The 60,948-nt window shown below is 39.0% G+C and overlaps 3 protein-coding genes and 1 pseudogene across 4 annotated transcripts; 1 reads left to right on the top strand and 3 right to left on the bottom strand.

Moving 5' to 3' along the window:
* Positions 1-23,749: 23,749 nt before the first annotated feature.
* Positions 23,750-24,394, bottom strand: LOC145017307 (glutaredoxin-C11 pseudogene; annotated as a pseudogene).
* A 2,278-nt stretch (positions 24,395-26,672) lies between these two features.
* LOC145015467 (monothiol glutaredoxin-S2-like) lies at positions 26,673-28,174 on the top strand. Of its 2 annotated transcripts, none has more exons than XM_078973943.1 (2): positions 26,673-26,999; positions 27,732-28,174. In XM_078973943.1, exons 1-2 carry the CDS (start codon positions 26,716-26,718, stop codon positions 27,781-27,783), a joined length of 336 nt encoding a protein of 111 aa, XP_078830069.1. In that variant the 5' UTR covers positions 26,673-26,715; the 3' UTR covers positions 27,784-28,174. The 2 variants fall into 2 exon arrangements, with proteins under 2 accessions (XP_078830069.1, XP_078830070.1); XM_078973944.1 differs by lacking the exon at positions 27,732-28,174 and adding an exon at positions 27,129-27,344.
* LOC145015469 (zinc metalloproteinase aureolysin) lies at positions 27,175-27,950 on the bottom strand. Its single transcript, XM_078973945.1, has 2 exons — positions 27,811-27,950; positions 27,175-27,493 (listed from the first exon to the last, which is right to left on the bottom strand). Exons 1-2 carry the CDS (start codon positions 27,864-27,866, stop codon positions 27,304-27,306), a joined length of 246 nt encoding a protein of 81 aa, XP_078830071.1. The 5' UTR covers positions 27,867-27,950; the 3' UTR covers positions 27,175-27,303.
* Positions 28,175-40,411: 12,237 nt separating the features above from the next.
* LOC145015702 (cell division cycle 20.2, cofactor of APC complex-like) lies at positions 40,412-43,070 on the bottom strand. The gene is made up of 5 exons (XM_078974174.1): positions 42,653-43,070; positions 42,250-42,522; positions 41,897-42,166; positions 41,237-41,818; positions 40,412-41,147 (listed from the first exon to the last, which is right to left on the bottom strand). The coding sequence occupies exons 1-5, from the start codon at positions 42,746-42,748 to the stop codon at positions 41,004-41,006; spliced, it is 1,365 nt and encodes a 454-aa protein (XP_078830300.1). The 5' UTR covers positions 42,749-43,070; the 3' UTR covers positions 40,412-41,003.
* Positions 43,071-60,948: the final 17,878 nt, after the last annotated feature.

Raw genomic sequence — 60,948 nt, 5'->3', positions numbered from 1 at the left:
CGCTAACCAACGTCTACTCGCAATCAGGTCCTTCTTCTCGAAAAACTTCGGAGCCCTGCATGCCTGGAAGTCCTTGAAAGTCAGCGAACGTGCTCCAACCAAAGCCACCATCTCAGAACGGAAAGAGCCCAAGTGCTCCTGCAATACCTCCATGATACTCTCCTTGATCATACCAAAGATCACAGGAGTCTGCTCAAGTATGTTGTGGGTAATCTCAGACGAAATGAATTCCGACATCTGATCATCCAACTTCCCGACTCCAGAACTCGAGCCTGAACCCTCACTAGCATCGAAACTACCAACCGGTCTACCTTGAAGAGTCACTATACTGAAAATACACCATAATAACCATCAAAATATGCATCAATATATATTGAGGAGTTTCGTACTCTACAATCTTCCTGGTTTCATCGCAACTCTCCTTGACCCGAGTACGTCCTATGCTTCTAGCAGTACGGGCCTATACTACCTTGCACATCTATATGTACTTTCCTCAAGGGTTACTTTGAATCCTCTAAATCAGTCCTTAACCACACATACAATCCTCCACAAAAAGGCTCCCAACACTAAATCTCTTACTAGGTTTTCCTAGGGTGAGCACCACACCACTCTTCGCCATCAACTATAGAAGGAAGTCCTACTAGGATCCTCTAACTAGCTCACGAATACAATTACATATCACTGACACCAGATAATTATTTGAATGAAAGGTCTCACAATACAATAGTTAGACTAAAAAAAGAGTTGTGCAATAGAGTAAAAACCTAACCTTCTAAATTTATTAAGTTTCTATAATATGTACGTTAACATATTCGCTTACTAGCTAGCTAAAGTTGGTGAGAACTCCTAAAAAGCACAAAGCAAGCAACATTCAGGCATTGAGTAATCAGAATCAAGCATATCCTAATCAGGTCATCCTATCACTGACTAATCAGTTCTAGCATGCAAGTCTACAAGCTCATATAGTAGGCATATAAAGGCATCTCTTCTAGAATTCTATCATGGAAACCCTGAGCAGATTCGTAGCCCTAACTAACATGTGATTCATAGATTCATAAATAAAGCATATCATAAAACTTGTATGGGTATTTTGGGAAAACTTACTTGAGCTCGGTCGATTACATACATTGCACCCTTTTCGTTTACCAGAAACCTTTTTTATAAAACATTTCATTTTTGAAAAATTCTACCAAACCCTCAGTTTGAGTTCAAACACACCCAAGAGCATGTTCGAAACCCTCAAACTAAGACTCTGATACCAACTTGTAATGTCCCAAAAATAAAGACTAAAAATTTACGTTTTAAATTAATTAAAACTATTATCCAAAACACCATCATAAAAATCATAGAGGAACAAGTGTATCAACAACATCACAAAAGATCAGAGTAACACAAAATGCGAACGAGGTGGTGTGTGCACTGCAATCATCCCAGGCTCTTCCCCTTCAAATAAGAAGTACTTGAAACATAAACTAAAAACCGTAAGCACAAAGCTTAGTGAGTTCCTTAAAATACCACATACCATTCAAATAACGGGTCCTGCCCAATGAGTATGACGGGCCTCACCCTAACTCGCATACGGGCCCCGCCTAACAACAGGTCCCGCTCATAAAACATTCCAACATATAAAACACATGCAAGTATCACAAAGATATATAACATTAAATTTAATCATCAGTCCTCGCCCGGCCTCAGGCGCTGCCTGATACGCATATCAGAGATCATACATACAGAGTCACATAGACAACTAGCATCATATAATAAACCATGGGCCAACATTGGTGCCTTCGACCCGCCAACATGGTTAGGAAACTCACCTCAAGCTATAGAATCACTTAGATAAAATCTCGGTCTACTGGTCCGAAAAATCCCCGTGCTTACATCATCAAATAAATATCCAATTAATAACCGGTTCTCAATCCATAATTAAGAATTTAAGTTACTTGCCCAATGCTTAGGATAAAAGAATCGTTTACCCTCTAAGGCCCAACCCATTATCACCAAAAAGTCCAATAGTGGCCCATCCTCCTAAATAGGGATGAGCAGGAAAACAGGGTACCCGCTTTCGGAACCAGAACCACCGGTTCCGGAACCAAAACCGACTTAAGCGGTTCCGGTTCCGGTTCTCATTTTCTCGAAACCGCTACCCGCCGGGTATCTGGTAGAACTGATATGTATAAATATTATAAATCCTCAAATTCCATAGTTAAATAAAGACTTACTAACAATATTAAAGAGTTAACAAGAATATATATATATATATATATATATATATATATATATATATATATATATATATATATATATATATGGGTAAAGTGAATATACCTAACAACCTTATATAAACTTAGGTACCTAACCACATCATACTACGTAATTTTGTATCATATTTGCATTGTAATCACACAATGTTCTTAAAATTCAACCTCATAACTTGATTCTTTCCAAAATCTTTGGACTTTCACCATTATCTTCATTCAAATGACGTTTTTCTATCGGAGACCCCTGGTAGGCTTCATGTACTACCGTTACAACCCAAATGGTGTAGGAGGAATATAATGGTGAATGTCTGAAAATCTTGGAAGTAAATCAAGTTAAAGGTTGAAGTTTAAGAACCTTAGACGATTGCAATGGAAATATAATGCAAAACAATATAGTATAATGTGGTTAGGTACCTAAGCTTATATAAGGTTGTTAGGTATATTCATTTTTCCATATATATATATATATATATATATATATATATATATATATATATATATATATATATATATATATATATATATATATTCTTGTTAACTCTTTAATATTGTTAGTAAGTCTTTATTTAACTATAGAATTTGAGGATTTATTATATTTAAGCAAACTATGTTAACGTCCTATATACTTGGACTCGGCCAATTTTTTGACCAAATATTGGCGTGATTAACAATAATTGATAACACGCCAAATACAAATTAAAGTAGGCAATGCATCCCGCATCGTTTGTAATAAAAAAACATTTTTCATTAATCAAGCTTATATAAAGGAAAATGTGAAATGATGCTTTAGTCTAAAACAATCATTGAGAACTAGTTACATGTGCAGAGTGAAGATTTGACTTTCATTTTTGTGGTGTCACTAACTAGTTACATGTGCAGAGTGAAGATTTGACTTACATTTTTGTGGTGTCACTCTTTATTTTGAGATTAACACCTAGTATTTAATATTTAAAATGCTTAAAATTATTTTAATCGTAACAAATAAATTTCATATTCTTCATATTTTAGAAAAATAAATGCAACCGGGTAGCCCGGTATCGGAACCGGAACTGCCGGTTCCGGGACCAGTTCCAAAAATTTAAGAACCACTTAAACTGGTTCCGGTTCCGGTTCCAACTTTAGAAGAACCGCCGGTTTCGGTTCCGGTTCCGGTTCCGACCAAACTAGGTGGGTACCCGCCTATGCTCATCCCTACTTCTAAATTGGCCCAAAACATATCATGGGTCTTATCCAAGTGGGAGACTGTTGGATAAGGTGTCTAAGCTCATAACTATTCTTGGAATGTACTTGACCCGGTTAGCATCGTCCATTTGGATTACATGGCATTGCAACACTTGGATAGACTAAATGAGAGAAAGGACACTTAAGGATTATTCATATATTATAAGTTCTACTATATTAATAATATTATTTAATTAGTATTGATCAAATAATTAATTTGGAATTAATTAAGTGATCAAAAAGAGAATAATTAAATATATGGGGTTGATTGTGTAAATCATCCATTATTGTATAGTGGGCTAATGATCCATGATTTATATGAATTGGGTTAAACCCATAAGGTGCTCCATGGATAGTCCATGGGAGTTATAAAACCATGAATCATGGAATATGGAAAGCCATGACAATTAGGGTTTACATGGTGTAACCCTACTTGTGACACAACTATATAAAGACCCCAAGTCTAGCAAAATCGGCCACTACAAGCAAGTACAAGAGGGCTAGTCGAATTTTGAGTGTTAGTGAACTTCTCTCAAGCTTATTCCAAGTCTTGTGGTGTTGTGTGAGACATTTGAGGCATCACACTTGAGGTGCTAGGCTCACAAGGTTCTCAAGGAATCCAAACAACAAAAGGTATGTTCTTCTACTAGCTATTATGTTTAAAAGTTCTCCATGCCATGATAGTTAGGTTAAGAAACTTGGAAAATCAAATTTGAATGTATCTTAGTAAAACATAGATCCAAGGTTTCTAAGATTGCATGTACACCTTAGGAGTGTTAGAATGTTCAAAACCCTTCACCAGGATGGCCCAATTTCCCAAATGACACCCATGGTACCAAATGGGCCCAAGAACAGTAAGGCCCAAAGTCAGAAAGTAATGGCCCATTAATGTGCACAGAAGTAACCACTAATTTTAATATTTATAATCTAACTAATTCAACTAGGGGGTCGTTTGATAGTTGCTGACCGAGTTAGTGCTGACTGAGTTAATGCTAACTGAGTTAGAATTTCTGACTGAGTCCACATCTGACTGAAATCATGTTGTTTGATTATATCTCTAACTGTTTGTGATGAATGATAAAAAAACGACCATATTACCCCTTGATGGAAAACTTTATATAACACCAAAAATAACAAAGAATTTTATTCTTGATTCTAGAAAAAGTAGTGAACTTTGATCGAACCAACTAATAATTAAAAGAAAAGGCAATGAACTTTGATGATTCTTACATATTTGCAAAGAGAACATAATAAAAAAACATGAATTACTTGTTTCAATTGAATTACAAAGCAATTTGTAACACTAACTTTGACTTTTAATTCAATACTTTATAATTTGAATCATCCTCGAATCCTCTCCCTGAAAAAAAAAGAGTTTAAAATCAATAATAATAAATCTTTGTAACAAGAATCACAACATATATTAATATAAAAAACATCAAGATCATTTATGTGTTAATAAGGTTCTCCTGCTTCAAATTTCAATTGGCACCAATAGAGATTAACATATATATATATATATATATATATATATATATATATATATATATATATATATATCATGAAAACTGTGAATGTTTAATCTGTTGAACAAGTTCAAATAACATAACATATTGAAACAAGATACAAGATTTATTTAATCATAATACCAAGATTTATTTAATCATAATACAAAATCTCTATATTTTCTTATATATGATGTGATTTTGTGAATTTAAAAAGCAAAAGAATGAACTTACAAGAAGGATTCGTAACTTTGGCTTTTCTTCAATCTCATTCATATACTTGTAAATATCTCCCTCCGTTGAAAATTCAAAGAGTCAAACCAGCTTTCTTATCTCTTCCATTAATGTGGCACTTGAAATAGAGCAAAAATAAACAAGTGTGTTAAACGCATCACACTATGTACAAAAACCGATAGAGATATGACGCAATACAAAAAACTCACGGCATAGTAGAAAAATAGAAGAAAACACGTTCTCCTTCTCTATCGTTCCCCCAATCGATCGATTGTCTCTCTCCTGAAAAAATCGTCTCTCTACTGCAAAAGTTAAAGGAATAAGAAATTGATTGAAGAAGAAATCGGTTACCTGCAAAAATTAAAGGAAGAAGAGAGCGCCGACGGAAGGAGACGACTAAAGAAGGAGGTTGCAGGATAGGAAGGGTCGATGGAGGAAGAGAGCGTTTTGTCGTTGACGATGAGGGGTGTTCATAGCTTCGGGGCAAAATAGAGAAATTTTCCAGTCAGGCTTTTTTTTATGAAGGACCGAATCAGACGATTTTAGATGACCGAGTAAGAGCATTGGACTGGGTCAGACGTTTTTAGCCCTTTATCAAACGAACCGACTGGACCGAGTCAGCCAAAATAGCTGATCGGACCCAGTCAGTTACTTATCAAACAGGTCCTAACTAAAATGCACCTAGGCAGTGTACCTAATCGAATTATAGAATAGTTTGGTAAGTCAGGTGTCGATCTCAGGGAACAGTTTTGACTAGTTAATTTTTATACTATTAAATTAACCTAATTTTAGAGCAAAGAGGGGGTTTTATCAGATTTTGCAAGACCAGACGAACGTAAATCGCATAATTCATTCAATTAATTAAAAACACTCCTGTCTAGTTTGAATCCACTTCTTTATTAATGTTTAGCTACTAATTATGGATTATCAAAGTTGGACACCAATTATTATGTAATTAGCAATTCAAGTCCGAATTTACTTATCTTTTTACCAATTCATGAAATACCTTGTATGGTCACACATAAGCAAAACACAGAATTAGTTATTAATTATATGTGATCTATGTAAGATTTATCTAGCAAACACAATTATAGTCATAAATTATGTCCTCTAGCACAGCTAAATTAGTTACTTTTATCACTTATCTAAGATTTTGGTCGATCCTAGCTCTAGCAATTCAATGTTCACTAAATCACTAGGTTTCAAGTTCATGTAATTTAATGGTTACTAAGCTACACAGAACATGAATTAAAGCAACTAAGAAACTAAAATAACATGCGAGGTAATGATAATAAACACAAGCAATTTACCAACTAATCAAATTCAATAGTCATTGAGCTAAACCATAATTCAGAAGCTTCATCTAGCTAGACAAGAGCTACTAGATTCAGCTACTTATAGGAACAAGTAAGCAAAAACAAATCAAATTATCAAACATGTTCATAACTATCAAACTAATTAACTAATTATGAACCTTTACACCTTTTGATGTTGAAAGCCTTTTCCATAACTCTTCTTCTGTTCAAAATCGTCTTCAGGTAACCTTCCAATCAGCCAAAAGTCTCCAAGTCGTAATGGGCAAGTGAATTTATAGTTTTCTGATTTCCCGAGTTCACGCCGTGCACCATAAGGATTCACGTCGTGAATATGTGATAAGCGTGTTCGGCAAGGACTCTTTCACCCGCATGCATATCTTTTAGAATTCTCCACTCACGTCGTGAATTATGAATTATTCACATCATGAGTACGTCTTTTGCTGACTTTTTCCTTTCTTCTTTCCTTCAATCCTCCAAAGTTCGATATTCTGTAGATTTCAGTCCCAATCTTCGAAAATGCTTCTATTTGGCTGCAAAATAACAATTTAAACTTATAAGTACCAATATTCTATGCAAATAAGCAAAATATTAATAGAAATATAAATAAATATTGCCTAAAATATGTATAAATATGACAATATCAAAATACCCGACACTTGTTCTTTGCTTGCCCTCAAGCAAATCTAATTATTAAATCAAACCTTCATCACCAATATCACATAGAACGATCCAACTCACGCTCAACCATTATGCTAAACCTCAACGCATGCATTTGTGTCTAAATTTTTTCCTAAGTAACCTCCCTCAATTCTAAATACTCACAATCCTCATAAACACTCGCCCATTTCTTTTGAACAACGCTCATTTTATTTAACCCTCCAAATCCATCCGCAGAAGACTATCTTAACCTCAGTGTATTTTTGTAAAGCTACTCAAGCATACATAAACTAGAGAATTACAACTTTTAAATACCACAATGGAGCTCTTGAATTCTTCTTTGATATTTGATATCCCAATCTCTTTGAATACACTACCTTGTTGTGTGATTTTTGGTATCTTCAAATTTTGAAACTTCAGAATTTTCGATCTTTGATCTTCATACTTTGATACTTTGATGCTCCAAAAATTATTTAATTTCTTTACTTTTGGTAAATTCTCTCTTTTTACATGCATCTCACTTTTTTATATCACTCAAAAACCTACATGCTTAAGCAGGGGTGCTTAACTTCAACCTTTATTGGTTAAGACATAGCTTTCCTTGATACATTTCAGGTTTAGGCTGCTAAACATATTGCATCCCTCAAACTAAGCGAGGTTGTGTTTTTGTCCCATGATTTCACTAGAATAAAGGATGCCACAAATGCACTATAACATATATCGGCTCAACTAAACATTTGAGCTCTCATCGGATTACCCCATGTAACACTAGCAACTTAAGTTCAAATTATTATTGTTACTAGAAATATTTCAAATCTATTTCTAAAATTTTCAAAATCTACTAAATTCTAGCAAGTTACTCTTTCTACCCCGTACCCCACACTTATTACATGAAATGCCCTCATTGTATGCATAAACTAAATTAAAAGCAATAAAAGGGAGAAAAAGGAACATACCCCCCTGGGATAGAAGTAGCAAGATTGAACTCCAAACGTGTGGATAAAATGTGCACCTTGAATATGAAACTTCATCTAAATAGGAATTTGGACTTGAACTCGCGAAAGATGTAAGTGATCCAACAAGCAAAAAAGCAATGAATCGAAAATTCAATCTCCCATAAGAATGGTGTAAGTCTTCATGAGGGAAAGCATACGCTACTTTGTATAGTAGAAGAAACAGCCAGCATGTGAGTTATAAAAACCCCCAAATATAGTGAAAATGGGAAACTCACGATGTGAGTAATATAGGCTCACGATATGAGGTCGCAGGAATGCAGAATCTGGAATTTATAATAACTCAACTCACAACGTGAATAGTGTATGCTCACGTCATGAAAATTGGGCGACAGAAAAATGAAACTGCCCATTCTTCTTATTACTTTTGGCATCCCATTCCAATTTCTAAATTGATAAAGACACTTCTGAATGCAGAATTTCTATGATTCCTTGCTAATCTCATCCTCTCTCTTGACTCACCCCACACTTATTTTAATTGTGGGTCTCGACTCTTAACTCTAGACTTGTAACAATCCTTAACTAGATGATCACCACTCTTGACTCGAGTTTACTCCCTTCCCAAGACTCCTTAGCAAGCTGTAATCAAACAACCAAAAGAAAATAAAAGTAACATAATAATACACAAACAATTGTTCAACAATCCGTACAAAGTGTTCGAACCAAACAACTAAAACCAATTAAACAAAAAACTAAAAACTAAAAAAAACACACTAGTGATCAATCATCTTCCTCTTCATCCCGAGCTCCACTAGGGCCTTCCCCATCTCCTCCTTGACCTCGATACTCACTCCACCTTGGGCAAATTGGGTAGTAATACCCTAAATGAGGAGGCTGTTCCACATGGAAATGTTGCACCATATTTTCCACCGTCCCTCCAATCCAATTGACACTCAAAGAGATCTGATCGAAATACCCAGCCATATCATCCCCAAAATGTGATCCTACCATGGGTGCGGGTGGATGCACCGGCTGCCCTCTCTCTCCTCGTCCTCAAACATTCTGTCTCTGAGTCCTTTGTTGTGGTTCGGGTTGGTCACCCGACTGCTCACCACCCTCATCATCTGATACCAAAATACCCCAGTGAGATCCAAAGTTCCTAACAACTCTCATCATCTCCAAATATCCCATGGTAAACTCGTTCCCCTCCATGCAAGTCAAAGAACGAGTGATGCAGGGAACGATAAGACCATAAGACCAGGCCAAGCGTGTAATAAAGTGCCTCCACAAATAGGGCTCTCAGGACGAGAACTAGCAGCAGTCACCCAGAAAGCGTGCCAAAAAGTAGGGAATGTTGCAACACACTCCCGGATGCAAAATGCACCATAAAAAGAATAAATTCTGCTTTGTCACATTGTCCCCATGCCTTTTATGGTTGATGGTAAATGTGATAAATCGGTGGATAGGGGACCGAATGCTTCTCTTGGGGGACACTCCAGAGTTGAATATTCTGGAGGCAATATTATGTCAGAAATCAAACCCAGTAGCACCATCTACATATCCTCTAGTTGCATCCCTCAAAAATATGCCAAACTCGGGAGTCATAGCCTCTTGGGGATTATATATCCCCATTCTCCAAGAAAATTCCATGAGGATGCATTCTCGATACTCACCCCCGAGACGGAATACCAAAGTCTGTTGATAATGGGGGTCTTGGACATTCTCTTGGAATGTAAATGTTGAGAAAAACTCAACACAAGAATCCTTATATACCCGCTCTTGGATGCGAAAAAGGTTGAGCCATCCCGAGCAAGTGAACGAATAACCATTTCCAATAAATAGTTTGGTCAGAAACGGGGACAGCCTATCCATGAGTCCAATTTCCCTCAACCGTGTCCAGTTGATGGTGGGTGCGACTGCAATCTCCCTATTGTAAAGCCACCCTAAACGGTTGTTCCAGCGAGTCAAAATTTCTCGGGCATTGTTGTTGGGAAATTGTAGAACGGATGTAAACCTGCTACTCCAGTTGGTACTTCCCTCCTAGGAGCCATTTCTGCAATAATAAGCAGCAAACAAAACCAACAAAAACAAACCAAGAAGTTATAATTAAAAGAAACAACAAAATGTCCAGTCCAGAATTCAGGTCGTGAATTCTGAGGAATTCACGTCGTGAGTTCGTCATTGATCGTGAAACTGTCCAACTTCTGTACAAATCGGGCCAATATAACACTTGGGGTTTTTATGCTAGATCATTTCGAAGTACATTGCAGGCACATGCAGTAACGATTTCAGCTTTTAGGGTATCAATTTTTAATATCTAAAGAAAAGTAAACCCTAACCCCTAAATCTAGCAATTAAAGCAATAATACACAATGGAAAGAAGATTAATGTACCTATTTTGGAGGATTGTGTAAGCAAAAGAGGATTAAAGAACGCGTGTCAGCCGAAATCAAACAAGGGTGGACCAGTCGCCTCTTTCACTTCGTTGGAATAAAGAAATGTTTTGGTCAAAGAGGGTTCTGTGTTCTTTAATCGGTGGTCCCGAGTATTTCAGGATTCACGTCGTGAATCCTAAAAGGTTCACGTCATGAATCCAGTTTGGGCTTAAAAATTAGGCCATTCAGTCTATACCAAAATTGGACTGGACTAAAAATAATGGGTCATTTAATTTAATAGAAAATGGGCTAATTATGGATTAATGATATATTGTCTGTTACATCCTAAACTAATGTCGTGAATCGTAATAATTCACGTCGTGAATACTATAAATTTTTTATTAATTCCAAATTTGTCTATTAACTAGATTCTTAACTATAACCACTTATTTTTAGGGGCCTCACACTCAGTGTTTAATTATGAATATAGTGATTTGGATGATATGATCGATTTCCTAAAAACTAAAAATGCAAAAAGAAAAAGGAAGAAAACACAAACCAAACTCGGGTTGCCTCCTGAGAAGCGCTTCTTTTTAGGACAATCCCTTAACAACCCTTTGTAACGCTACCATGCTTCGTAAAGTGACTCCCCCGGGTTTTGCTCAAAATTAGCTATTGCCTTCTTGAGTTTAGCTATCTTGGATGGTGGACATGTTTGGTCTAGAAACTGTTCACGCATTTGAGCCCAAGTAGTGATTGTGCCAGGTGGAAGTGCTTTTAACCAATCCTTAGCAGCTCCTTTAAAAGTAACGAGAAGCATCCTTAGCAAGACAATATCTTTGTTAACATTCGGGACATTAAAGTAATCAGCAATGTCATTGACTTCATCTAAGTGATTGAACGCATCCTCATGATCTTTTCCATAGAATGGGATATCCTTTAGTGCAGAAAGGATATGTCGTTTCAGCTCGAATGTGGCAGTGGTAGGAATGGCAGGTTGTACTAATCCTGGACCAACATCATCTTGGATTCTCTTTCTGTAAGCCCATGGACATTTCTTCAATATTCGCCATCTCGTTCCATGGCTCATTCTCGGGTTCACTTGTATGTAATTCAAACTCAGGCTCGGTATCGTATTCATATTCGATTTGGACGGGTATTTGATCCAAGTTTTCAAGCTTGCTCTTGTTCTTTGAAGATGAACTTGACTCCCCCGTTTTCTTCCCCGACTTCTTGTAGAAAACTAACTTGAATTCTTGTAAAGGTGTCCTCTTTGGTGTTTGATCTTCTTTCACGTTCTTATCCTTATTTTTGTGAATTGCAGACTCGGGATCTTCAAGTGGTGGCACCAAAGGTGTGTTAGAGTCTGTGGTCATGAACTCCTGAAATAAAACAAAAAAATAAAAACGTAAAACTAAACTAAGAAAGACAAACTAAAAAAATAAAACTAAGAACTTCAGTTCTCACGTCGTGAGCTACAAGGATCACGTCGTGAGTCCTGTAATGCAGAAAAAAAAAAAAAAAAAAAACAGAAAAATAACTTCTTGCAGGTTTTACCCTACAAAAAGGTTCGATTAATTTAAAGCAAACAAACTAATAATTAACTAAGTCGTTCCCCGACAACGGCGTCAAAAACTTGATGTGCACAGAAGTACCCACTAATTTTAATATTTATAACCTAACTAATTCAACTAACTAAAATGCACCTAGACAGTGTACCTAATCGAATTATAGAATAGTTGGGTAAGTCGGGTGTCAATCTCAGGGAACGGTTTTGAATAGTTAATTTATCTACTATTAAATTAACCTAATTTTAGAGCAAAGAGGGGGTTTTATCTAATTTTGCAAGACCAGGTCAACGTAAATCACATAATTCATTCAATTAATTAAAAACACTCCTGTCTAGTTTGAATCCACTTCTTTATTTATGTTTAGCTAATAATTATGGATTATCAAAGTTGGACACCAATTAGTATGTAATTAGCAATTCAAGTCCGAATTTACTTATCTTTTTACCGATTCATGAAATACCTTGTATGGTCACACATAAGCAAAACACAGAATTAGTTATTAATTATAGGTGATCTACGTAAGATTTATCTAGCAAACACAATTATAGTCATAAATTATGTCCTCTAGCACAGCTAAATTAGTTACTTTTATCACTTATCTAAGATTTTGGTCGATCCTAACTCTAGCAATTCAATGTTCACTAAATCACTAGGTTTCAAGTTCATGTAATTTAATGGTTACTAAGCTACATAGAACATGAATTTAAGCAACTAAGAAACTAAAATAACATGCTAGGTAATGATAATAAACACAAGTAATTTACCAACTAATCAAATTTAATAGTCATTGAGCTAAAACATAGTTCAGAAGCTTCATCTAGCTAGACAAGAGCTGCTAGATTCAGCTCCTCATAGTAACAAGTAAGCAAAAACAAATCAAATTATCAAACATGTTCATAACTATCAAACTAATTAACTAATTATGAACCTTTACACCTTTTGATGTTGAAATCCTTTTCCATAACTCTTCTTCTACTCAAAATCGTCTTCAGGTAACCTTCCAATCAGCCAAAAGTCTCCATGTTGTAATGGGCAAGGGAATTTATAGTTTTCTGATTTCCTGAGTTCACGTCGTGCACCATAAGGATTCACGTCGTGAATATGTGATAAGCGTGTTCGGCAAGGACTCTTTCACCCGCATGCATATCTTCTAGAATTCTCCACTCACATCGTGAATCATGAATTATTCCTGTCATGAGTACGTCTTTTGCTGACTTTTTCCTTTCTTCTTTCCTTCAATCCTCCAAAGTTCCATATTCTATCAATTTCAGTCCCTATCTTCGAAAATGTTTCTATTTGGCTGCAAAATAACAATTTCAACTTATAAGTACCATTATTCTATGCAAATAACCAAAATATTAATAGAAATGTAAATAAATATTGCCTAAAATATGTATAAACATGACAATATCACCCATTAAGACCTAAAAGCCCAAAACAACGCCTCATGTCGTGACCAATCCTTGGTCACATTGTGAGATGTGCCCGATCCGATTTCGGGACTCACTCTTGATTCTGACGACTTAGGGGGGATGGTGACTCATGCTCACGTCGTGGGACCTAATGTATCACATCGTGAGAACAGTCTGAAGCCAAAACCACCTTTCCAAAGTTCTTTTAATCTATTCAATCCTTAATCTCACCTCTTCTAGAAGTTAAATGGGACCTTAACGGTTCATAAAAATGCTTGCTTTATGGATATGCATGCACCATGCATGTCCCTTAACCATCTTAGGTCAAAAAGTACAAACTGTTGGATTAGGTGTCTAAGCCCATAACTATAATTGGTATGTACTTGAATTGATAGCAGCACAGTCCTTTTGGGTTGCCCTCAAACCTAGCAACCGGACAAGGAAATTATGAAAGGAGAGATATTAATTTATTATAAGATTAATAAATTAATATAAATGAATTAATATGTTAAAAGATTAATATATTAATAAGAAATCATTTGGTTTAATTAGTTGTTAGCCAGAAATTAATTAGAATTAATTTTGGGGTTAAAAGAATTAATTATAAGGTGCAGGGACTAGTTTGCAATTATCTAATAGTTGAGTGGAAGGCTCCAGAACCCCCTTGGATAAGGGTGGACGAAATCTTTAGGGGAAACCCTAATAATTTCGTCCATAGGGGCTTGGATAAGGCCCTTGGGTTTGCTTAGGCCCTAAGCAAAGGATAACTAGGGTTTTCCTAAACCCTAAATCCCTCAGCTATATAAGGAGCCTCCTGGTTCATGTTTTGGTCACTGTTTTCTTTGGAAGAAACCCTAAGGGCCGAAATTTTGCATACTCCCTCTTCCCTCTCTCCTCTAATTTCCTTCTTGCTAGTTTGGGTGTGATTCCATTAGAGGCATTACACTTGTGGTGCTAAGCTTCCAAGAAGATCAAGATCAAGGGAATCATCAATTGTTTACTATAACAATCGAAAGGTATGTAATTACTAAACCCTAGTTTGTAGATTTCGATTATAGCCTCTCTCCTCTAGGGTTCTTGTTTTGCAATTCAAAGTTGTATGTTCAATAGATAAAACATAGATCCAAAGTAGGTTGCATGTGAACTTAGGAATTGTTTTCTAGTTTATTTGTTTTACCTAAAACCCATCAGTGGTATCAGAGCCTTTGTTTGTTTTAAATTGAATTGTTATAATTGTTGAATTGCAAATTAGGGTTTATAGCTATTAAACCCTAAAGGCCATTTTTTCGATTTTAGGGTTGTGGATCAAAGGGTTTTTGAAAACCCTAGCCTCCAAAGAACCCTAATCGAAATTAGGGTTAGGGTTTTGAAAACCCTAGCCTCCTCCCTTGGAAATTTCGAAATATGCTATAAAAGATTAGGGTTTCTTTGTTTTGGATAATAGTTGCCTTATTGGATAATTGAGAAAAATAAGGAAATTATCCTATCCCCATATTTTCGAAATCTAGAAGGGATATGGATTAGGATTAAATTAATTGTTTAATTTAATTAGATAATCCTAACAAGATTTAATAAATTAATTAAAAGTTAATTAATAGATAAATATTAAATCTAATTAATTGGTTTATTTAAATTTAAAATTTAATAGTTTAAATTTCGAAAAAATTTATATAAACCCTTGGAGTTTTAAAATGTTTTAAAACACATCTTATATATATTATAATTAAAAGTTAAATATTATATATGTATAAGAATATGGTCAGTCAAATCGCTAGTATGCCTCATTCACGAAGCTAGTCTATAAGGGGGGTATAAGGAAACTGCCTATAAAATGGTAGTTGAATGGGTGTCCACTCTCACCCACCGCTTCCTTGATTAGTGGAGGGTCGTTAGCAGAACGGATTTGATAGGACAACTACTCCTCATTAAAAGTATAATGCTATTAAAGAAAGTACTAGAACACTGTTTTTCAAAATCCCAACTCTAGTTACATTAGGAAAAATGTGAAAAGTATGCTAACCATGAAATTGCACATTATGCTTTATTGGTCGTTAGTGGAGCGTGTGTGGTTAACCGGCACACTAAAAGGAACTAATAAAGAGTAGTAATGGGTATCTTATAATTATCATTTTGATGGAGCGTGTGTGGTTTACCGGCACATCAATAGTTAATGATAAAGACAATAAGGTTACCAAGCACATTTGCATGGTTATTCACATCTAGTTTGTGATCCTCGGTATCCCAGTCACAAATAGTAGAGCATAATCCGAGATTAAAACATGCCATTAAATAGTTTTAATGTATCTCAAAAGAATTAGGAATTTCACTTCGTTTATTTTGTCTAATGGTGGAATTGGTGAATCGTCATTCACCTACCTTTATGAGATTTGAACTTGGATCTCGGCATCCCATTTCTAAGTTGTAAATCGTCATAGTTGGGTCCTAACCTTGATATGATATCTTTGGGTTATTATATTGAGGTGTCTTGGAATCTAACTAAAACTATCTTTCTTTTCAGATGTCTACTCCTGGAAACACTTCTGCTTCATCATCCTCCAGCCACAACTTCTCTCTACTAAACATCTGCTCCAAAGTCGTTATGGATGGCTCCAACTATAACGATTGGATGCGTAACATCAAGATGGCGCTTAGATTTGAGGACAAAGAGTATGTCCTTGAAAAGGAGCTCAAAGAACTTGATGAGTCAAAAACCATTCCCGAAGAGTATGTTGCCTACAAGAAACACTATGATGATGCTACCAAAGTGGCATGCATCATGGTTGCAACCATGTCCCCAGAATTACAGAGGTACTATGAGGACTACTGGCCCTTTGAGATGAACAAGGACCTTATGGAAAAGTACCATAAGCGAGCTCGTCAAGAAAAGTTTGAGGTAGTCAAGTCACTCATGGCTTGCAAGATGAAAGAGGGGGAATCGGTTGTATCTCATGTGCAAAGAATGCAATGCTACATAGAGCGTTTGGTCAAGCTCAACATTCACTTCGATGAGGAATTGGCCATTGACATGGTCTTGAACTCGTTGCCTGATTGTTATGGTCAGTTTATCTTAACTTACCATTTGAACAACACTGAGCAGACTTTGGCCCAATTGCACAACTTGTTGCAGACAGCTGAGGCAGGGATGAAGGGTAAAAGTATACCCTCCACACCTGCAAGTGCCCCCGTCTTGGCCATTGGACAGGGTAAGGGGAAGAAGAGGAAAGGTCCTCCCAAGCAAAACTAGAAGAGCAAGGCTCAAGCTGTGTCATCTAGTAATGGCCCGAAGGCTAAGCCCAATGGTTCCACTCCCCATATTTCTGATCCAAAAGAGGCCACTTGCTTTTACTGCAATCAAAAGGGGCATTAGAAGAGATCTTGCCCACAATATCTGCAAGATATCAAGGATGGCAAAGTGAAGCCATCTTCGGCAGGTATTTACACTATTTCTGCTAATAACTCATTATCTTCTCGTTCATGGGTCCTTGATACAGGATGTGGTTTTCATATCTGTTCTGATTTGCAGGGGCTAAAGGAAAGTGAGGAGATAGAGCATGGGAGGATAAACTTGATCATGGGGAACAGAAAGTCTTCACCAGTGACCAAGATCGGAGTTTATCAACTATTGCTTAGTAATGATGTTAGATTAGACTTAATAAATTGTTGCTATTCTTCTGAGATGACGAGAAACATTATTTCATTTCATGCATTGTTCAGACAAGGTTTTAAATATTCTTTTAATGATTTGAATGGTTCAATTTCTGTTTATAAGAATGGTGTTTTTGTGTTTGAAGCTTTACCTTGTGATGGTGTGTATGAAACAGTGACTTGTGTTGATTGCTTAGGAAATAGTGTACTTAATATTGACTTGTCTAATAGTGTAGACAAGGCATGCTTGTGGCATTGTCGTCTGGGACACATTAACAAGAAACGCATAGCCCAACTCCAAAAGGATGGAGTGTTGGAATCATTTGACCTAAAATCAGATGATATGTGTGAATCTTGTCTTTTGGGAAAGATGACAAAATCACCATTCACAGGGTCTTGTGAAAGAGGTGAAGGTCTATTGGATCTCATACACACAGATGTGTGTGGGCCCTTCAGATCAACCACAAGGGATGCTAATCGATTCTATGTGACTTTCACTGACGATTATAGCAGATATGGTTACATCTACTTGATCAAAAATAAGTCAGAAACCTTTGAAAAGTTCAAAGAGTTTAAGCATGAAGTCGAAAATCAATTGGGCAGAAAGATCAAGATACTTAGATCCGATAGAGGCGGGGAGTATCTTAGTACCGAGTTTAACGACTATCTGAAAGAATGTGGGATAGTCTCACAATTGACTCCTCCTAGGACACCACAGTTAAATGGTGTAGCTGAGAGGCGTAATCGAACCTTGTTAGACATGGTTCGTTCTATGATAAGTCGTGCCTCGCTTCCTATTCACTTCTGGGGGTATGCCTTAGAGACAGCTGCCCACATCCTCAATCTTGTCCCTACAAAGAAGGTTGCCAAAACACCTCACGAAATGTGGACAGGGAAAGTTCCCTCGTTAGCACATATTAAAGTCTGGGGTTGTGAAGCTTTCGTAAGGCGAGAGACTCACGACAAGCTAGCAGCTAGAAGTGAGAAATGTGTTTTCATTGGTTACCCAAAGTAGTCTTTTGGATATTTGTTCTACAGACCTAGTGAAAACGTGGTGTTTGTAGCTCGAAGAGGAGTCTTTCTGGAAAGAGAGCTCATGTTCAAAGAGGACAGTGGGAGTACCATTCACCTTGAAGAGATTCAAGAGTCAGCCAATGAAGGAACCTTAGATGACACTAGCACTCAACCAGAGGAAACAGTCCCTGTTGAACCGGTTGATAAATCATTACCGCTTCGAAGATCCACTAGGGTGAGTGTGCCACCTGAGTTGTATGGTTTTCATATTACTTCAGATGGTGACACATTCATAAGTGACAGAACACTGGTAAACTTAGATGAACCAGTCACTTATAAGGAAGCAATGGCAGGCCCAGAGGCTTCCAAGTGGAAAGAAGCAATGGACAGCGAGATTAAGTCCATGTATGACAACCAAGCTTGGAATTTGGTTGATAGTGCACCAGGTTGGAAGACAGTTGGGTGCAAATGGATCTTCAAGAAGAAGACAGACATGGATGGGAATGTGCATACGTTCAAGGCTCGACTGGTTGCAAAAGGTTTCACTCAAACCCCAGGGGTTGACTATGATGAGACTTTTTCGCCGGTGGATAAGATTAAGTCTATTAGGATATTGCTCGCCATAGCTGCCTTTCATGACTATGAGATCTGGCAGATGGATGTCAAGACTGCCTTCCTTAACGGGAAGTTGGTTGAGGATGTTTACATGAGTCAGCCAGAGGGTTTTGTTGATGCAAAGTTTCCCAATAGGGTATGCAAGCTTGAGAAATCCATTTATGGATTGAAACAAGCATCTCGCAGCTGGAATCTTTGCTTCCATGAGAAAGTCAAAGAGTTTGGTTTCTCTAGAAGTGAAGATGAGTTTTGTGTGTATATCAAGGCTAGTGGGAGTATAGTAACTTTTCTGGTGTTATATGTCGATGACATATTACTCATTGGTAACGACGTTCCAACCTTGAATGAAGTTAAGTCTTGGCTTGGAAAGTGTTTTGCCATGAAAGACCTAGGAGAAGCCGCCTATATTCTTGGGATTAGAATATTGAGAGATAGAAAGAAGAGACTAATTGGACTTAGTCAGAGCACATACTTGGATAAGGTACTAAAGAGGTTTAGTATGGAAAATTCCAAGAAGGGAGAGCTACCTATCCAGAGCAATACCAAATTGAGTAAGACTCAATGCCTGAGTACAGATGAGGAAATAGATGACATCAGTCGTGTACCTTATGCTTCCGCTGTCGGATCGATCATGTACGCTATGACATGTACTCGTCCTGATGTGGCATTTGCTTTGAGCATGGTCAGTCGCTATCAGGGAAACCCAGGTAGAGCTCATTGGATAGCCGTGAAGAATATACTCAAGTATTTGCGAAGAACGAAGGACTGGGTCCTTGTACTTGGCGGCAATGATACTTTGAGAGTGGATGGTTACAGTGATGCCAGCTTTCAGACGGATAGAGATAACTTCCGTTCTCAGTCAGGCTGGGTATTCTTATTAAATGGAGGAGCAGTTACTTGGAAGAGTTCCAAGCAAGATACTGTGGCTAATTCTACTTGTGAATCAGAGTACATAGCAGCAAGTGAAGCGTCGAAAGAAGCAGCTTGGTTGAGGAACTTCATCGGGGATCTCGGAGTTATTCCAACCATCCAGGAGCCTATGGAACTGTTCTGCGATAATGAAGGAGCGGTTGCCTTGACAAAGGAACTGAGAGATCATGGTAAAACCAGACATATCGACAGAAAGTACCATTTTATCAGACATAGAGTAGAAGAAGGCCATCTTATAGTGAAGAGGGTATCATCTGAAGATAACCCAGCAGATCCCCTCACAAAGGGTCTGAGTAGGGCTAAGCATATTCAGCATGCTCGGAGCATAAGACTGAAAGATGATATTAGTTTTAGTAGTTAGATTAGTTTTGTTCTGAAACTTGTAACAAAGTAAATGTAATTGACTTTTGGTGATTAAATAATAAAGTATTATTTATAAGTTTGGGTTCTACCTTTTGTCAATTGTTTATTATTGTGTTTCGTTTTTTGCATGTTTTACTTCCCGAATAATAAGATTATTCAAACTCCACAGTCGCTCGTACTTTTGGAAGTAAGTAGTGAATCAAGACTGTCATGAACTGGATTGTAGATTGTCTAAGGATAGACATGGCAATAGATTTTGCTGCAACGTTCATGAGTACTCAGAAATTGAGATTTCAGTATTGGATAAACCCTCGCTCAGAGTATTACTTCATGGAATTCATCACGAGTAATACTGAGACGATAATATCTTATAATCTTGAAACAGAGATATATGAGTTGTAATTTGCAAGTCGGTTATGCATTGGTAATACGAAAACGCATCAGTAACTTGGTGTTATAAAACGTATTATCATGTATGATTTGATGAGTAAAAGATACAAGCATATGAGTCAATGTTTATTCGTTCCTTTTTCCTTAATGGGAAAAAGCGATATCTATGGGCCCCTCGATGATTTGGTGTTGACTTATGTGCTGGGCCCAGCCAGGACTAAATTGATGTGTTCGATTAGAAGTCCTACATCATCACTAATCAGGAATCGGGAAACATAGATTCTGGACAAAGAGGTTGATTGCATTCCATGTCTTTTGTCTAGGGATATCTAGCAGAACGAAGGATTATATGATCACTTATCTTAGGACACGTAACTGACTGGGTCAGAGTTCGACAGCAGCTTTTTGGAAGCTACAATTTGCTGGTCAAATTTAGAAGGCATACTAGCAATTATAGTTATAGACTTATCCAAGTGGGAGACTGTTGGATTAGGTGTCTAAGCCCATAACTATAATTGGTATGTACTTGAATTGATAGCAGCACAGTCCTTTTGGGTTGCCCTCAAACCTAGCAACCGGACAAGGAAATTATGAAAGGAGAGATATTAATTTATTATAAGATTAATAAATTAATATAAATGAATTAATATGTTAAAAGATTAATATATTAATAAGAAATCATTTGGTTTAATTAGTTGTTAGCCAGAAATTAATTAGAATTAATTTTGGGGTTAAAAGAATTAATTATAAGGTGCAGGGACTAGTTTGCAATTATCTAATAGTTGAGTGGAAGGCTCCAGAACCCCCTTGGATAAGGGTGGACGAAAACTTTAGGGGAAACCCTAATAATTTCGTCCATAGGGGCTTGGATAAGGCCATTGGGTTTGCTTAGGCCCTAAGCAAAGGATAACTAGGGTTTTCCTAAACCCTAGATCCCTCAGCTATATAAGGAGCCTCCTGGTTCATGTTTTGGTCACTGTTTTCTTTGGAAGAAACCCTAAGGGCCGAAATTTTGCATACTCCCTCTTCCCTCTCTCCTCTAATTTCCTTCTTGCTAGTTTGGGTGTGATTCCATTAGAGGCATTACACTTGTGGTGCTAAGCTTCCAAGAAGATCAAGATCAAGGGAATCATCAATTGTTTACTATAACAATTGAAAGGTATGTAATTACTAAACCCTAGTTTGTAGATTTCGATTATAGCCTCTCTCCTCTAAGGTTCTTGTTTTGCAATTCAAAGTTGTATGTTCAATAGATAAAACATAGATCCAAAGTAGGTTGCATGTGAACTTAGGAATTGTTTTCTAGTTTATTTGTTTTACCTAAAACCCATCACAAATATGGTTGCAAGTCCTCTTGCAAGCTCTAAGACTCCACCAAATCGCAGATCTAAATGATATAAGACTCAAAGGACCATTTGAATCCATAAAGTTTCTAATATTATGGATTTACTCCACTCTAACCAAGTCAAAACATAAGAAAATGAACCAAAAGCCTAGATCTAGCCATGCAATGCAATAAAGCTTGAGTCTTGATACCTACAATGGTTCAAACAAGATGAAAGCTGATGATGATGATGATCCTATGCAACTTCTTTCCCAATATACTTCTTCTCTCCTTTCCTTCCTTTCGACAAGCAAAATATTCAATAACTCAAGATGACGTAAAAACTAGGGTTTCCAAAGGCTTAGAGGGTGAGAGAGACTGAGGATTGTTAACCTTAGCCTCTCATTCCCTTAAATAGCCTAAAACTTGGGTTTGTGGTCATTAAGCCACGCTCACGTCGTGACAACTTATGCATCACATCATAAGACTCTAAAATACGGGTCAATGGTCACTCATGATGTGAACCCCTCCCCCCTAAAACAAATTATGTCGTGAGGACCCTCACAATGCAAAATTGAAAGAATTTAGTACCTTAGGGTTCTAGTTGTTACATAAGAAATCATCTCACACAGACGACCACCTTCCGATACAACTACTAAAACCCAATCTTAGCGAAAACCGCATACCCTGGTGAAGAACGAATCTTAACACACCGCCCCTTTAACCAACAAAGAGAAAGTTCTACTACTTTGTTTGTATCTTATAACCTTATACCATGCCCGACTTCCAGACAAACAAAATCACTCAAACCACAACCAAACTGACTCTAATCGATAACCCAACCGACCAAAGCCCCTCAGACCCTGCATTATCTCACTAGAATAGGATCCCCGACCATTCGGCGATGCCAGCAACCTTGCACTCGAATACGAAGGTGACTCCCAACATGGGTCTCAACCACTGATGCTGAATCAACATATACATCACATTCCACTAACCAAAAATTCGTAGACCCGATCTAACTGAGATCTTCCTAGTTGCAGGATGACCTACTAAAAGATTGAAATGCAGAAACCATGACTGATTGTTGAAGATGTCCCTCTCACACACGGTTACCCACGAGACTCTAACCAAGAGTCTAACTAACAAAGGCTATCCGAGCCTGACCTTCATCATGGCTCCAACGATATACTTTGTTGCCCATACACCCATTAATCTAACTATAAAAACCATGTACTAAAACCGAGAATCATACCCTTGTCATACTCACCCTTAGTACCCGACTAGGATCACTGCCGAAACATGTAGAATGAATTATCCGAGCATCTTCATCGTGGATTCCAACAAATTTCAATATAGAATTCCTGTACAAAAAGACTTCATGTACGCAATTCACTTTCTGCAAAGTCATCATTACCCTATTACTCCCACTAGCGTAATAGTGGTTAATCCAAGAATCTTGCTCCATCCCAGTTCTACAAGCACCTATAAATCCTTCAAGACATTTGCATCGAACTTCAAGTCTGAAGTTTCAAGACCAATACCCAACCATGACAAATACTAATGATTTGAAACAAAAAAGTCTCAATCATATGACTACCAGGTCCCACCCACATGAGTCATACACTCACTGGTTCATGATACACAGTTATAACATCTAATCCACTAGAACGCTAAAATCACAAAACACATTGATCTTACCATCGATCCATCATTGGCCGGGAGACTCACGACCAACACCACATGCCTTGAGCATATCAAGCCTAGTATGTAATAATCCTCCACGTGAATCCCTATCATCCTAGAACCATATACACTCATAAAATCTAACAAGTGACAAAAATGTAGTTTTTTCCATTCCAAAATGCTTAAATTCGCACTAATTTTATCGATTAGAATAAGTTGGATGCATCACAACACTTGTCTTCGAATTCAAAAAAGATAATAGTAATGCACAAGGTCATAAGACAACCAATATTATATATATAGAAAACCAAAAACGAAAATAAACTCATTTGGAGTTTGACTCCAATACAATATTGTCAACGAAGCCGACAAAAAAGAACGGCTCCTAGACATCGTCTTCAGTATTCTAACAAAACATTAAACCTAGTAAAAGCAATTATTGAGCACACATGTTATACATGTGCTAGAACCATATAGCTCGTGCTTCAATGAGCTTTTGTTTCAAGGACCCGTCAACATGAAGAGAAATAACATCTCTTGCCGAACCTATATATTTACCACCTACAAACACTGCAGGGATGGCCGGATTACAACCAAGCCGCCGTAGGGCCCACTCCATATTGGTATCATGATCAACTTCATGAATCGCAGGACTTGCACCAAGATCATAAAACAACGCTTTGATACTATGACACATACAACACGAGCTTTTCGTGAAAATAACTGCAGCATTCTTGGACGCCAAATCCTTCACCCTATCCATTTATGATTGCTAAAAACTATCAATCAAGGTAAGATTGCTAACTTGTTTAAATTTGAAGTTTGTTTGCATCTTATATAGGCTACACTAAGGGTAAAAGGGAGAATCTAAACCCATTGAAAACTTGTAAAAAATATAAGTTTTTTGTTTTGGATATTTTAATTTTGGAAAAGCATGGTTTGAAGATCTGCTTGAAAACAATGATTTATATTATAAACAAGTCGACATAGGAGGAGCATATATTCTTCAATTTAGTGGAGAAATACTATGTCAATTGTCAAAGGGGGAAATTTTGGAAACGTGTTCCGCTTGCTGACATTTAATAATGTAAACTGTAGTTATTCAGTTGTTATCAAGTAGAATCTATGGATGAGTAGACGACGAATAATGTTCAAGAATCGCAGTAAAGTTATGATGCCTCGTTTATAAGGATGCATTGGCCAATTGTTATGAGCCAATGAGTCTTCTAGATAAGTAACAATCAAGATGAATGTATAATGTTTTGGAAGAAACTCGAATATGATAAAAAAAAATAAAAATAAAAAAATAAAAAAAAAATTGGCATTTGAAGGATTTTTAACAAACCTATGCATGCACGACTCAAACTCTAGAAGATGAAAAGTAACTATAAAATATAAACAAGAGAACATAATTGTAAAGGAAGTCAACAAAAGCTTAACAAAATCATCACTTTTTTGTATCCAAGTTATACAAACATGTTCTTTATCTACATTATCTTCCTTGGGCAAATCTACAATGGATGTAAAGATATTTAAAATACTTTTTAATGCTTGTTTATTTTAAATAGTATGAAGTTTGGAAGATATCTTCGACTCGCTGCAAACATATGGATGTCTTTCAGATAATTAAACTAATCAAAATATACTTCTAATCTTATCCGAACTGATTACCACCCATCTACCCATCTGATGCTTTAAACAACAAGAATCAATTTATGCATATATAATTTAGCTATGATGCTGAAATAAGCATCTCTGTATTCCAAACTTCCATTTTCTTTTATTTTGGGTTTCCTAAACTAAAAGGTTAGGAATCTTGATATGGGGAACATAAAAGGCTACATTATCTCCACCTTTCAAGATGCCAAAAAGGGATTCATCACTAACCTAAACATTTACATGTCATCATGTATCAATAATTTTTAATTTATGTACATGTATGAAAAAAAATTAGGTATGTCATTGATGATCATGAAGTGACTAGAAATAGGGAATATATGAAAAGGCTCCAAAACCATCGAGTATGGCCATCACGCCAAGGGCATGAGGCTGGTGTGGCAACACCACCTCTCCCTCCCTCTTTCTCATCATGGAAGACAACACCACCCCTCCTAAGTGGTGGTGGAGTGAAGTTGTTGATGCGACAATCTCTTCAGGTTTTTTTGGCATCATCTCCATACTAAATAAACTTAAAGGATAAGGTTGTGAAATTAATTATCTTTGTATGGCTGCTTCTTTTTTTAATTAATGGTTTTAATGGGTTAAACAATTAAAGTGGATAATTATATATGGTTATTTTTTTATTGAACCTAAACTAAATGACTTATGTTTAGGGTACTAGCTGAAAAGCTAGTTAGTAGCCTATAAACCAACTGATAAACATAAAGTTTAATAAAACTGGTTGAAATATATAAAATGATATAAAAAACATTTAAAAAAAATTATGTTTTTGTAATTAATTAAAAGTATATTTAAGAAATTTTAAAAAAGTTCTTAAAAAACTAGTTTAAATTGTTTAAAAATAAACTAATTTATATACTTTTTAACCAACATGATTCTATATAAAAAAAAAAAAAAAAAAAAAAAAAAAAAAAAAAAAAAAAAACTAACTTATTAGATAGTTATGACGCACCAAACACAACCTGTGTTTGGAATGCATAAATTAGCTTCTTCTTTTTAGTGTATTGTAATTTAGTGTTAGGTAAGACCACAAAAATTACTTATAAAATAGAAGCTAACTTTTCAAAACTCACCAAAGCCAAAAAAACAAGGTTTGCCTTAGTTTATTAAGACACTAACCCTTTACGTATTTCTATTTTTTCCTCTCAACTCGTGTTAAAATTTATTAATATTGTTGATATTGATGAATGTTGTAGAATTTGTTTTATGGATTGGAATGTATAGTAAATGATGATTAAGTCTCATTAGATGGTTTATTCTGTCCATAAAGATATCGGTAGTTACTCATTCACTAAATTTACTACCCATACATGACTATATGGAGAAAAAGAAGCAGCCCCTCATTCCCTCTTGTGTGCCAATATACAATCCTCCACATTTTCACAACTTTACAAAAAGAAAAGCATCACATCTTAACAAAGCCAAGAATAATCATTAACCAACCGAACCATATTCTTTCTATCATGTTCATCAAATTCGATGTAACAAACATTTTTTTAAAAAATCTTTATATAAAGTTGTGACTTGTCATTAAGGCTTGTGTCAAGAGTTTTCTTGAAGATAATGGCCATGGTTACAAGGGTGGTTGCTGAAAAGCCAGTGGTTATATTCAGTAAAACTTCTTGTTGTATGTGTCACAGCATTAAGACTTTGATTAATAGCTTTGGGTCAAATCCTGTGGTTTATGAGCTAGATGAACATCCTAATGGGCAGCAACTGGAGGATGAGCTGAAAGCATTAGGATGTAAGCCAAGTGTACCAGTTGTGTTTATAGGCCAACAACTGTTAGGTGGTTCGAATATCATGTCACTCCATCTCAAGGGGGAACTAACCCAGCTACTGAAAAGGTAAAGGTAATTGCTATATATTGAGGGGTGTTTTGGCAGATGTTAGCCTATAAAATCTCTCTACTGTTTTCCTAATTGATATATGTATTAAGATCATTCAAAAATGTATCCATGTCAATTTCATTTCAGGCCTTACATAATCTTTCAATCAATCAGTATAAACAATGAACAACAGTGACTAGAAAGCATAATAATCTGATAATTAGTAGCAAGAATCATCTACAGGCAGAATGAAGGATGATGAGAGCTTACTGTTACCCACAAGTATTCTTTGCATCAGAAAATATGAACAAATGATATGTCTTTAATTGATATAATCTTTCAAAAGAGGCCTATTTCTTTCTATGATTGCATTCCTCTTCCAATTCTCTACTGCTTTTTTAACAGTAGAATTGGCTTTTGCAATCTCCTCAGCAGAAAACTTGTGCTCTATAATTCCTAAAGGTCCAGGTTGGAGTACTTTGACCACAGTCTCCATCTCATGCTCAACCTGCCTATGATAATAGAGTTCAAAACCACATCACACATCAGCAATCAAATTTAATCATACATAACTGTTCTTATCTGTTTCATTAAAACTGCATCCGATTAGCTTTTGCATATTGAAATGAAAACAAACCCTAATAAACTACTTTGAAAAACATAATATGAACGTAATCCCCCAAGCAGTAGATTGATCGATAACCTCCAAATTAACGTGTGCAAAGTTATTAACACCTCGCCAATTTACAGCAATAAAGAAACGGTAATTCAAGAAAACAGAAAATTGATGGACACAGAGTAAAACATACACGTTGGAGAGACGAAGTACCTAAAGAATCTGGAGAACGGAAGCGAGCTTCCCAGTCTGCTAAACGAGATCGGCATATCGGAATTTAAAAGTGCGGTCCGGATTATAAACGAAACCAAATGAGAAATTTAATGAAGAACTGATAGCTGAGAAGCCAGAACCACCGCCTTAGATCTTGTGGATCAAATGTTGAAACTGAAAAAAGGGGGAAATGAGAAATTTAATGAAGACTTCAACAATAATGTTTAGGTTTAATTCAGCAAAATCCACATACGCGATCCAGAAGAATTAATTTCAGAGATTTTTTGTTGCGTATATATTTTATGATATGTGTGTATCCGATGCCTAACATTAATGATTAAACGAATACATATCTTCCTCCGTCTCAACTAACCAACAATGTGAGAATATTTTGAATTCTAGGGGGTGTTAGTCTAGAATACCTGAGATTCAGTGACGAATCACGAGCAGATGAGCTTCGGATCTAGCTGACAAATCGCTTCCCCAAACTCGCGATTCCCCGGCTTTGTGAATTGGCGGCCATACAATAAACGTTTTCCGATCTAGAAAGAGGGTCAGGCGGTGTTTGGATTACTTTTTGATCTAAAAAGTTAAAAGAGTAAATTACACGAATAGTCCCTATAGTTTAGAGTAATTTTCATATTTGGTCCCTAATTTATTTTTTAACTCGGAAGGTTTCTATTGCTTGTTTTGATACGCCTTTGGTCCCTGTAACCTAAAAAGACTATTTTCCCTTGATATTTTTCATTTATTTAAACACCCACAATCCTACCTCATCACCTTACCTTACATATCTTATCATTTTTTTCTATTTAAATAATAGTCTTGTTAGCTAAAATAGGGATCAAACGTGTAACAAAAAAATAGTAATGATCAAACGCGTAACAAAAACAAACAGTAGGTACCTTCCGAGTTAAAAAGATAAGTTAAGAACTAAGCGCATAAATTACCGCAAACCATAAGGATCATTCGTGCATTTTACTCAAAGTTAAACTTAATGGAATTTTTTACTTATAGTTTTTCTTCAATTTTTTTTTAATGTGTTTGAATAACTTTGAAGGAGACAAAGGTCAAAAAATCAGAAATCACCAATAAGTTCTTACCTTTTACAACAACTCATTTTTCTTCTTGGAAAAAAGTAAAAAAAACTTTTAAAATTGTCAAACATCTTTCTAGACTTAACTTTTTGAAAAAAACAATAATCCAAAAAGTTATTTTGAAAAGTAATCTCAAACACCCTTTAAGAGAGAGATTGTATTTGTAGATGCAAAAGTAGAGGTGTAATTGGTACAATTTGTTTTTCCTTAAACCGTATACGCTACTAAGTATAATTGGTATAAAAAATTTCTATCGGTATCGTACCAGAAATACTTGTTACTAGTATATTAGGCTATCAACAAGTTTGGTTAGTACAAATTGGTAATAATATATACCGACTTCTTCTAATTTTCTATTGTAAGATTTTAAAATAAAAAATATATAGATTAATTTTGACGTTTAGTAAAAAAATTAGTTACACAGTGCTTTTTGTTTACAAAATAATTCCATTGAAGCAATGTTTTAATTTTATATTTTAAGGTGGTAATAACTATTGAATAACATGACAAAATAACTTATATAACGAGCTTAAAATTGTAAACACTAAACAAAACTAACAATTTAAATATACAATTTTGTTTATATATATATATATATATATATATATATATATATATATATATATATATATATATATATATATATATATATATATATATATATATATCATGGTTGCAGAAATCGGGATTAATCGCTTGACGTTCTCCATCCGTCAAGGATTAAAGTATTAATCGGAAATTTAAGATTAATCGGTCTTGGTGTAATTAATCGGTCAACAAAAGTCAAAAATATCAAAAAAGTCAAAATTTTAAAAATTTAAAACTAAAATTCAAAAAATCAACTTTTTTTACTCAAAAATTTTCAAATATTATACCAAAATATTTGTATTTTTAAAATTTCAAATTATAAAATTTCTTATTTTCTAATTTTGAAGTACTTGTTTTTTTAAGATATATTAATATTTGATTAATTTTAATATTTTATTAATAATTTATGGTCCCCGATTAATCCACGATGAATCCCCGCCAATACCGATTAATCCCCTAACATCAGTCGACCATTAAGCTACAGTCGAATGATTATTACAACATTGATATATATATATATATATATATATTATAACCCGTGAGAAATCATAGTTAGCAAAATAAAAAATATTGATACATCAAACCATAACCATCAATAAAGTATTTTCAACCAGTTATTAACTTACAAAGTTAGGTGATTAGCGGGTAAGTTTATAATTATTGATTTAAATTAATATATAAAAAGGTTTAAAAATATGAACAATGTTATTTACATATAGATTAATAAAAATATATAATGAAATATAAAATTGAACGTTAATCATGAAAATGCAATTGTTATATGATAAAATTAAAATTAGGTTATTGTAAGAAACATACATAAGCACAATAAAATAAAATAGAAATGAAAGTTAAGATTAAAATATGTTTTACTATTAATAAATAAAAGATGCTATAAAAAAATAAAATTATAAAAATTGTTTATAAATGTCAAAAAAATTCTTTATAAAAATTGTTTATAAGTTTTTAAAAACTTGTTTATAGATGTAGACAATAATCATCAAGTTCCAACTTTATAATTTCCAAGTGTAGAACTTTCTTTGAGAATGACTAAAATGTAGGGCAATAATCATTACACATATTAAGACAAATTAGGTGATATTTTTAAGTGAGCTATGCAAAATAAGACAATATTGTTTAATAATGATGCATACTTTCTAATGTGGATATATACTTTATAATGTGGATCCTTAGGATTAGAAGTAAAGACCCTAGAAAATATTTTTAGTAGAAGTTAAATAAACCAAGGGAAGACGTCACACCATGATAAGGTAAAGTACATACGTTTACACCACACATCATTAAAGTACAATGCCCTTATAAGGAAAACATCTTAAGAACAATGCTATAATTTGATAGAATTTTCAGACTATAACGCCTCAATAAAAAAAAAAAGTCTGAAAGTACATTGTTGTAAAAGAAAAAAAAAAGTCCAATCCCTAGAATTTAATAGGTTCAAGAGGATTTTTACCATTTCATTAAATCTATATGAAAACCAATATGTAAAATGCATAAATTTAAAAAAAAAAAAAAAAAAAAAAAAAAAAAAAAAAAAAAGACATATTTTTCCTCATACATTCAATTAATATAGAAAGGCAACAATGTTTAATGAAATGTAAATGTTACCTATTGATGGTATGTGTATGCTTCTACAACTTGACGTAAAATCAACTGAAAAACTATGTAATCAAATATTCCTAACAACTCTATAATAACTTTCTAAGCTCAAAATCTGATCTTTGAATCCATGCGATCGTGATCCATTTCTTCGTGATCAGACTCATCTTGCTCTTCCATCAAGCTTCCTCTCTTTTCATTGATCCTGCAAAACATTCAAATGTAATCTTATCACATTATGTATTACGAATCAATGAATAGGAACTTAATGGAGTTAGATAGTGGATTTTACCTGAAGTAGAGCCAAACGTCTTGACTCTCCCATCTCTTAGATCTCTCAGGTACACTGGGCAGCTTCATCTCCAATACCCCTTCTCTTGGCAATAAAAGCAAATTGACTCTTTTGGAACAGCACACGGAACTACTTTAGACTTTTCCTTTCTCTTATGATCAAACTTTTCGACCATGACATGCATTTTGTTGCCATTTTCTATATCCATAGAGGTCTGGAAGGCAGATCCACCAATCAACCTTGCTTTTCCAGTGCGCCAAATCATTGCTGATTCAGCAGCAACAAGCATATAGGTGAGATCGATGAGGGTCACGTCATGGTTCATCATATAGTACTCTCTTACGAACTCACTATATAAGTCAGGAAGCGACTGAAGAACCCAGTCAACAGCCAGCTCCTCACAGACAATGGATCCCAACATTCTTAACATATCAATGTATGACTTCATCTATAGGATGTGAGCACACACTGACTTTCCTTCTTCATGTTTACTTGCCAAAAGGGCTTGAGTGACTTTGAACTTTTCAAGCCTTTGAACTTGTGGGTTAGGGAGAACAATAGGAGGAGGTGGAGGAAGTGAAGCATGATCTCGTGTTCCTTGATCGAATCGTGGAATATCATTTTCATGTGGAAAGCTTGTTCCACGGGATTTGGGAAGACCATAGTTGTCATACTTTGACATCTAAAAAACGGGAGAAAATTCAAGTTAGTTGATTAATTGAGTCCTCAACAAATCACCCAAATGAGATATTAAGGCTAGGACCCAACACAACCCTCTACAACTTGGGAGAGGGATGTCGTAACCCAAATTGCAGAACATTTGAAGGTAAGTGAATGACGATTTACTAATTTTCCACCATGAAAAACGAAAAGGAGATTAAGTTTTAAATGTATTGAAAAACTCCTAGATCCTTTGAGATTCATTGAACTTTTCGATTTGTGACTGGGATGCCGAAGATCACAAACAGGGTGTGAATAACCATGCAAACTTACATGGTGCCCCCAATGTTATAGTCACCTATTCGATGTGCCGGTTAACCACACACGCTCCACCGAACTATGACAAACATTAAGTCACCCTTTACTACCTTTGCTTAGAACCATTTAGTGTGCCAGTTAACCACACACTCTCCACTAACATCTTTGCAAGGGCACAAAGTGTAATTTCATGGAATTGCATCAATTCACTTTTGCCTAAAGTAACTAATATTGGGAATTTTGTATAAACATTTAGTTAATTTATACTTGATTATACTTTTAATGGAAAGTGTTTGCCATATCCTACCCGTTCGGCTACCGACCCTCCACTAGTCAAGAGTGCGGTGAGTAAGAGTGGATACCCATTCAATAGCCATGTTATAGGCAATTTCCTTAAACACCCCTTATAAACCAGCTTCGTGAATGAGGCCTACTAACGGTAAGACTAGCAGTTTAAGTTATACATATATAATATTAGACTTTTAATGTTATATAGAGTATAAGGGTGTATTTTACACTTTTAAAATACTAGGTGATTTAATTTAATAAATTATATTTTAATTTAATTAAATGTAAACCATATCACTATGGATTTATTAACTATCTTTTAATTATACACTTAATTAATTTAATAAAACCATAAGGGTGCAATTTGAACTTTTTCAAAACTTAGGGTTTTAGAATTTAACACCTTTTAAAATTAAACTTTTAAATTAAAATTTAAATTCCAAAACTTGAGGGCAAGTTTTGAAACGTTTCAAAACACAAAGGATCAAATAGCAAATAATTTAAATAAAACAATTAATTTAATGATTATCTAAATTTGACTTAGTCAATATTACTTGCAAGACAATTTACCAATTTAATTCAAATAATCAATTATTATCATATAAGGAAATTATTACTTGCAAGATAATTTACCAATTTAATTCAAATAATCAATTAGTATCTAAATTTGACCTAGTCAATATTACTTGCAAGACAATTTACCAATTTAATTCAAATAATCAATTATTACCAATTTAATAGCAACTTGATAAGGTTATCATCTAGAAGGATCTTTGGATTGCTTTGAGGCTAAGTTATCCAATTAGGGTTTAGGGTGAAACCCTAGCAGCTCATAGTATAAATAGATCCCTTGGGTAAGAGAAATCGGCCACTCTATGGTTGAGAAAACCCTAGGGCCGATTTCTCACCTCTCTCCCTCTCTCAAATCATCGTCTTGCTAGTAGGTGTTTGTAAGCCATTAGAGGAGTGATAATTGTGACTCTAAGCTCCAAGAACAAGAAGTTTCAAGCAAGCAACTCAAGGTATTCTTCTAGATCTGATTTCATATGTTATGAATTGTTTGTTTACACTAGATCTATTAATGAAAGTCTTGGATACATTGCATGTCTAATTAGAGAAACCTAAATCCAAGCATTAGGGTTTGCATGTGCACATAGGAAAGTTCTTATGGCTCAAACCCATCAGGACTCCCTCCTTAGAGGCCTAGGACGATTTCTAATGGGTTTCCCCATAGAATTCTTCCACCCGTCTAATATGGAGTCCATTAGCTCAATATTCAACTATCATACAATTGACAGTTCTAGTACCTTAAGTTTAATTAATGTCTTTTAGCCACAAAATTAATTCTTAATTAATTATTGACTAATATTAATTAAACAATATGATTTCTCCTTTAATATATTATTCTCATAATATATTAATAAATCATAATTAATCCTCTCTCTCTCCGTAATTCATCCTATCAAGTTGCTTTGGTGAAGACAACCCAAAAGGACCATGCACCATCGGGTCAAGTACACACCAAAATAGTTATGGACTTTAGACGCTAATCCAACAAGTCTAATATGTGACAACCCGAAATTTCCATTCTGAACAAACCATATCAAGCCAATAGAAGTTAGAACAGTTACAGTGAAATTCCAAACTTTGGGTATAGGTTTGAGTATTTCACGTTTAGCACTTAAGGAGATATCAGGAGTGTGGATGCACTAGGGTTTTATGCAACACTATTATTCCAATACTCTATGATATTAGAGTTCATCCGGGAATAAAATATTTTCTGCCAAAAAAATCTCAGGACTATATATAGAAATCTGAACCATATTCATTCATTAGTTGCATTTCCAACTAGAGAAAAGCCGAATTCTCTCTCACGGATCTTCAGGTTTTTTTCCCAAATCATGAGTACTTCTATCTAGTTATATTATATAGCTTAGATTGTAGTTTATAACATCAAAATCGGATCAAAACCCCAAGATTCGAGAGTTTACCGCCCAAGAACACTTGGAGAGTAAACTCCTTCTTTTAGGGCCAAAAGAGTGCCCAATGTCCCTTGAAGCCTTGGAACTCAAACTAGAAGCCACCATTTCATGTTTTAGACCACAAAACAATTTAAAATCAAAGCTAGAAGTGAGTTCACGGCCAAGGGAGTTCTTGGGCCGTGAACTCCATGTTTTTTTGCCAAAATGCCCTAAAAGCCTTTCTTAAGCCAAGGGACTAATTTTGACTAGTACCCTAATGGGTTTATAGCCTAGAAATCATAAGGAAACACAAGGAAAAAGGAGTTTACAGCCAAGATAAGTTCTTGGGCTATAAACCCCTATAAATGGGGCAAATGACACCATAACTCCTTCCTTATGCCTAGAACCCATCTTGGATAATATCCTTGAAATATTAAGGACCTAAAGCAACCAACAAACCATGTTCCCATAGATTTTACATCCGTAAGCTCATAAGGATTGGTCCTTAGGCCGAAAACTCTATAAAGGGGTGATATTGTGCCCATAATGCTTCCACATGGCTAGAACTTATCTTAGAACAAATCACCAATGAGATAGGAACCTCAAAACACCATAAACATCCCCCCAAGGGAGATTACGGCCGTAATCTCCAAGGGATATGGTCCCAGGTCTGTGAACATCAAGCAAGGCCATTTTAAGGCCTTAAACCCACCTAAACACTTGTTTAAGCCTTGAAAAACTTCACCACTTGAGTTGTAATCAAGTTAGGCTTCATTTAGTGACTCTATTGAGATTTTACAGCCAGGAGTTTACTCACCTGGGCCGTAAACTCCAACACACATGGTCATTTGACCATAAACTTCCATATGAGGTCTTGCACTCCTTTGTTGCAACCCATTAGCCTCCTAACACTTGACCAAAAGTGTTTTCCTCGCATTAGGATGTTTATACATGTTTAATTAGTGTTATAATCACTAATTGTTTATATACATATGTCTTTATATGTAATTAGGACCATTGTGTGTGTCTAAAGTCTTCACTTGACACCTAGCAGTCCTATCTCTTCAGTTCATCCGTATCACCCACAACAGGTGAGTTCATACCCCTTAATCAATGTTTTAACTGTTTTTAAATGTTTTATGGGGGGATACAAGTAGAATTATGCTAGTTACTATATCACTCACATGTGATTAGTAAGCAACATTCAAATGACTAGCTACTCATTAGCCATTTTACCAAACAGTTTCCTTCAAATGATTTTCATAAACATTTTATATGATTAAAACTCCTTATTAAGTTGTACACTTTACTCTGTACGCTTCATTTCAAACTCATTTATAATTGTGTTTCAAACAAATGTTCTTTTATACTTAAACTGTTTTATCAAACCCACGCTTTCACCCACAACAGTTGAGTTCATACCCCTTAATCAATGTTTTAATTGTTTTTAAATGTTTTATAGGGGGAGGGGGGATACAAGTAGAATTATGCTAGTTACTATATCAATCACATGTGATTAGTAAGCAACATTCAAATGACTGGCTACCCATTAGCCATTTTACCAAACATTTTCCTTCAAATGATTTTCATAAACATTTTATATGATTAAAACTCCTTATTAAGTTGTACACTTTACTCTGTACGCTTCATTTCAAACTCATTTATAATTGTGTTTCAAACAAATGTTCTTTTATACTTAAACTGTTTTATCAAACCCACGCTTTCAAAACATTTTATAGATTGACATCTAGTTGATTGTTTCTTAGATAATGATTATGTTCAAAGGTTTTACCAAAATTATTTTATGCTTTTATATTATCAATTGCATGCCTATATATGTATAGTTATATAAGAAATGTTTAAAAGACTTAGGAAGGCTATCCACCCTATTTCCTTTTCGCGCTTGAGATGTGGTCTGGTGGGATATCAGGTACCCGTCCGAAGGTCGTTTAAATATTAGTTATATATCATGTGTACATATATAGTCATAAAGGTTCTTCCAGTTCATTCAATACCCTTGGGTAGCAAGGGTATACATCCATGTTCATAAGTACCAGTTATATTACTAGTAAGCTACCATAGGGGTAGTTTAGGAAGATACTAGGACTATTACTAGAACGCGATATCATACAATGAGTCAGTTCATTCATGAGTCAATACTTGCTAGATAGAGAGAACATGCATTACAGCTAGTACACACAGTACATTACTATACATGCTAGATAGAGAGAGAACACACGTTACAGCTAGCACACGCAGAACATTACAGTACATTACTATATACTATTACATAGATATGTTTTACATGATTACGCTTACATGAGTATGTTTACATATATTCGTTTACATGAGTGCGGTTACATATACTTTTATAGGACAGACATCACTAGGTGCTATAGCACAGAACAAGTTCAGGATCTAACTATACCGATGAATCGCAACGCATTGTGATAGTTATATCGGGTATACATGATCATAGTAATGTGGATGCTCACGGCTTGCATACATGCAGGCGTTGTAGGTAGGTCTCAAAATCCCTTTGATAGGGGAGCGTATAGCTTGGGATCTAGACATCACATTATACCTTATCCCTCAAATAAGGCAGTTGAGTACCGATGTAGTTATTTATTTCAAATGCTACAGTACTTAGAAGAATTACCCTAGACTTAAAGTAATTGGTAGGGTTGTAGTTCGGCACCACACCATAGTACTATTTCATTTTCCCATTACATTCACTTCGTGAACACACACATAACGCACGGCAATGTAGAAACTATATTTTTGGTTAATGATAGTCATACTTGGGAAAATACACACTCTTACAAGAGACACACACAGACACTAGATGCCTTGGTATAAGGCTACGTATAGATCAGTTAAGTCTTGGTAGAAGACTCCCTGTTATAAAAGTAGGAATCATAGGGATTTCTAAGGTTTTTCAAACGTTTACAGTTGTTTTACAAACATTTTAAATACTTACAATTCATATACATACACATTAAGCCACTAAAATACTTATGATCTCACCAGCTTTAAAGCTGATACTCTCTTTCAAAATAACTTGTATCCTCAGGTCAAACATAGACAGGTACCGATGCAAGGTTTAAAGAAGATGGAGCTCGTTCAAGACTCATCTTTCATTTTGATTTATGCTTTAGTGTCTATTATAATTTGACAGAACACACTTGTATTAAAATTATATTATTAATGCAATGGATGATGTTGTTGCTTGTTTACTACTTTTCATTGTTGTGATACTGTACATGACGTCCTCCGCCCCAGAACGTTTCCGTCGTTCTTGGTTTTGTGGTGTGACATAATCTGACTACCTACACTACGCACATCAGACTCGGGGGAATCCAGCTAGGTATAGCCCAAGCAGAAAACACCTTCAGGACGGTTATTAATGCTCACGTAAAGCAGACTGTGTAGATGATTATCGGTGACATTCCACCAAGACAATATGAAACGCCACACCATCTGCGCTGCACACTCATATAGCAGCCTTGATCTATATGGCATCATCAATTGCATCCTGGCTACATGACTACAACAAATGTGTCAGATAACAATCTCAGGGACTAAATGGTGAGCTTACACTTATGGGCTACCTTGGTCCAATGCCTTATCGACATCATTATCGCATAGAAGCCCGCTCTGCATAACATCATTAGCAGCCTCGCTCTACGTGATCGCAGAAATAGCTACATTGCATTTCACCGACCAGATCATACTCTTGACAAGGAAAGATCATTAAGCTAGCCCATGCTTGGCTCATCGCGCAACACCATGGCCATCGTGGGCGAGGTTCTATCGTTCCTTTTACTATTAGATGCATTGGTGCTTTGTCTAGTCCGATCTGATTGTCAGCAATCCAATCACATCGGACTAGGGGGACTTGATGACACACGGTTTATATGAATGAGTCTAATCTAATGTCATTGGTCGCATACCAATAACATCATACTGGGGGAACTTGATGATATTAGGCCCATTAGCATGGTCCAGATAGCTCTAGCGTGCCAGCCTTGCCTAGTGCGCTCTTGCCAGCCTTGTTTGGCACTCCATTGCCAGTCTTGCTTGTCACTCCCTTGCCAACCCTACCTGGCGCTCCTTTTTCGGCCTTTCCTGATGCGCGCCAGCCAATCTTGTCTGGTGCGCGCCCGTTAGCCTCGTCCGACGCCTTCGGTCGGTCTTGCTCAGCTCCTTGCTAGCTAGGCCTAAATTGGGCTGGCCCAAGGCCTGACCTAATTATCCTTGAGGTATTGTCCCCTATAAAGTGAACAATATCTCCTCCATGGAGAGGGATCTTCCCCCTTGGCCCAGCCGCCACCCTCCGCCTTCGGCCACCATACTCTACGCCTTACACCAAGATGGTTCTCACCTCTACCAGCTGATCTAACTTGATCGTCGAAGCCTGCTCTCATGGCACAATCATTAGAGCAACTCTAACGACTTTGCTTTGTGATTTCTAGATCTCCACCACAACAAAAGACTAGTAGAGGTGGTGCAAATTTATGTTGCATCACTCTTAAACCAAAGCTCTGATACCAACTTGCAAAATCCCAAAAATTAAGGAAAAAATTTTCATTTTTAAATCAAGTGAAATCATTGTTTTCATAAAAAAAACCCAAATCAAAACCAACTGTTTACAAAACATCGTTCTCAAAAGTAGAAATCATATAATAGAGTGTCTCAATCAGTATCGTCAAAACCAAGAGGATGTGCATGATCACGCCTTTGCTTTTCCCACAAGTACCTGAAACATAAAACTAAAAGTGTAATTCAAAGCTTAGTGAGTTCCCCCAAACTACCAAACAGATATACATAATGCATATTGGGTTCACAACCTCCCAGTTAGATTACCCTATCCCACAACCTCCCTGTTGGATTGCCTTGGCCAACCTCCCAGTTGGATTGCCCTACATATAACATAATGGATCCATAACCTCCCGGTTGGATCACCCTTGCCCTTAACCTCCCAGTTGGATTGCCCCGAGTTTGATGGCTTACAGCACAAAGCAGTACAGCCTCAACCCACCCTCTCATGTCGACATATACAACAGATAAACACATAACCAGTCAATCATATAGACAGGTAATTCTACTTAGTGGGTCGGCATTGGTGCCCTTCTGCACACATGTAGAGTGAGGAAAACTCACCTCTCGGTCTAAACAAATAGCTGCTCCGAATATCAACTCTATATCAAATAGTGATCAATCTCAACTACAATTCAAAATACCCAAAATACCCTTAAGACAACTTGATCAAAATATAAAAGTCCAAAAGCTAAGGCGTACTCAAGGTCCGTGACCTGGGCTTTGCGTACGCTGGCTGGATGCAGTCCTTCCGATAAGGGCTTATTCCATCCATTAAGTGTTTTCGTCCAAATGCAGATCTAGCCCCCAAATATCATTTAAGTAATAAAGTAACTTTTTAACTCATTTAGGGGAGAGCATGCTTGGGTACGCCCAACGTACACAAGCAACGTTTTTTCATTAAAGTGTCATGGTCCATATTTGCAAACATTTCTCACACCAAGGGTAAGTACCAAAACTTCCTCAAAGACTCCATCGTTTTCCTCCTGTCCATTCTCCCATTACGTGTCTCGTGACTTTGACTTGTGTCAAGTCGTGATCGTTTGGGCATTTTACCTAATCCAACAGTTTATGATCAAAAAGTTACTAAGATGCAAGTCGCTAATTGTTTTTAATCGCTAATGTAGAATCATAGAACCTCAAAGAATCACATAAAATTTAGAAATTGTTGAACATAGCAGTTGGAGGAACACCATTGTCATTGGAAATCTTCAAAGAAACAAGTTACAGTTTCTTTGTGGATAGATTGCTACATGAATGACAAGTGAATGATAATTTATTTCATCACATTTTACACACTTGGTGAGAAAGCAGCAGGAACGCTGTTATTTGAGGTCAAAAACATAATCAAAATTTATTACATCCAAAAATGAGTTATCAATCAAAATCCTTGAATGAGTTTCATATCTTCTTCAAAAGCTCTAAACTCAAAGTCCTCTTTGAGTTTCATATCTTCTTCAAAAGCTCTAAACTCAAAGTCCTCCTTGCTGCATCATTTTATTGATTCCTCTCATTGATGGCTGGAAATATATATCCAGAAAATCAACTTGGCCCTGGGTTTCCCTTTTCTTTACCAAACTAATGCCACATCTCATCATCATCATCATCATCATCATGTAATAACTTGGCCAGTTTGATTCCGGCTGTTTGTTCTTCATTCAATCCAAGCCTGATCCATATCTTTAAAAGTCCTTCAACGAGTTCTGGTTAATTCCAGGCTGTTCTTCATTCAATCCATGGCCATTGCGTGATATATATATGAACGTAACGTAATCAACGAATACGGTTCAAGTGAGCAAACGGCTCAGGGGCAGCCTTGGGGGCAGCTTTTGCAGCCACTTCTGGGCTCCCAAAAACATTCCAAAATCTCAACGTCTCATCTCCTGCAGCAGATGCAACTGTACATCCATCCGGGCTCTGCATACATGTCATCATCTTGTTAGAAAACAAACTACTTATCAAATTACCTTCTTCTTTTTTCTTTTGACAACAAAATGTATGTATACCTGTGCCATGAAAAGAACTCTAGACGTATGTCCTGTAAGCTCCGCCATCTTTACCATCGACGGGTACTTCCAAAGAGTCAACTGGTTCTGTGTAAACCCATGAGAGCTCAACAGCTCACGTTCATTTTTGTTCCACAATAGAGCACACACCTGCGACCCTGTGTCCACCGAGTTCAAGCAAGCGCCAGTGTGCGTGTTCCAAAACTTTATACACTTGTCACCACCTCCGCCTCCTGAAGCAAGAAGGTTACCCTGGAATGGGCACCATGCAAGAGCTTTCACCGCAGCTGTGTGATCCTCCAGTCTATGAAGCCATTGAGTTGGAGAATTACTGGAAGCCGTTGATCTGTCCCATATGTGAAGAAGGTTGTCGTTTCCACCACTGGCTAACTGCTGCCCTGAAGCAGACCATTTCAGCCCGCAGACTTCTTGGTGGTGGCCGCTGTAAGTATCGACTATATGCGATCTGATTCTAACATCGTTGTTCACAATCTGCCCATCCATTCCTCCTGTTGTCAAGATATGGTTGTTCCAATCCAGAGCTCCTACTCGAGATTGGTGGCACCCTTTCAGTGTTCTCAGCTGTACATTTTATTTAAACACAAACATTTAGAAATTCCATGTAAATCATCAACTACTTGAGAGTATTTTATAATTTACCAGTCTGTTTGATGTAGAATCCCAGAGCTGGACATCGGAATTGTTTAAGCCCACGGAGATGTGGTGTCCATCGGGTGCCCATTTGACACTTGTGACAGGTCCAGCCTCATCTTCTACAGTAACGAGCTCTGAGGTATTACCATCAGTAGCATCCCATAGATACACTGTGCTCCCTAGAGCTATCGCCAAGACATTGCTGCTTCCCCAATCCAACAAATTCAAGTAGTAATCATCCACAAGATCAGGAGCATCCAATGTCCTTTCGGAAGTCTACACACCAAAAAAAAAACCATAAGATTCAATTCCTGAAGCAGAGATTAGATTTCTAAAACACGAACGGAAGGAAAACTGACCTGGGGAATGTATCTACGAGCTTTTGCAGGTTTTGACTGTTGAACGGAAGTAGAGCAGTCAGAAGGAATTGCGTCCATTGGGGTTGGAGGCTTGTTCTTGAAGGCTAGAATTCTTGTTCTGTTCATGTTAAAGCTTTCCGCCAAATGCTTCCTGTACGCTTCCTTAGAAGGTGAGCTGGCCATTGGATTTTCCTTACCTTTTTTTGCTTCGTTTAGCATGTAATGAGCATAATCAAAATCCATCGCTGATCTATTTGGTATGAATCTATCCAACTACACACAATCAAACAAAAGAAAAAACCTAATTCAAAAACTTGATTCAAGTAACAAGATTCAGCAAAGATGTGAATGAGCTATATGAATATAATCAACAAAAGTCATCAAAGAATAGGGAAGCAATTACGTTTTCACGAGAATTTTTTCTTTGAAGGAATTGCTCCTGAAGGGGGCATCGTGATTGTGACTTGGTAGCTGAAGAACTTACAGATCCTGCATCCATAACTTTAGTAACAACAAAGATATATATATAAACAAAGATAGAGAAATCAGAAAATCCTGCAAAAAAGAGGTTAGGTAAAGAAAGAAATCAACAGAAATAGCAATTAAAGAATCAAAGAACAATTGAGAAAAATTAGAGAGCGCTGTCAGATCCTGCACAGATGACGAAGGCGATTGCAAGAAAGAGAGGAGGGGGAAGAGAGATCGATTAATGCTTGTGTGATTAAGCTAAGAGAGAATTTAGGGGTTTATATATAAACGAAAAACTAGGGTTGGTGACGGCGTTTTTCAGTAGTTTGCTGCGGCGATGCTTAACGGCTACTAAGTTTCCAATGTATCCGTTGCAATTTGTTGTTACCAATATACCCTTGGCACTTGGCGCCCAATTCCAAACGAGAGACACGCGGAACGGGCCATAAAATCACAACTATTATCATTTGGGTTTTGTATCGGGGGTTAATGTGATAAAACTCCCACTATTTTATATTTCCTCTGTAGTAAAATTATAGTTCTTTTTTTATTTTCTTAAAATAATATTAGTTCATTTCTAAAAATAAATAAAAATTTTATCAAAATACTTTATCATTACTTAACCAACCAAGTATTTAACGGAATATCAATTACAAAGTAAACACAAAACTGTCATTTTATTGTATAAAGTTAATGGTAATTAATGTTTCTTTAATCTATGTGTTTTTGTTTGTGAAAAATATTTTTAGGACAGGAGAGTAGCTTCTTTCTAATTTACTCCGATGTCTTTTTGGGACTTAATTGACAATAAAACTTTACTAACACTTCATTAAATCTTCCTTATCAAGTTAAAAACAGGTAAAACCTTGTCGTAAGTTACAAAGACATTTGTGTTTCTTTATCTTCCTAGCGATCAAACGAGCACATACTTAGAACATATTTTGCAAAACATCACACCAAGAATACACATAGTAGACACAATGAGAGGTGAATCTAAGGGCTTTAAAGCATTTCTCTATAAAACTCTCTTCTCAAATGCAAGAAGATTATCATCATGGTCGTTGAAAGTTCAAGTGTTTGCAATAGCATCAACATCAAGAAGAAAAATGAGAAAGAACCAAAGGAAACCTACATAGCAAACAAGGAATTGGATGATGATGTGATCAATTTCTCATTTTTTGGATTTTGAACCCTAAACCTCCAAACATGCATGTATATGTATGATGATTCATTTATTAACATGTTATGTGATGATAACATGTTCAGAGGCATTGAATGATACACAGACGATGATGGTGAAGCTGATATTAACGAACCTGAAGATCAAGGTCACCTCGAAGATGAAGATAAACTTGAAGTTGGAGTAGAATACATGATACATGATCCTACTGTAAAAGGGAACAAGATTAAACCATACGTAGGAGAGCTATCAGAGTCCCATGCACAACTGAGGTTTGCGCTTACTAACTATGATGTCGCAAAAGGATACTAGTTAAGGTTTTTGAAAGCTAATAGAGTTAGAATCATGCAAGGTGTGTGGGGAAATGAAAAAAAAAATCCTTTTAGAGTGCATAAAGCCTAGATGTACAATGAAATATCCTTTCAAAAAAATTCATGGTGGAAAAATGATAAAAATTACAAGTTTGGGTGTCTAGTTAGTTATAGTTGGTTAGCTAAACACTATGTAACACCCGGTTCCCGGTACGTATTTTAAATATAAATTTTTGCATTTTTACACTAGGACTCGACGAGTTGGAGGCCCTAAACTCGTCGAGTAGATGCGAATCTTGGATGCGGATGGAAGAGTATACTTGTCGAGTCAGAAGCCCCGACTCAACGAGTAGATATGTCTGAATGAAACCCTAAATTTTAGGGTTTACACCTTATTTAAACACTTTAACTAGCCTCCATTCCAGCCTCCATCGTCTCCCTTAATCCAGAAACCCTAACTTGAAACCCTAGAGCATTTTGTAAGTGTGAGGGCCATTCTTGAGGGATTTTGTGTGTTTTTGAAGCTTGAGAAGAAAGAGGAAGCTTGGGAGATCAAGAGGAAGCAAGTAGATCCAGAGAGTTTGTCACATTACCAGCTCATTTGAGGTATAAAGTTTATACCTTGTTCATTCATTCATTATATCTCTTTATAAGTCCACAAAACAGGATCCAACTAGTGATCAAACACACAATCAAGCAGTAATCAATGAGCAAAAGAAGGAGTAAAAGCAAAGAAGGATCCAACAATGCACACGTCTATTAGGGCCGCAAACATCAGGTACACTTGGATACACACACATACGACTACTGTTCATCTGAAACATTTGACACTATTTAAAGAGACCAATCAACTACAAGACTTATACATATTGATGCCTAGCTCAAACCAACAAAATATGACCTAACACTCTCTATGGGGTAGTTTAGGGCCATTTGGAGCCCATTATTTAACAATTCATGGATGCAAGCTTGTTTTGGTGTTAGGACTTCGGATCTAGAGTCTTAGAGGGACTCCATGGCATAAAGGTGCCAAATTTATGGCCATGGGAGTCCTATGCATCTTATGGAACACTTTTTAGGACTTTATGGACTAGTTAACCCACGTATGCACGTAAAGATTGTAGCTTTACGTGCTATATCGATCCTAGGAGGTCAAATCTATGTTTTGGATGCATTAAGCCCGACTGAAATCGACTGGATAGACTTGGACTTTGGGGGACTCGATGAGTCGTTCATAGGACTCGGCGATTCGGTTCATGGTTCACCAACCTTTTCTATTTCTGAGCAATTTGGTTGAGTCTATAAGAGGTCTCAATAAGATGGACGTGAATATGGACTTGAAGATCAAAGAACTCGACGAGTTCAAGGATGAACTCGGCGGGCCATGAGAAAAAGGTCCCGATTCTATATGAAGGAGAACTCGACGAGTCCTTGAAAGACTCGATGAGTAGGATCGAAGTTCCAGTATTTTGTGGATTATGGAACTCGATGAGTTGGTGGACAAACTTGGCGAGTTGAGTCAACCAGATGTTGACTTTAACCAAAAGTTGACTTTGACCAAGGTGTTGACCTTGACTTTGACTTTGACCTGAGTTGACCCTTGAAAGGGTTAAGAGTATGAAATGGTAATTAAGGAAGGTTTTTATGTGTAGGATTTTGAGAGGAGTTGATCCCAGCGCCGAGGACAGTTCAATTACTACACGACATTAAGGTGAGTTACCTTCCAGTAGAAGTGGGTCTAAGGTACCAAGGTTGTCCCACTAGTAAGAGTTATAGTAAAGATTATTGTATTCATGATAATTATCTGGTATGTTGTTATTTGTTATGATTATGTGCTAGACTGATATGATGTTATGTGATAGTAGGTAGTAGGGAGAATAGTCCCCGTGTTACGGTCGTAAGGACCTAAGGGTAGGCCGGGCACCCTAGATATCCTCGACAGTATGTTTATGTTATGTTATTATGTGGTAGTAGTAGGGGTGAAATATTCTTCGTATCCGGTTGAGATAAACCGAAGGGTAGACCGGCACCCCAGAATTGCTAGACAGGTACCCATCTCATGACGAGATGTGGGTGGAAAGTGGTGCTGAAGTGGAGACGAGTACCCGTCTCGTCATGAAACCACTTCCAAAATCTGAAAATAAAACGGACATCTTGGTCTGACACCACTGAGATAGGCACTCCATGACGTGCCATTACCTATCGCACATAAATTTTGGCCAGCTTCTCGGCTGATATGCTCTCCTAGATCGGGATGAAGTGAGCGCTCTTAGTCAACCGATCCATGATGACCCATATCGAATCGACCCCACGTGCGGTCCTCGGAAGCTTAGTGATAAAATCCATGGTGATATCCTCCCACTTCCACACGGGAATGTCTAATGGATGCATCTTGTCGTGAGGCCTCTGGTGCTTTGCCTTGACCTATCTGCAGGTCAGGTATCTTTCCACATACCAGGCTACATCCCGCTTCATGCAGGGCCACTAGTAATTGGGTCGAAGATTTATGTACATCTTCGTCTCCCCAGGATGGATGGAGAACCTAGACTTGTGGGCCTCATCCATCAATATTTTTCGTACTCCACCTTAGTGCGGTACCCAAACCCTTCCATGCAGGGTCAACAATCAACGATTGTCGTAATCAAAGGAGGCTACTTGGCTTATGATCCGCTCTCACTTATGGCGTTCCTCCTTCAGGCCCTCGACCTGTGCCTCTTGGATCTGCTCCAGCAGTGGACAAATCACGGTCATCCTCAAACAGATGTCTCAGATCGGGGCCACTACCGCCTTGCGGCTTAGGGCGTCGTCCATTACGTTGGCCTTTCCTGGGTGGTAAAGGATCTCATAATCGTAGTCCTTCACCACATCTAACCAGCGATGCTGCCTCATGTTCGTATTAGGCTGATCCATGAGGTACCTCAAACTCTTGTGGTCTGTGTAAATGGTACAACGGACCCCGTAGAGGTAATGCCGCAAAATCTTAAGGGCGAAAACCACAACCCCCAGTTCTAAATCGTGTGTAGGTTAGTTAGCCTCGTGAGGCTTCAACTATCTCGAGGCATAAGCTATCACATGACCTCGATGCATCAAAACTACTCCCATGCATGTGATCGAAGCCTCGCACAACTGCTGCCTGAGCGTCTCAAAGGCTATCTGACGCTCAGGTCCCCAACGAAAAGCCACTGACTTCTTGGTCAGTTGGGTCAAAGGAATTGCAGTCTTGGAGAATTCTTGAATAAATCTCCAGTAATACCCTGCCAAACCCAGGAAACTTCGAATCTCAGTTGGAGACCTCGGAATCTCCCACTGCATTACGTCATCTATCTTGGTCGGATCGACCAAAATACCCTTCTGGTTGACAAGATACCCAAGGAATTGCACCTCACGCAACCAGAACTCACACTTAGAGAACTTAGCAAATAGTCTCTCCCTCCCATCAGGTGCTCCTCATGTTGCTCCTGAGTCTTGGAGTAAACCAAGATGTCATCAATGAAGACTATTACAGATCGATCTAGCATCGGTCTGCACACACGGTTCATAAGGTCTATGAACGCGACTAGAACATTGGTGAGCCCAAACGGCATCACCATAAACTCATAATGACCATAGCGAGTTCTAAAAGTTATCTTCTGCACATCATCATCCCTGACTTGCATCTGGTGATATCATGACCACAGATCAATCTTGGAGAACCAAGATGCCTCCTGAAGCTGATCAAACAAATCATTTATCCTCGGAAGTAGGTAACGGTTCTTCACAGTTACCTTGTTCAGCTCTCGGTAGTCTATGCACATGCGATGTGACCCGTCCTTCTTCTTCACAAACATGATCGGGGATCCCCAAGGTGAACTGATCAGCCTGATAAAACCCTAGTCTTGTAGTTGTGTAGACAACTCCTACATCTCAGGAATAGTCAATCGATATGGTGTCTTGGCTATCGGAGCCACACCAGGGACCAAGTCAATCGGAAACTCAACTTGTCTCTCCGGAGGTATCCCAAGTAAATCCTCCGGAAATACGTTTGGGTACTCTCGCACTACCAGGACATCATCAATTGTCACCTTACCCTTATCACGGGTATCCATAACATAGGCGACGTATCCTGTGCAACCCTGCTAAAAGTGGCGCCTCGCCCTCGCTATTGAACAAAACACCAATCCCTAATGTGGTTTCTCGCCCAGGACCACTAACCCTTCCCCACTAGGAGTGTGAACCCTCAATAGTTGTTGCTCACAATCAATCATTACCCTATTGGGGCTCAATCAATCAGTGCCCCCATTGGGGATCAACCAATCCATATCCACGATAACCTTATTCCCACGTAAGGGAATAAAAAACAGATCTACTAAAACCTGTTAATCGAATAACTATAGCGTACATCCTTTGTGAACCCTCGTAACCCTAGCGGTCCTGTCATCTGCTATCTCCACGTCCATTGGGCAATCCAGCTCCCCCGGAGCTCCTATAAATCGCTTGATGAGAGCGAGCGACACAAAGATCGGGTGGCACCCGAATCAAACAGTACCAAAGCTGATATACCATTCACTAAGAACGATCCCATCACCACGTCAAGAGTTGCTTATGCCACCTCTGCAGTAAGTTGAAAATCCCTGCTCTGCACTGTAGGTGCCTCATCCTGGCCCTGACGGACATCTGTAATCCTCAATGTGGCAGGAGAAGGTGCTGCCACCTTCCCTGTTGTTGATAAACTCAGGCATTGGGACCGTTTGTGTCCTCTCTTATTTCACTAAAAGAAAATCATATATGATGTTGTCGTGGTGGTGGTAGTGGCTGTGCAATCTCGGCTCATATGACCAGTTCGTTCGCATTTGTAGCAGCCTGAACTCCCCTCCTTGCATGTTCCCTCGTGCATCCTGCCGCATTTGCCACAACGGTCGTGGCTCTACTGGTTCCGAGATCTGTGATTTGATACCTTGGGCTTCTTTCCCGAACTCCCTGACTGACTCCTCTCTGGTTTCCTCTTTCTCTCCATCTCTAAATCCAACTCCTCTCCCGAGCCCTAGCAATCATGTCCTCCAACATCTTGCAGGTGGAGCAGCTCACAAACTGTCGAATATCACTCTGCAACATCTCATGATACCGGGCCTTTTTATCTCCTCGTCCACCACATACTGCGGAACAAGAATGGCCCTCTCCCTAAACTTGGTGGTGATCTCCGCCACTATCTCTGTCGTCTGCTCAATATCCTGAAACTCTCTGGCAAGCTGTTGTACCTCTATCACAGGTGCAGACTTAGCCCTGAATCGGGTCGTAAAGTCACTCAGTGTCATGGAATCAAGAGTTGCATCATCACTCATGGCATATACGACCTACTCCCACCAATCATGTGCCTTGTCCTTCAGAAGATAGGATGCAAGTCTAATATTATCCCCCTCAGGACATCTACTGGTGCGGAATGTGTTGGCGACAACTGCCAATCATCTAGTACTCGCGATGGTGTCCCGAGACCCATGGTATTTAGGAGCCCCACATGCTCTAAACTGCCTGAAAGTTAGTGTGTGCGACCCCATCATGGTCGCTAGTGTGGAAAGCACTCAATCTATCGTCCAAAAGCTTAAGAATTCCCTCCTTGATCGTCTCAAAGATCACAGGATTTTGGTCCAGGATACTGTGCGTGATCTCAGAGGAGATAAACTCCCTAGTTTGGTCATAGAGTTGTACGGCTTCTAAACCTGAGTCTGATCCCTCATCGGAGCCTGAACTGCTGACTGATCTGTTCCGTAAAATGGCCATTCTGAAAGACAACACATCATAACTACATCAGAATACTAATCAATTCTCGAGGGATAACATACACTACAAGTTCCTTGGATTCATCTCATCCTTCCTTGATTAGAGTATGGATCCTCTACTTTCAGTAGTACGGGCCCATACTACATTCCACATCTATCCGTACTTTCCTCAAGAACTGCCTCAACTTCACCAAGTCCCTTCTACTACTAATGCTTCACGTGCTACTCTCATCCTAGGCTTGCCCTAGGGTAATCACCATCCAACTCTCCGCCATCAACTGCATAAGAAGTCTCTGCTATCTTTCCCTATCTAGCTCGCGAATACTATCACATATTACTAAGACTAGATAACTCTTCGGATGAGAGATCCTACCCTACAACGGTTGGACTCGAACAAGAGCTGTGAAATAGAGCTAGACCTAACCTTCTGAAATTATTTAGTCCTCGCAATATGTAACTTAACATATTCGTTTACTAGTTAGTAAAAGATAACTAAAACTCCTAAAAGCACAAAGCAAGCAGCATTGGAGCATTGGAGCATTGAATACACATAATCAAGCATATTCTAATCAGGTCATCATACTGACTAATCTGTAATAGCATGTAATTCATAAAGTTAATACACATATAATAGGCACACAAGACATCCTCCTTAGATCCTTAGTCCTAGTCTCCCATGCAGTTTTCACAAAACTGATAAATATATAAGAACATAAACTTGTATGGGTAATTTGGGAGTACTTACTTGAGCTTGGCTGATTGCATGCACCATACCCTTTTCTTTTTTTCAAAATCCTTTTTTTTTTTTGCTTTTTCCAAAATTCTTTTATTTTCTCAAAAATCCTTTTATTAAAATGATTTTTCTTTTGAAAATTCTATACCAATTCCTTAGTTTGAGTTCAAACACACCCAAAAGCATGTCCGAATCCCTCAAACCAAGGCTCTAATACCAACTTGAAACATCGTAAAAATACAGTCGAAAATTTTCGTTTTTTATTTATTAATAAAACCATGAATAACATCATCAAATAAATATCATAAAACATGTATCTCAAAAACATCTCATAAACTGTCAAAATATCATAATGTCATCTCAAATATCAGAGTAAAATATCCCAGACTATAGACTGTGGTGTGTGTCATGTGATCATCCCGAGCTCTTTCGTTTGCTAGCAAAAGTACCTGAAACCAAAACTGAAAACTGTAAGCACAAAGCTTAGTAAGCTCCCCAAACTACCACATACCATACACATAACATAAAAAGAACTTTGGGACTACTCCTAGCTGCACCAGGGACGAACCCGACCTCAGACTCTTGTCTGGCATCGGGCCCCGCCCGACATCGGGCTTACCCCGACATACACACTTCATAACATATATCATTAATATATAATATAAACACATAGCATACATCGGGCTTACCCTGACATCGGACCTAAGCCCAGAACACATAATACATATCATATATACTAGCATACATCGGGCTTACCCTGACATCGGACCTAGGCCCGGAACACATAACAGATAACATGCATGAATCAAAAAGACATCAAGCATACATAACTACTTCTCGAGACTGCCCTGGCATCGGACCGAAGTCTGGAATTCATACTATAAAATTACTTGCCATTGTTCAATAACCCTTGGTAAGATAAGATACACAAATACCATTAGAGGGAAAGAATCATTTTGCCATTGTTCAATAAACTCCACCTATTATAAATGTAACACCCCAAAATACGAGCCAAAAATTTCATTTTTGAAAACATATTTTTAACAAAACATTCGAATTAAAACATTTACTGATCAAGGTATTTTAATAAGATATCGCATGTCTGGAAAACATTTCAATAAACATAATAATGCCAGAGTAAAAATCCCCAGGAAGTTCTCATGATGCGGAATACGAAGCATGTGTGTGATGGGCCGCTACCGCGCCAGCTCCTTCCCCTTCGAAGAAGAGGTACCTGAAACCAAAACTGGAAACTGTAAGCACGAAGCTTAGTGAGTTCCCCCAACCTACCACATACCATACAATCACATAAAAAGCATATATCGTCAGGCATATCTGGGTGCCCGACCTACCCCTTCGGTCCTCTCGACCGGATACTATCTAGCATAACTAGGAGCTTGCCTCCCCTTCGGTCCTCTCGACCGGATACTGACTAGCATATATGGGTGCTGGTCTCCCCTTTGGTCCTCTCGACCGGTTACTGACTAGCATATCTGGGTGCTGGTCTCCCCCTTCGGTCCTCTCGACCAGATGCTGGGGACTATTTCACTCCCTACTACTACCACATAACACATATATCTCATAATCTATCTAGCATGGATGGGCATGATCGCCCCTTTGGCCCTATCGACTGGTAATCTGGGGACTATCTCCCCCTACTGTCACTAACACATAGCATTATATCATACTAACACATAAACATATCACAGGTAGTAGCAACCTTAGATGAATATCATAGAAACAATCATCCATCATACAACTCCTACTGGTGGGCCGGCATTGTGGCCGTAGACCCACCGCTACTGGAAGGTAACTCACCTCGTAGTAGCTGCTGATCTGTGTGGGAATAGTCTGTCTGCTGCTGTTGCTGCTCCGAAAATCCTCCGGCTATAATTCCCACCAAAGACTTAGTCAAATACTGCTAACCGCCCTCAAGGTAAATTGCCCATTTACCCTTATCAAGTCATGAGTTAAGTCATAGTCAACTACCAGTTGACCAGACTCGCCGAGTTGGCTTGCTGACTCGCCGAGTCCCTTTCTCTATACCTAATACTTAATAGTCCTGCATCCTACTCGCCGAGTTGTATGATCAACTCGCCGAGTTCGCCTTCATCCGAAGAACACTCTACGCTGTGACTCGCCGAGTTGTATGAACAACTCGTCGAGTCTGTTCTTGATCTAAGAAGATTGTCTTGAACTCGCCGAGTCAGGGCATTGACTCGCCGAGTTCCTTCATGGATGATTTTGGCTTCCAACTCACCGAGTCCACCCCGGACTCACTACACTACTCGCCATAACGAAAAGGGGGAAAAATCAGGGACTCGCGTCTCGACTCGCCGAGTTCGATGAACGACTCACCGAGTCGTTACCATGCAATTACTATATGGTCGATTCTGCTCGAATCCAGCTCATGCCATACATAGATCCATCATCCTGGGGCTTGATTTACACGTAAAGTTTCCAACTTTACGTGTATATAGGCAACCATGAGGGTTTTAGGTTCCAAAATGCACCAAAAGGCTAGATCTAGGGCTTTCATGTAATATGGTTCCAAAAAGACGGTAGATCTGAGCTCCTGGAGCTCAACCATGCCTAGATCTAAAGGTTAATCAGCTTATTACGAACCCTCAAACCTACCCAAGGTTGGAAAGGGTTCAAGAAGGATTTTAATGGAGCTATAAGAGACAATAAGCATGAAAACAAGGGAGAAAACGAGTTATACCTTAGGGAACACACTGAGATAGCTCAAAGATGCTTGACCTCCTCTTCTTCTTCTTGAGCTACTCTTCTTCCCACTCCAAAACTTCAAGAGGACACACCAAATGCTTCAAACTCACAAGGAAACAAAGCTTGGACGAGATATAGGGCTCTGAGGGTGAATGGGGGTGAGCTTGGTTGCACAAGCTAGCTTAAATAGGGGGCAAACCCTTGGGATTAGGGTTTCATCAAACAGCGATGACTCGCCAAGTCCAGGATATTGACTCGCCGAGTCGCCAACTTAAGCGTGCCCCCGGACCGCGTCCCTACTCGGCGATTCGGACCTACAACTCGCCGAGTCCAAGGCTAAAATTAAAATTACTTAGATAAATTATTACGTACCAGGAACCAGGTGCTACAAATCTCCCCTACTTATTTTAGACTTCGTCCTCGAAGTTTGCTGCTCGATCCTGAAACAGCTCGGGGTAATGCTCCATCATTTCTTCCACCGGCTCCTAAGTCCAATCGGACCCCTTTCGGTGCTGCCACTGCACCTTCACTAATTCCACCCTCTTGTTCCTCAGATCTTTCGACTTCCGATCGAGGATTGCGACTAGGTGCTCAATGTAATTCAGGCTATCATCAACCTGTATAACCTCTAATGGTACCACCGCTGAATCATCCACGAGACACTTCCGCAGCTGGGAGACATGGAAGGTGTTGTGGATCTGGCTGAGCTCGGCTGGCAGATCCAGCCTATATGCCACCTTGCCCACCCGGGCTACAACCCTGAATGGACCAATGAATCTCGGGCCCAACTTTCCCCGCTTCCTGAATCGAATGACGCCTTTCCAAGGCGACACCTTCAGGAGAACCATATCCCCGACGTGGAACTCCAGGTCTGATTGACGCTTGTCGGCGTAACTTTTCTGCCGACTCTGCGCAGTCTGCAGCCTGCTGAATCCTCTCGTTAGTCTTGAGCACCACTTCGGTGCTCCCCATAACTCTCTGACCAACCTCTCCCCAACATATCGGGGTCCTGCACCTCCGTCCGTACAACATCTCGAATGGAGGGCGGTCGATACTCGCGTGGTAGCTGTTGTTGTACGAGAACTCAGCCAAGGGAAGATAAGTATCCCAGCTACCACCGAAGTCTAGCACGTACGCCCGCAACATATCCTCCAGAGTCTGGATGGTCCGCTCGCTCTGACCATCTGTCTGTGGGTGAAAGGCGGTGCTAAAATGCAAACGAGTACCCAAATCGTCATGAAACCTCTTCCAAAACCAGGAAGTAAAACGCACATCCCTGTCCGAGATAACAGATATTGGCACCTCGTGCCGCGCCACAATCTCCCTAATATAGATGTCGGCCAATTTCTCGGCCGAAATGCTCACCTGAATCGGAATAAAATGAGAACTCTTGGTCAATCGATCTACGATGACCCAAATCGAATCTACTCCACGCGCGGTCCTGGGAAGCTTCGTGATAAAATCCATCGTGATATCTTCCCATTTCCACAACGAAATGTCTAACGGCTGCATTTTTCCATACGGTCTCTGATGTTCGGCCTTAACCTTCCTGCAGGTCAAGCACCGCTCGACGTACCATGTCACATCCCGCTTCATGCAGGGCCACCAATAGTCTAGGCGAAGATCCCGATACATCTTCGGCGCCCCTGAGTGAATAGAGAATCGGGATTTGTGCGCCTCCTCCATCAAGATCTGGCGCACGCCTCCATGATAAGGCACCCACACCCTAAGGTGTAGTGTCAATAACCCCCGACTATCATAATCGAAAGAGGTGACTTGACCCACTATTCGCTCACTCTTCCGATGCTCCTCCTTCATAGCCTCCTGTTGGGCCTCTCAAATCTGATCCAACAGAGGAGTCACCACGGTCATCCTCATGCAAACATCCCTGATCGGCGCCGCCTTCCGGCTAAGCGCGTCGGCCACTACATTGGCCTTCCCCGGGTGGTAAAGGATCTCGCAATCATAATCCTTTACCACGTCCAACCACCGACGCTGCCTCATTTTCAGATTCGACTGATCCATGAGGTACCTCAAACTCTTGTGGTCCGTGTAAATGGTACAACGAACCCCGTAAAGGTAATGTCGCATATCTTGAGGGCGAAGACCACCGCCCCCAACTCTAAATCGTGTGTCGGGTAGTTCGCCTCGTGAGGCTTCAACTGCCTCGAGGCATAAGCAATGACATGCCCCCTCTGCATCAACAATGCGCCTAAGCCTAAGATCGACGCATCGCAATATACCACAAAATCCTCCACGCCCTCGGGCAGGGCTAAGATTGGCGCCTCGCACAATCTCTACCTCAGAGTCTCGAACGTTGCCTGCTGCTCAGTCCCCCATCAAAAGACCATGGATTCCTAGTCACCCGTGTCAGGGGTATGGCTATCTTGGAGAAATCCTAAATGAACCTCCGATAGTAGCCTGCTAATCCTAGGAAACTCCGAATCTCGGATGGAGACTTAGGAACCTCCCATTTCATCACGGCCTCGACCTTGGCCGGGTCGACTATAATCACGTTCTGGTTGACAAGGTGTTCGAGAAATTGCACCCCGCGCAACCAAAACTCGCACTTAGAGAACTTGGCATACAAGCTCTCCCTCCTCAGGGTCTCTAAAACCTCTCTCAGATGCTCCTCATGCTCCTCCTGTATCTTGGAATAAACCAAGATGTCGTCAATGAAAACTATCACAGACCGATCCAGCATCGGTCTACATACGCGGTTCATGAGGTCCATGAACGCGGTAGGAGCATTGGTGAGCCCAAACAGCATCACCACGAACTCATAATGGCCATAGCGCGTCCGAAACGCGGTCTTCTGCGCATCCTCCTCTCTGACCCTCATCTGATGATAACCCGAGCGCAAATCGATCTTGGAAAACCAAGACGCTCCCTGAATCTGGTCAAAGAGATCATCAATCCTCGGGAGTGGGTATTGGTTCTTCACCGTTACCTTGTTCAGCTCCCGGTAATCTATACACATCCGATGCAACCCGTCCTTCTTTTTCACGAACAGAATCAGGGCTCCCCAGGGTGAACTGCTCGGTCGAATGAATCCCTTGTCTAACAGCTCCTGTAGCTGCGTAGACAACTTATGCATCTCAGGAGGAGCCAACCGATACGGTGCCTTGGCTATTGGAGCCACACCAGGAACAAGGTCAATCCTGAACTCCACCTGTCGCTCCAGAGGTATCCCAGGAAGCTCCTCTGGAAAAACATCTGCGAAATCTCGCACCACCGGAACCTCGCTCACCGTCACCTTACCCGCCTCCCGGGTATCCATCACATATGCGACATAACCTGCGCATCCCTGCTGAAGCTATCGTATAACCCTCGCTGTTGAACAGACTGAGGGTCAACATTGTGGCCTCTCGCCATGAATCACTAACTCTCCCCCACCTGGGGTCCTGACTCGCACCATCTGCTGTGTGCAATCTATTACCGCCCCATTGGGGCTCAACCAATCCATGCCTATAATCACATTGTTCCCACGCAACGGAAAAGGAACTAAGTCCACCAGATAACGCTCCTCAAATAACCTCAAAACACAATCCCTGAACATTGTTGATGCTTGCACCAATCGATCATCGGCAATCTCTACCTCTAAAGGGCAATCCAACATGCCCGAGGACTCAACGAACTTCTTGCTAAGCGCAAGGGAAACAAACGATCGGGTAGCACCCGAGTCGAACAACACCTGGACTGGGATACCGTTCACATGGAATGATCCTAACACATATAGATACATAAATCGAGTACATATCAATATCATAACATCATATAAATAAGTGAGAAGGAAAGAATCATACCCGTCACCACATCGGGTGCAGCGCGTGCTTCCTCGGCGGTCAGCTGAAATGCCCGGCTACTCACCACTGGAGCCTCTGCCTTGCCCTGCCGGCCATCTGTGATCCGCAGGGTCGCTGGAGCTGGCGCCTTTACCGGCACTGAAACTGTCAACTGGGGGCAATTGGCCTTCTTGTGGCCCCTGTGGTTGTAGTGGAAACACAACAACTCAGACGTCTGAATAACTGCTGCCGGAGCAGTGCAATCCCTGCTATAGTGCCCAGACTTGCCGCACTTGTAGCAGGCTGATGATCCCAACCTGCACGCCCCCTCGTGCGTCTTGCCGCATTTCCTGCAGCGGCCCCGTCCCTATTGGCCTTTCAGCCCCATATCTGATCCCTTGGGCTTCTTTCCCGAAGCCCCTCCTGACTGTACCTCCTCCACCTTCCGTTTCCGGATGTGGTCCAAATCTATCTCCCTCTCCCTCTCCCTCGCCCTGGCAATCATGGAGTCCAAGGTAGGGCAAGCTGAAAAACTGGCATGCTCCCGAATATCAGCTCGTAGCATATCATGATAGCGGGTCCTCCTCATATCTTCGTCGCTCGCGTACTGGGGCACCAGCAACGCCCTCTCCCAGAACTTGGCGGTGATCTCCGCCACAGTCTCCGTCGTCTGTCTCATATCTAGGAACTCCCTGGCCAGCTGCTGAAGCTCAACAGCTGGCGCAAACTCTGTCCTGAACCTGGTCACGAAGTCCGACCAGGTCATAGCCTCGATAGCCGAGGCACCCAACGAGTCACCGATAGACTCCCACCAATCCCTAGCTCGATCTCTCAGACATCCTGCTGCATATCTCACCTTCGACCCCTCAGGGCAGAAGCTAGTCAACTGTGCAGACTCGATGTCTGCAATCTATCATCTGGCAGCTACGGGGTCCTTCTCCCCATGAAAGTCCGGTGCACCACTGCCCCGAAAGTCCTTGAAGGACAGTGTGCGAGATCCCGACTGGCCAGATGCCATGTCACTCCTGAATGCACGGAGGCGATCCTCCATCATCTCCAATATCCCTTCCTTGATCGACTCGAAGATAATGGGGGTCGACTCAAGGATACCTCTGGTGATCTCCGACGTGATGAACTCGCGCAGCCTCTCATCTACTAGCTTGGAACCTGATCCCGAACCCGATCCCTCTCCTGAACTGCCAACTGCTGGCCTCGGGCATAGTACCACCATTCTGAAATACAAAGAAATAACAACTGTTAGCGATACCGATACCCCTGGAGGGATCCCACCCACTACAAGTTCCCTGGTCTTATCTTAGCCTTCCTCGGTTCGGGTACGGATCCTCTGCTTTCAGTAGTACGGGCCCATACTACCTTCCACATCTATTCATACCTTCCCTAAAGACAGCCTCGACTCAACCAGGTCCCTTCCACTACCGCTGATCACTGCTACTCTTTATCCTAGGCTTACCCTAGGAAACCTCTGACTCCACCCAACCCAGTCCTCAGCTGCTGAAGGCCTCTTGATGATGCCAATTAACTATTACCTGAATACAATCACATGTGATGAGGCTCGGATAATCCTTCGAGTAAAGGACACCTCTCTACAATGGTTAGGACTCAAACAAGAGCTACGCAATAGAGTCAAATCCAACACTCTAAGATTATTCAACCCTGATCACATGTGACTTTAACGTATTCACCTAACAGTTAACTCCCATCACTTCAAAGCCCACATAGCACAAAGCAAACAGCATTTGGACATAAGGAAAACAATCTCAAGCAACTCTATCCTCGTAGAGAGAACTGAACTAGCATACAATGCTAAACTCGTACTATCAGGAATAACCTAAACAGACTACCCTACTTCTATCTACTCAACTCTAGCATGCAACTCTTTCATATACTGAAGCACATAAAGCAGGCACATAAGGCATCACTCCTAGATCCTTAGTCCTATTCTAGCATGCTGTTCTACAGAAACTGATAAACATAAATAAACTTGTATGGGTACATTGGGGAATACTTACTTGAGCTCGGCCGGTCGCGCACATCACACACTTTGTTCTTTCTTAAAACCCTTTACTTAGCCTTTTAGAAAACATTTTCTCTTTCCAAAATCATTTAATCCCTCGATTTGAGTTCAAATACCCCCGAAGGTGTGTCCGAATCCCTCAACCCAGGGCTCTGATACCAACTTGTAACACCCCAAAATACGAGCCAAAAATTTCATTTTTGAAAACATATTTTTAACAAAACATTCGAATTAAAACATTTACGGATCAAGGTATTTTAATAAGATATCGCATGTCTGGAAAACACTTCAATAAACATAATAATGTCAGAGTACAAATCCCTAGGAAGTTCTCATGATGCGGAATACGAAGCATGTGTGTGATGGGCCGCTACCGCGCCAGCTCCTTCCCCTTCGAAGAAGAGGTACCTGAAACCAAAACTGAAAACTGTAAGCACGAAGCTTAGTGAGTTCCCCCAACCTACCACATACCATACAATCACATAACAACCATATATCGTCAGGTATATCTGGGTGCCCGACCTACCCCTTCGGTCCTCTTGACCGGATACTGTCTAGCATAACTGGGAGCTTGCCTCCCCTTCGGTCCTCTCGACCGGATACTGACTAGCATATCTGGGTGTTGGTCTCCCCTTCGGTCCTCTCGAACGGATACTGACTAGCATATCTGGGTTTTGGTCTCCCCCTTCGGTCCTCTCGACCAGATACTGGGGACTATTTCACCCCCTACTACTACCACATAACACATATATCTCATAATCTATCTAGCATGGCTGGGCATGATCGCCCCTTCGGCCCTATCGACTGGTAATATGGGGACTATCTCCCCCTACTGTCACTAACACATAGCATCATATCATACTAACACATAAACATATCACAGGTAGTAGCAACCTTAGATGAATATCACAGAAACAATCATCCATCATACAACTCCTATTGGTGGGCCGGCATTGTGGCCGTAGACCCACCGCTACTGGAAGGTAACTCACCTCGTAGTAGCTGCTGATCTGTGTGGGAATAGTCTGTCTGCTGCTGTTGCTGCTCCGAAAATCCTCCGGCTATAATTCCCACCAAAGACTTAGTCAAATACTGCTAACCGCCCTCAAGGTAAATTGCCCATTTACCCTTAACAAGTCATGAGTTAAGTCATAGTCAACTGCCAGTTGACCAGACTCGCCGAGTTGGCTTGCCGACTTGCCGAGTCCCTTTCTCTATACCCAAGACTTAATAGTCCTGCATCCTACTCGCCGAGTTCGCCTTCATCCGAAGAACACTCTACGCTGTGACTCGCTGAGTTGTATGAACAACTCGTCGAGTCTGTTCTTGATCTAAGAAGATTGTCTTGAACTCGCTGAGTCAGGGCATTGACTCGCCAAGTTCCTTCATGGATGAGTTCGGCTTCCAACTCACCGAGTCCACCCCGGACTCACTACACTACTCGTCATAACGAAAAGCGGGAAAACTCGGGGACTCGCATCTCGACTCGCCGAGTTCGATGAACGACTCGCCGATTCGTTACCATGCAATTACTATATGGTCGATTCTGCTCGAATCCAGCTCATGCCATACATAGATCCGTGATCCTGGGGCTTGATTTACACGTAAAGTTTTCCAACTTTACGTGTAAATAGGCAACCATAAGGGTTTTAGGGTCCAAAATGCACCAAAAGGGTAGATCTAGGGCTTTCATGTAATATGGTTCCA

Source organism: Lactuca saligna, chromosome 9 (assembly GCF_052625555.1).
Source record: "Lactuca saligna cultivar CGN05327 chromosome 9, ASM5262555v1, whole genome shotgun sequence".
NCBI classification, from domain to species: Eukaryota; Viridiplantae; Streptophyta; class Magnoliopsida; order Asterales; family Asteraceae; genus Lactuca; species Lactuca saligna.
The sequence above is the reverse complement of the archived record's forward strand: the minus strand, read 5'-3'. Positions and strand labels throughout refer to the sequence as shown.

Excerpts from the sequence above, each read along its gene's own strand:
- LOC145015467 (XM_078973943.1), top strand. The coding sequence starts at position 26,716 with ATGGCCATGGTTACAAGGGTGGTTGCTGAAAAGCCAGTGGTTATATTC. Across the intron at positions 27,000-27,731 it reads CTAACCCAGCTACTGAAAAG|CAATAAAGAAACGGTAATTC; the intron begins GTAAAGGTAATT and ends GCCAATTTACAG.
- LOC145015469 (XM_078973945.1), bottom strand. The coding sequence starts at position 27,866 with ATGCCGATCTCGTTTAGCAGACTGGGAAGCTCGCTTCCGTTCTCCAGA. Across the intron at positions 27,494-27,810 it reads CCGTTCTCCAGATTCTTTAG|GCAGGTTGAGCATGAGATGG; the intron begins GTACTTCGTCTC and ends CTATTATCATAG.
- LOC145015702 (XM_078974174.1), bottom strand. The coding sequence starts at position 42,748 with ATGGATGCAGGATCTGTAAGTTCTTCAGCTACCAAGTCACAATCACGA. Across the intron at positions 42,523-42,652 it reads GAAAAAATTCTCGTGAAAAC|TTGGATAGATTCATACCAAA; the intron begins GTAATTGCTTCC and ends GATTGTGTGTAG. Across the intron at positions 41,148-41,236 it reads GAGTTCTTTTCATGGCACAG|AGCCCGGATGGATGTACAGT; the intron begins GTATACATACAT and ends ACATGTATGCAG.